Here is a 72,089-nt window from a genome sequence, read left to right on the forward strand (position 1 = left end):
AGTGAAGAATCAGCCAGGTAAAGAGTGAAGGGCAGAAGGTTACATACATATGAAAAAACAAGTTCAAGTTCACTGAAGCCCTCTCCCCACAAAAGAAGTTTCTCTTCTAGGAACTACTGGGAAAACAGTGTGTCTGAAGCAAGAACAGTAAGGGGAGCACAAGATGAAGTTGTATAAGAGTACACAGACCAGATCAAGGAAGATCTTGCAAACTTTTGTAAAGAATTTTGATGTTTTTTTTGAAGTTCAGTGAGATGTATTTAAATGTGAAGATCACATAATCTTTTTTTTTTTTTTAATGTTTTAAAATATCCCTCAGCTGCTGAGTGAAGAGAAGGAAAAGGAAAAAGGAACCGTGATAAAGTGATATTAGTGGTTCAGGATTAAATCAATGAAGTTTGGGTTAGTGAAAGGATAGTTAAGATAAGAATGAATACATTTGAAATAATTTTGGTGTAGAAGAAGTGGGGGCTTAACATTTAAGCTAATAATGATATATCACACTCTGTGCCTCAGATGGTGGATCAGGTAACTTAGAGAGTTTATGAGTAATCACAAGATGACTCCAAGAGTCCTGGGTTTTGCTACTAAGTGACTGGTAATAACATTTACTCTGATAGGGAGTGCTGGATAAGGAATAGAATGGGAAAGGGGAAATCAAAGTTTGTAGTATTGACATGCTAAATTTGTGGTGCCTAGAAGGCATCCAAGTACAGTTGTCAAGTAGACAGACAGATATGTGAGTTTGGAGAATCCAGGAAGGCCCTGGAATGGAATATTAGTTTAAAATCATCACTATCAGGGGCGCCTGGGTGGCTCAGTAGGTTAAGCGGCCGACTTCGGCTCAGGTCGTGATCTCGTGGTCTGTGAGTTCGAGCCCCGCATCGGGCTCTGTGCTGACAGCTCAGAGCCTGGAGCCTGTTTCAGATTCTGTGTCTCCCTCTCTCTGACCCTCCCCTGTTCATGCTCTGTTTCTCCCTGTCTCAAAAAATAAATAAAACGTTAAAAAAAGTTAAAAAAAATAAATAAAATCATCAGTATCAAAGTATTAACCTTTAAATATCCCACAATTTTATTTGTCAATTATATCTTAATAAAGCTGAAAAAAATTGGAAAAACTCATCTGTACTTGTTTTTTAATCATATATACAAATAAAATTACTAGGGAATAAAATATATAGAAAGATATAGTATCCAGGATATAGCCTTAAACCTTGAAAAAAGGATAAAAGAGCAAGAATTCAGCAAAGGACACTAAAAAGTTAGAGTCTGTGAGTTAGGAAATTGAATGGGGTATTGTCTTAGAAGCCACAAAGGAGAACAATATTTCAATAGTTGTCAATATATCTAAGAAGCTTGTTATTTGAAGACAGAGTGGAGTAGAATAGTGTGCCTTATTCAACCATTCCACCGAAAAGAATGAACTTAAAATCTATTGTATGCTAGGGATATACTTCAGGCACCAGAGATATAGCAGTGAAACAATATACCAGTGGGCAAACATTTCTGCAATTATGGAGATTATATTCTGAAGAAGAGAGATGGACAGGAAACAAGAAAAATATGAAATATGTAAAACATATGGCATATTAGATAGTGTTAAGTTCTAAGAAGAAAAATAAAGGGGAAGTGTTAAGAATTCTTGCAAGGAGTTTACCAAATTTGGGTAGTTTTGACCTTTACATTTGGAAATGTGAGAACTATTTGTAACTTGAAGTAGAGAGAAACACTCATGATGAAAGTCCGATTGCAAAAGATTGAAGACTGACAGGAAGAAGAAAAAGTGGAGATATAAGAGTAGAAAATTCTTCCAGGAACTCTTGTGAATAGAAAATATCATGGCACTATATGTGGAAGGAAATGTGGGATCAAGGAGGGTCTACTGATGGACACATTATATGTATTTATTTACTTATAAGTAGAGATACCATATTTGCATATTGAGATGTATGCTCTAGCAGAGATTGACAACATAGGAAAATATGCAGAGAAACAACGGGATATATAAAGGAAATTGTGGACAAACTGACCTTTAACAAGAGAAAACACTTGATCGTCTTTAAAAATAACGGAGGGAAAAAAGATGAGTGAGAATATACTAGTTCATAATATGATAGTGAAAAGATGAGGCAATATAATTATTTGAAGGTGATGATTAAAAATATATATTTTAAGTGTTTGCCAAAGGATGGTTCAGTTCAATAAGGCTTAGAATTGACATCTGAATACAATGGAAGAAGAATGAAAGGTGTTGAGATTATTTTCAAATGAGTGATTACAAAAATGAACCTTGAGATATACACTAAGCAAAATTAAAATATTATGTACAAGAGAGGACCAATGAATAAAATATCTTACTGAGGTCAAATATTTAAGGCAGGGGTATTCAAGGAACACTGAAGTCAAAGTGTACATCAGAGGGAGAGCTGTTTGAAAGTAAGTTTCAATAAAGAACTCAAAAGAAAAGGAATATTAAATTCTTTTGAAAGCAAGTGTTCTGGATATCATTTTAAAATAATTTTTGTTCTGAACTTTCCATTTTTTCCTAACCCACTACTTTTCACTCCCACAACTTAAGTAAGGAAGCATTTGGCATCAATTGACATGGGGGAAAGGTGTCAGAGTGGAAAGTAAAGTAGTCTTCAAGGTTTCCTGATTTCCATTATTAAGAGTTAAAGATCTAAGACTGAATATTTGTTGTGGAGGAAAGAGAAAGTCCTTAGAGAGGTGGATATTCTGTATGAAAGATTAAAGTAAAGGGAACTGTTCAAGCAGACCAGGACATTGTGCTGCATCCCTTAGAAAAGTAGAAAGATTCAAGGTGATGAATCAAGGCACATGGGAACACAAGCAAAGGTACAAGAATATCTGTGGCTTTAGAATGTGTGGAAGAAGCACCATCTGCAAAACAACAAATAGAACCACGTTGGCATGTATGTCCAGAGATGCATATGCTTTCCCACCTTCTTGATATGCAGTACTGTTCCTGGAGCATGATATAACATAGGAGGATGGAGTTGAGACTGAAAAATAGAAACTTAAAGGAGAAAATAATATCCTGGTATAGGCTGCTCTTCATCTCAGAGCTCATTCTTCCAAATACATGCAGAAATTTATGGAGGAAGACAAGAGAAATGAAGGAAAATTTTACTCCTTCCCCTCTTCAGAAGGACACTAAGAATAAATATTGTTAAAATGTCAATACTACCCAAAGCTATCTACACATTCAATGCAATCCCAATTAAAAATTGCACCAGCATTCTTCTCAAAGCTAGAACAAGCAATCCTAAAATTTGTATGGAACCACAAAAGACCCCAAATAGCCAAAGTAATATTGAAGAAGACCAAAGCGGGAGGCATCACAATCCCAGACTTTAGCCTCTACTACAAAGCTCTAGTCATCAAGACAGTATGGTATTGGCACAAAAACAGACACATAGACCAATGGAATAGAATAGAGACTCCAGAATTGGACCCACAAAAGTATGGCCGACTAATCTTTGACAAAGCAAGAAAGAATATCCATTGGAAAAAATACAGTCTCTTTAACAGATGGTGCTGGGAGAACTGAACAGCAACATGCAGAAAAATGAAACTAGACCACTTTCTTACACCATTCACAAAAATAAACGCAAAATGGATGAAGGACCTGAATGTGAGACAGGAAACCATCAAAACCCTAGAGGAGAAAGCAGGAAAAGACCTCTCTGACCTCAGCCACAGCAATTTCTTACCTGACACATCTCCAAAGGCAAGGGAATTAAAAGCAAAAATGAACTATTGGGACCTCATGAAGATAAAAGCTTCTTCACTGCAAAGGAAACAATCAACAAAACTAGAAGGCAACCAAGGATATGGGAAAAGATATTTGCAAATGACATATCAGACAAAAGGCTAGTATTCAAAATCTATAAAGAACTCACCAAACTCCACACCTGAAAAACATATAATCCAGTGAAAAAATGGGCAGAAAACATGAACAGACACTTCTCTAAAGAAGACATCCAGGTGGCCAACAGGCACATGAAAAGATGCTCAACATCACTCCTCATCAAGGAAATACAAATCAAAACTACATTGAGATACCATCTCATGCCAATCAGAATGGCTAAAATGAGGAAATCAGGAGACTATAGATGCTGGAGAGGATGTGGAGATATGGAAACCTTCTTGCACTGTAGGTGGGAATGCAAACTGGTGCAGCCACTCTGGAAAACATTGCGGAAGTTCCTCAAAAAATTAAAAATAGATCTACCCTATGACCCAGCAATAGCACTGCTAGGAATTTACCCAAAGGATACAGGAATGCTGATGATAGGGGCACTTGTACCCCAATGTTTATAGCAGCACTTTCAGCAACAGCCAAATTATGGAAAGAGCCTAAATTTCCATCAACTGATGAATGGATAAAGAAATTGTGGTTTACATACACAATGGAATACTACGTGGCAATGAGAAGAATGAACTATGGCTTTTTGTAGCAATGTGGATGGAACTGCAGAGTGTTATGCTAAGTGAAATAAGCCATACAGAGAAAGACAGATACCATATGTTTTCACTCTTATGTGAATCCTGAGAAACTTAACAGAAGACCATGGGGGAGGGGAAGGGAAAAAAATAATTAGAGAGGGAGCCAAACCATAAGAGACTCTTGAAAACTGAGAATAAACTGAGGGTTGATGGGGAGTGGGAGGGTGGGTGATGGGCATTGAGGAGGGCGCCTGCTGGGATGAGCACTGGGTGTTGTATGAAAACCAATTTGACACTAAATTTCATATAAATAAATAAATAAATAAACAAACAAACATTAAAAAAATTTAATTACAATACAGAAACAGAACCATGAGTTAAAATCAGAGGGGAAATAAAAAATATTACAATTAGCCATACAAATATATCATTTATTTATTGTATCTGATGGAGACTGTCAAATAAGAATACATAATATGTATCAAGAAATCAAAGAGTTGCTTGATGGAAATATTCTTTTTCTTAATTTGGTGAAGATACATGACTAAATATATTTGTCAAAAACTTGTGGAAATTTACATCCATGAGAGTGAATACTAGCTTGTAGATTGGAACTAAAACCTTACTTTTAAAAGAAATACCATCTACAAAGATCATTAAGAAAAAAGAGTACTGCGGGACACAGTTAAAGTGATTATTAGAGAGACATTTATACTTTAAAGTCTTCAAGTTTAAAAAAATAAAGGCTGAAAAGATCTAAAACATCAACTTTAAACAATAACAAATAAATTGAAACAAGTAGTCTAAAGAGAATAGAAAAGAGAAATAATACAAAAAAGCTTAATGTAATAGAAAACAATTATCCAGTAACAAGTGCCAACAAGGAGATAAAAGTTGACTTTTTAGAAAGACTAAATATTCAGTATCCTCAGTAATATGTTACTACCAGAACTCTCTTGAAAACTATTCAGTAACAAATGAAAGCTGTTTCACTAACCATGCTTCTGAAAGGCCACCAGCAACAGACACTCTGATAACCACAGCTTCACAGCTAAATGACTATAAACAATCATGAAACACTTGCATCTCTGTGATTGGGACAATCCCTGAACTCAGTGCTTGAAAAATCCTCAAGAAATATTCTCTGGTTTGCTAAAAGAGACTGTAATAAATACAGCCTTTTTAGACACTCAAAAGAAAGAGAAAGAAAAGAAAGAAAGAAGAAAGAAAGAAAGAAAGAAAGAAAGAAAGAAAGAAAGAAAGAAAGAAAGAAAGAAAGAAAGAGAAAAAGAAAAAGAAAGGAAGGAAGAAAGAAAGATCATTTCTCTGTTAATAGGAGCAAATGCAACCATTAGAGCACAACTGGGGGAAAAAAGTTTTAAGGAAGTAGTTCTCTGAGGAAAGTGAAACTATAAAAGATGCTATTTTTGCTCTCTGAAAACTTTGGTGAAGAATGTGAAAACAAAATGTCCTCAAACATCAAAACCAAGAATTATTCAAAAGAAACTTAACTCATCAGAACACAGCAGGATCATTATATGCTATTGTAGGAAAGAATCCATTTCACAGAGAGAAGAACAAATGTAGAAATGCCCCTACAATGGCATACAAGATTATCAGGAAAGCTTTGATTTGTAAATGTACTGTGATACTTAATGTAGAGAAATCTTAAATCTTAGCGCAGTATAGAAATCTATCATTCCCGATAGTATGAGAACTCTGGATGTTCCAATATCCAAGCAGAAGGTAGACAATCATCCACATATGAGTTAGGACAAGGTGAATTTTAAGGTGCTGATAAATACCAAAAATCAATATAAAACATAGAATATACGCACAAAATATAATTGTGCAATGGAGGGCAATTGTCCAGTATGGATGGAAAGAAACACTTGTTTATGTATTTATTTCATTATTATTGGTCTTTCTTCTGTGAAAATCTCTTGAACGTGAGAATTTTTGGCATTCCTAAACTTGCAAAAAATATATGGCTATAGAATATTGTGTATAAAATGCTATTTAAAATAGTACGCACTGGGGTGCCTGAGTGACTCAGTTGGTTAAGCATCTGACTCCTTTTGAGCTCAGGTCATGATATCCTGGTTCATGATGTCAGGCCCCACCTTGGGCTCTGCACTGACAGCTTGGAGCCTGCTTGGGATTTTCTCTCTTTGCCTCTCTCTGTCCCTCCCCACCTCTCAAAAATAAATAAATAAACATTTAAAAAAATTAAACAAAATGGCACATAGCTATGAAACATATTATATTAAATACTATTGACTCATAATGGAATTTATGTGGGAAAAGTGTTATAAATGGAGTTAATAAAGGTTAACTGAATACATATTTCATTTTGTTACATTATTAGAAAATTAGATATCACCTTCTTTGTTCTGCTTAATAAAGAGTTGTCAATATATTTCATTTCATAACTCCTTTTAACATATGTACTGCACATCCATCAATAAAAGGAGGACATTACACAAAGGCATGACTATCAGAAGGCAGGAATCATAGGGGCCATTGTTAGATACTATATACCACATGCCCCCAATTTAGAAACTGTGTAGTAGTTATGTGAACCAAATAAGAAAGAACATACGACTGAGGTCATGGAATAATAAGGGATGAGATTAATAAGAGTTATTAATATTGCATTTGATATTTGCCAGTCACTGTGTTATATACTTAAGTATATTATCTTAATTATCAAAATAATTCTATTAATTTGATAGCTTTATTAATATAATGAGAGCAAAAAATACACCAAAGCAGTGTTGGTGATTGCACCACTCTGCCTCTTCTTTATAATATGAACATATAGCCACACTCTTTGACTTGGCACTTTTTAGAGCTTCTGAATAGAGACTTGAATTATATTTCCACACCCACTGATTTTGGGATCCTTTATGATTTAAGTCATAATTTAAATTTATTTTAAGTCATAAAAATGTTTTATTTTAACCAGCAGTATACGAGAAGGAGTGATAGTGTGCCAATTGTGAACACAGGTTTTAAGCAGCATCACATATTTTTTCTTGATCCTCTTGAACTCCAGCACTCAGTCTGAGTTCCAGAAAGAGATGTGTATTAAGTGGACCTGCACACAACATAGGAGCTGGAGTCAAGCACAGTTCAACCCAACTAGCAGAGCAGGGCCATATCCACAGCCAACCTGTAAACCAAGATTTGTGTTTGTGAGCCACTGAGATTTGGGGGTCATTTGTTGCAGAAAAAAAGTTGATGAATACAGCAGTGAGCAACTCAGCCAGTTACAGAACTAGTAAGTAAAAATTTGACCTCTGGCTGTCTGACTCCAGGGCCACTGCTTGAAAATACAGTGTTTTTTGATCTCTAGTATCAGTAAAAATGAAATGTAGACGTCGTTTATTTAAAGTTCTCCATTGATTTGTTCAGCACTAAAATGCATTTGAGAATCCTAAATGTGCCCAGCTCCATGCAATTATTTAAAAAAAAATGTAGAAGTAAATAAATTATTATCCCTGCACTCAACAAGCCAAAAAAAATAACATAGTGCTGAATACCCCTTTTTTCTCTATTAACTCTTTTTTTTTCCCCAAGTTTTTATTTAAATTCCAGTTAGTTAACATACAGTATAATATTAGTTTCAGGTGTAGAATTTAGTGATTAACTCTTAAATCTAGAACTATGTTAATAGTTGAAAGTACTACCCCAAACTTACTTGAAGTTAAGTCAACAGAGAAAAGGGAAAGCTAATTAGAAATGGTTTATCACTTATTTTTTTAAAAATAAAATTAGATTTACATAGATTTGAGGGTTAACATGATAGCAGGCCAAGTGTCCTAAATAAAAAAGATACAGCATTTGGTTTATTACTTGATGGTGTCATGAATATGTTGAGCTTTTAAATTTTATTTCATCTATACACTCATTTAACAAATGAGAAATGTGAGATTTAAAATTATTAAGTAATGTAAACCCAAGTTAATTAGTGACATAACCTAGAATCTGACTTTAGTCAGTCTCATCCAACAGACTATACGCTTACTCACTCTCCTATGAAGGCTCCTTATAACACAGGCTCAAGCAACATGTTGTTAACCACATAGACATGTCCCTAAAGGCCCCAAGGAAATTTAGTGAAGGGGGAAAGTCTGGATTTTCCCCATGGACTCATCAGAAACTAGAATAAATAAATAAATAAAAATTTATAAAATAAATAAATAAATAAAATAAATAAAAAATAAAAAATAAATAAAATAAATAAAAATTCAAAATGTAAAATTGTAGGCTATGTACACAGAATATTTTAATAAAATATATGCTTTAAACTTTCTTATGTCCTGAGTTATTTTGTATGTATTTACATGTAAATCTTTCTCAGGTAAGTTCTGAGAAAATTTTACCTGTAAAACGAGATCTATGTGATTTTGAATATTTCACCTTAATATTTTTTCTGGTCTAAAAGATGTCCACTACAGGGTGCCTGGGTGGTTCAGTCAGTTGAGCATTTGACCCTTGATCTTGGCTCAGGTCATGATCTCATCCCAGAGTCCCTGGGATGGAGCCAATACAGGTTCTGCACTGAGAGTGCAGAGCCTGCTTAGGATTCATTCTCTCCCTTTGTCTCTGCCCCCACCCCTCAAAATAAATAAGTAAAGTTAAAAAAAAAGATGTCAACTATAATATACCTTTCAACTCTTTAGAAAAAAAAAGACAAGTCTTACAGTCTGGATAGGCATTAAAATTTTAGAGGGTTGGGATCAATCCATATTATATGCGGTAGAAATGCAAATATGAAATGCAGAATGATACTTTATTCGATGAAATTTAAAAGTTCAGTAGGAAATATGTCAGTATCAGAAAATGCAGTATCAAATAAGCACAGAGAAGAAATTTTAACAAAATATATTTATGCTACGATTTTTACCGGCTCCTCAAATGTTTGCAATTTCTTTGAGGTAGGATATTGTTGTTTAACGGAATGGAAGAATTTTCTTTTGGTTACCTGGGTTTAAAACAAAGCAATAAGGGTGCCTGGGAGGTTTAGTCTATTGAACATCCAACTCTTGATTTTTGCTCAAGTCATGATCTCAAGTTTCTGGGATTGAGCTGTGTATATTGCCCCATATTGAACTCTCTCCTTAGCATGGGGCCTCCTTGGGATTCTCTCCTTCTGCTCCTCCCCACCCCTTGCCACTCATGCTCTCTCTCTCTATAATAAAAAAATAATAATAATAAATATTAATAAAACAAAGCCATAAGATATGTGCTTTAAAAAATTATCTCTCTTTTTCTCTTTCCTTAAAGAAATGTCCTTTAAAATGTCCCCTTAGATTATTTAATCTGTTAACAGTTGGCTAGGATCTGATTATATTTCATAAGAACTTCAGTTAAGTTTTAACTCGTTTTAGTGAAGTTTTAGATGTGTGGCCACGTATGTAACAGCTGAACCCTCACTCTTTTTTTTTTTTTTTCTAATCATGTCTAAAGCAATGAATTAAAAATAGTCAGGACCATTAAAGAAATTCTCTCATACTTCAGAGTAGAAAACTGAGGTCATTATCTGGCCACATTTCTCTAATCTTTCACTAAAATCAAGTGTATATACACCGTTAACCTGAATCTAGGGCCTTGTAAAACAACTTCCTAGTAAATTAATTTACCTCTCAATGCAAGTATGCACATAGCTGTGTCTATTCTTGATTTAAGTTTAATCAGATGGGGACTTTTACAGTTTGTTTGTTCTGTAAGGTATGACATTATAGAGGATTCCTTACCATGCCCCTGGTTATTTGTGACTTAGAGAAAAACTATTTTAGTTTTTGCAAACATAGCAGGCATAATCATTTAAAATAGCTCTGTGTACTCCTTAAACAACTGTTCAATCTTTACATTTTATATGGAAAATAGAGCTATGACTTTGTTCTTGGATTTCAAATGAAATTTCTTATCTTTCAATGACTTTCTTATCTGATTCTTTCATTCTTCTGTCATTCTTCTATTATGTGTTCCCTTATATTTAACTTTATTTAATTTATTCCTTTAAACAAACCTCTTTACTGGGTTCCGTTTTGTTTTCTCTTACAACTTTATGTAGTTCCAATTGTATACAGTACAAGAAATTACTTTTCTTAATTTCTTCACCAATTTAGAATTTTTAAAGTAATTATATTGGTGGTATCTAATCCTTTCTGGGTAATTCTTTTTTTTTTTAATTTTTTTAAATGTTTATTTATTTTTGAGACAGAGAGAGACAAAGCATGAATGGGGGAGGGTCAGAGAGAGAGGGAGACACAGAATCGGAAGCAGGCTCCAGGCTCTGAGCTGTCAGCACAGAGCCCGACGTGGGGCTCGAACTTACGGACCGTGAGATCATGACCTGAGCCGAGGTCGGACGCTTAACCGACTGAGCCACCCAGGCGCCCCTGGGTAATTCTTTTTTTTAATCCAACATATGAATATAGTGGAATATGATACCTTTAAACAAATGTATTGGTTCATCAAAATTTTTAATTAACATCTATTATATGACAAGTGTTTATCTAAAAAGTGGTAGATATAAATATTTTTAAAATAAGCTTCCGGATATATCTGTATAATATATTTCTTACACACTGACTACATCTTCTTTTGCCTTTTTATATGACAAAAATTTTGTAATTTTTTCTGCAGGAAGATAAGAAAGATAATTCACTCTTTTAATATGATTGTTCTACATTTAAAAATTATTCATAGTTGAGAAAGGTTTTTTCAGTTTTACAACTTATTATAGAAGCTAAACAACTTCTTTGAAGTCTTATATGATATGAAAAATAATCACCTACATCAGATGTTTGCAAACATTTTATGTAAAGGGACAGATAGTAAATATTTTAGACTTTGTGGTCCATATGGTCTCTGTTACAACTACTAAATTCTGCCCTTGTGATGCAAACATGGCCATAGACAATACTTAAATTAATGAATGTGCCTGTGTTCCACTAAAATTTTATTTATAAAAACAGGCAAGAGGCCAGATTTTTCCCTAGGGCCATATTTTGCTAACTGCTGATATATATTAATTAGTTGTCTATGGTAATCTATTTTATGAAACATATACATTACTTGCATAGTCAACAAAACCACTAAGCTATTTAACTAGATAAAAAAAAATCCTGATAATTTTTCTGCTAACCATTTTGCTGACTTTCCAGGCTGCTCCGGATTCTTGGTGCAATAGTTTATAAGCAGGACCGAGAGATAAACAGTCTGGATTCAAGTCCCAGTAATATAACTTTTCAGAAATATGATGTCAGGCTTGTATTGATTTACTTTAAACTGCAATTGTCTTCATCTGCCCAATGATGACAATAAAAATAGGTACCACAGTTTTGGGGAGATAATTCACAAAAATAGTGGAAAGTGCTAAGCTCAGAGTTTGGGAAATAAAAGTCACTTTATTAACATAAACTATTGTTTTAGCTTCTTTAGGTTCCTTAGGGAATGATGACCATAATGTCTTATTCACGAGACTGCAGAGAGATTAAAGACTATGAGAAAAATCTTTCTGAAAGTAAACTGAATTGATGCCAGGATTTTTTCTGATACCAGTGATTTGAAAACTGAAGAATGTTTGAGAGGAAAAACTTTCAAAATACCAAGTTCCAGACACCTATTTTACATTCTAAAGGCACATGACATTAGTGGGTTTTTTCTCATAAATTCTGATTATTATGTTTTTCTTTTCCTATCTAATCTTTGTTAAAAACATGTTTGCATTAAAAGAAAACAGCAAAGGTCACATTACTGAAATATCATTTCACAATAACCAGTGATTGCATGGAATTAAAATCACTAGTGAGCAGAAATTACAAATGGGGATGAGAAAATGAATGTGCATTTGAATAATCTCCCTATGTTCTCAGTAAACAGGTTGGATGATTGTATATTCATAGGGGTGTGATGAAGATTTAGGTTATCCTTCTTTTTGAAATTATTTTACTTCAGTAACCATCATACCACTGGAGTAGAAAACAGTCATTGAAATATCATTGACACTCATGCCATTCAGTGTACTGAAAGAGAGTCAAAGCAGTAGGTGTGCAAAGTGTTGGTGCTTTTCTTTCTGGTGAACATGACATAAAAGCCTGATGATGTGTTCTGTTATTCAAGTGAAACTGCCAACAGCAGATCAATACTGGGGATGGATATCAAGTCTGAGGTATTCACTAATGGCTATTGTAGGTCCCAGAGCAGCTGAAGAAAAGCAGATTGTGTCTTAATAAAAGTTACAGATCAGTAATGATGGGGAAATACAGAGCATAATGTAGAGAGTTTCAAAGTTATTTTTTTTTTCAACATTTATTTATTTTTGGGACAGAGAGAGACAGAGCACGAACGGGGGAGGGGCAGAGAGAGAGGGAGACACAGAATCCGAAACAGGCTCCAGGCTCTGAGCTGTCAGCCCAGAGCCCGATGCGGGGCTCAAACTCACGGACCGCGAGATCGTGACCTGGCTGAAGTCGGACGCTTAACCGACTGCGCCACCCAGGCGCCCCCAAAGTTATTTTTATCATGGAACTCAGTCACTAAAATTGTAGACGATTGATGCATTCTTAGAGTCTAACAAATATTGTTTAATGTCCAATATGTCACCACATAACAAGGTAAAAACTGATTATAATAATTTAATTGTTTTAAAATTTGATTTGGCCATAAGGTCTCTGCAATGTACAACTCCAAGGAATGTCTTCACACTGGAGTCCATATAAATACTCTCTACTATAAAACTGCAGGTGAATTTCTGGATCTCAATATATTCTTTCCACTCTCTAATGGTGTCCTTAGAGGTGTACAATACAGAAGCCCTGTTTGTCTGCAAGATTAAGGAACCTCGATTAAATGTTGCTTATATGTGATCTGGATCCATTTTCATAAAACCAAGTGAAAAGCTGGTAGGGTTCCCTTAAGGTCATCAGAGACAAAAATTCCCTCCATCTTTTTGTTTTGCCCTCCTTAACACATGGCATTGACCTTATGGTCCAGACATCTTGATCACATTCCAACAAACAGGAAGAAAAAATTGGAGAAGAAGCTTAAGTTTTTCTTTTTAACGACATTTTCTAGATATTGCATACAGTAATTTTACTTAAATCCCATTGGCAAAAGTTTAATCACAAGGCCACATGGGATGCAAAGGAAATTGGGAAATAGTCTCACTATTCTGGGTGACCATCCAGAATGGTAACATTTCAAGTATTAGTAAATTGTAAGACACTATTACAAACAAAAGGACATTGTTTAAAAAGGAGTTAACAAATAGGTCGGTCCTATCTGTTGGGGCACATAGCAATTTACTTAATCTAGTCCCCCAAGGGAAACGTGCTACCTTTATTATAAAGCTTAATGAGTAGAATGGGGATAAAAGTGTATCTGCAAAGATAGGTCTTCCTCAAATAATACGAAAATCTGCTTTGCTAATAATGTACAGTCAAAATTTATACCAGATACCTATTTTATTACTATCATTACTTTTTAAATCATAGTTACTGTATTCATTTTCAATTACTTCTGTAACAAATTATCACAAAATTAATGGGTCAAAACAACACAAAGTTTCTGTGGATCTCATTCCTGGACTTACGGTCTCTTCATTTTCAAAGCTGCAGTGGCAGCTTGAGTTCTTCTCTTCTCATCACTTTTCACCTTCTGCTTCTTTCTTAAACTTTTAAAGACCCTTATGATTACTTTCAGATTACAGGAATAATTCAGGAGAACACTCTTTTTTTTTTTTTAATATTGTTTTTCCACGTTTTTATTTATTTTTGGGACAGAGAGAGACAGAGCATGAACGGGGGAGGGGCAGAGAGAGAGGGAGACACAGAATCGGAAACAGGCTCCAGGCTCCGAGCCATCAGCCCAGAGCCTGACGCGGGGCTCGAACTCACGGACCGCGAGATCGTGACCTGGCTGAAGTCGGACGCTTAACCGACTGCGCCACCCAGGCACCCCGAGGAGAACACTCTTTTTTAAAGATCTGTGCCATATCAGATAAGCAACCTTAATAAATCTGCAATCTTAATCCTAATTTCCTTTAAGGTAACATATTTACAGGTTGCTAGGATTAGAAGTGGCTATCATTGAGGACACTATTTAATTTATCACAGTTATATAAGATATTTCTCAATTTTTACATTTTAAAAGTTTAATATACTTTGGTCTCAGTATACTGCTAAGTTGCTAAGTGACTAAGTAAGGAGGCATCTGGCTATATTATTGAAGTATATGGTAGAGATAAAATCACCTCACATTGACTTGGTCCCAGATTTCTTCGTGGTTATTATGCTCTGTCTCACTAATTTGGGACAGAAGGGTTGGACATGATTGTCATGGGCAAATAGAAATTAGTCCTAATTTCTCCATAGGCCTTGTCAAACTTAGTCTAGATCACATATTAGATTATTATTTTTTTACAAATGAAGACAAAATATTTCAATATGTTCATCCTTCCTGTGTAGCAGAATCTGATTGCCAAAAAGTCACTTTTGTGTTCTCAAATAAAAAAGAACCAATTGTGGTTTGGGTGGTGGGGTAAAGAATTGGCTTACGTGGTCATGAAGATTGGCAAGTCTGAAATTAGCAAGGGAGGCAGTCAAGAGTTGATGCAGCAATGTTGAGTCCAAAGGCATTCTGGAGAGAATTTCTTCCTCTTTATTGGACCGCAGTCTTTTCTCTTAAGGAGGTGAACTGATTGGATGAGGTCCACCAATATTATCCAGCATAATCTCAAAGTTTACTGATTCAAATGTTAATTTGAATCTTCACAGAAGATCTAGACTGTTGTTTAACCAAAATCTGGGCACTATAACCTAGCCATGTTGATACATAATATTAATCATCACAGTAAGGGATACTAGGGAGATAAAAAATGAGTATGCTCATCAGAACACAGAATGGTGGAGGCACCAGAAGGACATCCGACATGCCCTTCATGGTATAAAAAATATTTAAAGCATAAAACCTCTGCTATTCAGAGCTTGTATTTCACAAATGGATAGCCTCCAGGGGATAAATAATTCTTACCAAAAATCCATCTATTCATCCGATCATCTGACAGATAATTAAGTGCCTTCTATTATGCTAGGTTGTACACATAAATCAATAATGGGACAAAATGCCTGCTTGCATGGAGCTTACCTTCTTGTAATGCAGTGAGACAGTTCACTTCCTGGTTTATCCATCCTAGAGCAAACCTCCAGGATTCAAACATTCAAATTCATCTCAGCAGTTCCTCTCAGTCACACTCCAGGGTATTACTTTAACAGGATCTAAATCTCCACATTTTAATGACAGCTCAAGCAATTAACATCTCCTAAAGGGAATCTAAATGCAAACAGCTTATGCAAAGCAATATCCCTGAAGGGGACTTTAAGCACCTAACCCCTAAGGAACAACTTATGCAAGCAAGTATCAGTTGAAGTAGTTTACCCTTAATAAATATTTATTCAAACTAATGCCCTCGAGCGAATTCTAAAGTTTAGTTGCTATACTGTGGGGCGCCCACACGCGGACACACTCATACATACACACACTCATGCATACACAAATAAATGGATATCTTAAATTCTCTTCAAATAGGATGGAAAGAACAGGATGAAAAATAAGTAAAAGTTCAGAACTTGAACAACTAGACTATTAAAAACATGCATAAGAAGGTATTCCTCCACATTTATTTTTAGATGGTTAAATACAGATTTTTAAATACACACACACACACACACACACACACACACACACACACACTTTTTTTCACGTGGTACATGGTAACACACAACGACGTGAATGTACTCCTTACCAAAGTATATATTTGGCTTGATCAGTGAGTGCTCAATGCTTGCTTCAGCTCATTGGAAATGTGGATAAAAACTAGATAAAAGCATTAATTCACCAAAATTGTTTTATGGGATTTAACATATAAATACAAGTTGATAATGTGATGTGATTATGCAGGTAAATGTTAGAAGTTAAAATTGGTGGTTGCTATCTGTTCTTTAGTTATTTTTTTCAAAATGGAAATGGAAAATTGAAGATACACACAAATGCAAAGGTGGAAGTTAAGCACAGATAGGACTTAAAAATTACAAAGAATGTGTTTTCAATTTGGTATCTGAGTATAGGTTTGAAAAAATCCTGAGAGTTCCAGCACTTAATATATGTGAAATAACATCATAATGAGCCAAAATTGACCCTTAAGTAATATTAACTTTAACTTCATAGTAAAGAAATAACAGACTACAAACAATTGTATTAGAATTGACTGCTACAATTTTTAAATGCTTATTTAAATTATTAATTTTGACAAGGCAATCTATTAATATGAAAGAATTGGATTGTTGTGTGTTGAATGCCTAACCCAAAAAATCTAGGAATTTCTGTATTTTTATTAATTTTCACATTGAATGTTAGTAATTCTCATTTCCATTTTTGAGGAATATGTATTGAAATTCGAAGATATGAGGTCATACACTTTGTTACTAATAGAAACCAAGATTATTCTTCAAAGTCTGCACTTTGCACAATGTCACAATGTATGGAACATATTGGTGTACAGTCTTTTACTATAGAGATAACACTTGAGATAAATAATGAATGTGGGAATCCTTCCACACATAGGGCCCTTGAGCAGATATAACAAAAACCAAGTTGCTCTGAGTTGGTTGTTATTTTTTTTAACTTAGATTTGAATACTGTTCTCATCATTTCTAGACTCACTTTACTCCCTGGGTTCCAGTTCTCTACATGCCTTTATCACAGCAATCCCCACTTTATTCTAGTAACCTTTGAGAAAAAAAACCTCTTATACAATGCTATTCCATTCTCCTCCTGTAGCTCATTTTTTCTATGACTTCCACAGCATAAAACCTGAAATAAATGATACTTATCAGAAATGACTAGAAGATCAGATATCATTCTAACTAAATACCTATTTCTTTTTTAGGAATATGTGATTTTTTTAATGTTTATTTATTTTGAGAGAAGTGAGAGATACAGCACAGGGAAAAGGCAGAGAGAGAGAGAGAGAGGGAGAGAGAGAGAGAATCCCAACGAGGCTGAGTACTGACAACATAGAGCCCCACTCGGGACTGGATCTCAGGAACTATTGTTACAGAACCAGACTGGAATGCTGACAGAAAACTAAGCAGTCCTTGGACATCTTGGTGGATTGGAGATTTATTTAACATCAGCAGGCTCAGAGAAGACCGTTTCTCCAAAGATCTGAGCTCCAAATGCAAGTGGGAAGGGTAATTTACAGTGTCATCTTCCACATTCCTGGCGGCTTTCATGCATGTGGCAAACAGGGCAGGAAGAACCCGGAAGAGTAGTCTCTAAGCTAGGAACTGGAGCTTGTTTTAGTCCCGTTGACCATCTTATGGTGTAAAACTTTATTCATTTTCCCAACATACCCCACTTTGATGCCTTTTTAAAAAATCTCTTATTAGGCATTACTTTTTAGCTCTAGGGGTTCATACCCTTGGAAGGCTAAGATACATGCTACAGTTTGTCAAGCAACAGTGTTTTCAATAAAACGTACTAGGGTATTTAGTATACGGGGGCCGATGGTCACAAGTAAAACTATGGAAAGGAGGGGCCCTGCCAGGGAAGGCAGCCAGGATGCCCAGTCTGTGAGATCCCATCCTCTCCGTTGACTGATATTTTCTTGTTGTCTATGTTGAATTCTTTCCTTGAGTTCCTTAACGTTAGTCATGACTATTCCTGACTGGTTTACAAAATAGCAACATTCCTCCTCCAGAAAGATACAAGTCCCCCCTTTTTGAAGTGACGAGGTCAAGGGCTTTCTTATTTTGGAGGGACACTGCTGCCAGGGAGTTTATCTGGCTTTGTAAGGTTACCAGGGAGCCCACCACCCATTCCATTTCTTCATTTAGTTCTCAAGATAGTTTGTGGTATAGCCCTACGGATGAACCTATGCCTCCTATTCCAGTTCCTATTCCCATTGCAATTCCTGCTCCTATCAGGACGGGTAGCAGGACTGCCCATTTAGCCCGGGACTTGGGGCTAAAGGCTGTTAGGAACTGATCCTCAGTGTATACAGATATTTCCAGAATTAGGACGATGGAATAGCACATCTGAGTCCATTTGGCATCCAAGCATCGGTAGACCGAATTGGAGCACAGAGAGAATACCCCAGGGGTTGAACATAGGTTTGTATTCCTTTTCAAGGTTTTATTTCTCTCACATAGGGAGGTGCTGTCCATACCATCAGGGACCATACAAGTTAGATTGTCGGCATTGGTGAGATGGACCCCAGTGGCCAAGGGTCCAATCAAGACAGTGGTGTTGGTTGTGATGTTTTCAGGAGCTTCTCAGGCCAAGGAGATGGGAGTGGCTAAGTAAACCCTCGGGCTGAGACGCAAGCACATCCAACAGGTTTGGGTGTGGTTATCCACTTTGTGGAGGACTTGTAGGGTGGTGTTGCCCCAGCCTTGGAGCAGGGAAATGGTGAGCATTTGATTAATGGCTGAAAGGTTCAAACCCTGTTAGGATGCCAGGGGAGTGGTTGCCTTTATGGCTTATATTAGCCTGGTCTGGGTATCCTTTCTGACTTTTTGAAGGGCCTTGTCTTGCACCCCTCCGTCTGATGTCCCTTGTTGGGGAAGTTATGTACACTAGACTCACTTTCTTTTCTGGAGGCTTTGTTTGTTACATGGGCTCCTGCTATTTTGAGTTATTTCTACAGTCCAAAACTTATGTGGTTGGTCATCTGGCTATTAGCAGAGGGTGAGTGTCTTTCCCTTTAAGAATCTTTGTGGAGTGAGGTGAGGGAGCTGAACACCCTTGCATTCCTGATACCATGGGATACTGTCCTTATTGTCTTATAACAATCCTGGGGGCAAGGTGGGTATGTGGCAGTTGTGAGGGTGAGAGAGGTTAACATAACATACAGGCAATACTTAATAGTCCTCCCATCCAGAGGAGGTGTGTGAGACCCAGCATGAATCTTTTGTCCCATGTCCAATTTGTGGGTGCAGTCTCTATTAGCCCAACAGCAAGAAGCAAGTAAGGGGCAGGGACTGGCAGAGTTGCATCTGAACCACTGGGCTCGGTCCGCAAGTTGATTCCACAAGCTTCTGCCTTGCTCAGGCCAGCCAACTTCTGGGGTGTGGCTGGAGCAGGGCTGGAGATCTCAGGGGCCAATGTCTTTTTTGAGGGTCAGTTTAAGTGGGTTGACTGGCTCTGGATCACTTCGCCAGGTTGAGGGTTCCTCTGAGTTGGCCTTCTTAACTCTGGAATGAAGGACCCATGGGGTGATACCTGAAACTTTAAGGATTGTAGGAGTTGTTAGAATAACAGTATAGGGCCCAGACCACAGTGGTTTAAGAGGTTTCCTCTTCTAATCTTTGACCCATATGGAATCTCCTGGCAAAAACGGATGAATGGGGGTCCCTAAAGAAATCGGGGCCCTCTCTGTGGTGTATCTTTGTAACTTATTTAGGACTGCCCCCAAGGCCTGAAGCTGTTCCCCTTATTTCCATATCTCCAATTTGGTGTAGATCTCCTGGGAGTTTTCCTAAGCATGGGGGAGGCCACCCATATAGTAACTCGAAGGGGAAGAATCCTTCTTATGTTGTTTTATTTTTTAGTTGTTTTAAGAATTATTTTCTCCTAGTTAATATTATTAACCAGTTTGGTTTTAGTTTATTGGAAGCAGTCATGTGTTAATGAAAAATTTGTTAGGTTGAGGACTTCCATCAATCTGTTACAACTTGGCCTAATTTGGCATCTTCGTTTCGGTAATCTGGCTAGTGAACTAGAATATAATTTTACCATCATACTTATATGATATATAGTTCAAAATTTCCAGGGGCGCCTGGGTGGCGCAGTCGGTTAAGCGTCCGACTTCAGCCAGGTCACGATCTCGCGGTCCGTGAGTTCGAGCCCCACGTCAGTCTCTGGGCTGATGGCTCAGAGCCTGGAGCCTGTTTCCGATTCTGTGTCTCCCTCTCTCTCTGCCCCTCCCCCGTTCATGCTCTGTCTCTCTCTGTCCCAAAAATAAATAAAACGTTGGAAAAAAAAAATTTTCCAGTAACTTAATTCTGTACTCGAGTATATCTTTATAGTTTTATAGTACACACTTCAATCCATTTATTTTCTTTGTAGGTTTCTACCATTTATTCTAACCTTTCTCAATTGACTTATAATATCTACTACTAAAGCCAGTTTTTGATTAAGGAAAACTGATATCCGTATTTGTTAAAATATTATTTCTTCTCTCCCCTACTCTGTTCTCCCTAAAACATGTGGGCTCTTCATCAATCAGATGAATGCATCAACTTTCTACTTGGCTATAAGATAGATAAGACTTTCAAGTGAGTTTCATATGATCCTTTCAAGAAGTTTCATTATCTTTCAAGAAGTCCCACAAAAACACCTAGCAAATCATGCATTCTCAGCTCTATTCCTTAAAGTATAGATATTGTGTAATGTCGATTGCTGATTGATTAAAAAAAAAAAGAACAGAAAATCCAGACACTTCCAATTTATTTTTTTAAAGAACTCTTAAAAAGAGAATGAAATAAGATAAAGTATGTGCATTTTTTACCAGTATTTCACATATGTGAAAGATCTATAATTCACAAATGCCACAATTTTAAGTGAGTTATATGCAGGTGCATTCCATGATTGAAGTAAGGCAGAAAGCTCTCAGCATTTTGAAAGGATTTATTTTTGTCCTCTACACTTTAACTCTGTTTCAATTCATTCCCAACTATATTTTCCTCGAGTTATTTACTTATTGATTTGGACTGAGTGTTTTGTTGGCAGGATGAACTGTATGAGGAAAAGGAATTCATACACTGTACCAGAATTTGGCACAATATTTTTCTCTTTTGTATTGCTAACCGAATATAACATTGGATCAGAACTTGACTCCTAGTGGAATTAAAATAATAAGACTAGACCTCTAGTCATCAAATCCAGTGACATATAAACCATCCCATTACATAGTTTGTTGATTTTAAAGAACAAAACATTACAGCCCAGCCACTCTTCCCACTCTCTGGTGCTTTATCAGAACTTCTATGGTGAACACATTTTTTTGTTTGTTTGTTTGTAACTTGCTAGACGCAAGCAGTTCTATGCTTTTGACAGTCAACTTGTGTTCTTTTTAATACCTCATTGATTAGAGCTCTTTGTCATCATTACTTCCTGTTTCATTCTGTTCTCTGAATTTTTTATTTAAGACCCATACTTTTAATTTGTGGATTTCAGTATTTCATGGTGTGCCCTTAAGAATATAGCTGACAAAGCAGATGGAGGGATATTGGACATCTAGGAGGACAGATGTATTCAGTAGAATGCCCAGGATGACCACAAGCAACTAATTAGATCTCCTGTGGGGAATGTTATGCCCTTGAAATACTTTTATATCCTTGTTGTTTTAAAATCTTTAGAATAGAACTCTGACCCTTTATTGTGAGAACTAACTTTGAATACATACTCTCTACTTTTGAGAATGTATTTTGCAGAATGGGAGATGAATAGATCAGTCACGTTGAGAAGGATTTAATATCAAGGCTAAGGGTGAACTTTTAATTTATCTTAGTTTATCCTCATTTAATCAATTCAGGGCTATATGACAGCCTAAAGCATTAACTTTTTGAAGGCCAAATGAGTCATCTTGTAATGTCGGTTAAATCATGTTGATTGCTAAGGTCTGCAGGATTTAAAAATGAGTTTACTCTTTGTACACAAGATTTGTTTTACTTCTCTATGTTACTTGAATCTCAAAGGAAATTAAAAATAAAAATAAAATAAAATAAAATATTCCTATTCTATTGCTACATATGAATTTGAATTTTACCCTCTATATCATTGTGTGGCAAAGACACAATGGAAGAACACAATGGAAGACTAGGCATGGCGCAGGGTGGAAGCCATGCTCTCTGATGATTCTTTGTTTTCAATGCGAGAAAGCTGCATCTGGCTTATATTCACTAGTTTATTCTTCCCTGGTTTTCCAATCATATAAATTGTTTCACTTTCTTTGTTATGGAATAAAATGTGGAACAAGGTCATGAGTTTTTTCATTCTTGGATTTCTTTGCATATATAAGAAAATATCAAGAGTAGGTAATTAATTTTCCCCCTAAAAATGGTGTTTCAGGTGCCTAAGAGGAGAGTCAATGTAGGTGTTGGGACAGTCAGGTCTGGCATTGAGATAAGTATGAGCTAGAGCTAAGTAGAAAATAGCAATAAAGATAAAACCACATATGAAGATAGCATAGAATGATGCTAAAGTTAGGAAAATGGATGACATTGGTAATGATAGAACTGTTTAGATGGTTTCAAATTCAATTTTCTGCTTGCACATGCAAGGTTCCAACATAAAGTTTCAATAGAGCATTGCTTTCCCTCACTCCCCTATCCCTCAGCATTCATACTTAAAGAATTGGCCACTGTGGAAAAGTATATGGAGTGAATGATTATATTAAAGGATATTTAATATAGGATATTAAAGGATATTTTATAAGAATTTAAAATATAATTAAATATTGAATTATTATACCATCACAAACTCTAAATTAAGTGAGAATTAGAGTAAGACATCAGAGGGCTCCAGGTACTAGCAATGTCTTGATCCAGGGGGACAAGAATACATAATTTATTATTGTCCCTGGAAGAGGGGAGAATTCATCTTATCTTTCTGCTCTTTTTTTTTACCCAACTCGCGGTGAAATAAATACTCTTAATTGGCTCCCTTAGGCTGCTGGATTTTCAAGCAACATACACCATAAAAATAGAATGGACCAGGAACTGAGTGGGAGTGAAAAAGGATCAACTAATACATTTATGCAGCAATTATGTTCTACAGAATGTTCAATTGTGCACAAATGTGTTAATCTTCAGAAAAAGTTAACAATTTTTATTTCAGCCACTATAATTGGTGATGTAGAGGGAGACTAATCCCCAGAGAGCTGCTTCTTAGGATAGTTGTAATAACTAAATGGGTGAAAATTGATATGCAAGATATCATAGCACTGTGCCTGGCTTAGTTTAATCAACTAATCAGTGTTATTATTATTAATATTATAATTTTAATTATTATTATGATTATGTAATTGTCTTTGAAGTTTTTAATAAAAATTTGCTTCTCTTTCGAAGGGAACTGTAAACTAGTACAAGTAGTTGGGTAACCTGAAATAAACTGGAATCTGAGTAACATTTAGCTCCTTTGGTATCAAATACATGTTAATCAGGGGCAGATATCAAAAGATTCATTTACATCATTTTAATTTATTTTATTTCCTTTTCTCTAAATTTTTTAAAAAAACTATTTTAGAAAGAGAGAGGTAGCATACAGACCAGGGAGAGAGGCTGAGGGAGAAAGAGACAATCCTAAGCAGGCTCCACACTCAGTGTGGAGCCTACTGGGACTCCAGCTCATGACCTTGGGATTATGACCTGAGCCGAAATCAAGAGTCCCATGCTCAGTCAACTGAGCCACCCAGCGCCCCTATTTTATTTCCTTTTCTAACAAAACCAAGCCAAATAAATAATCAAGGTAGACTTTATTCTGTTTGGTTTTGCCTTCCTTTAAGTTGTGTTAAAAGTGAACGTATTTTTTTTAATTTTTAAAGGGAACATATATTTCAAGAATTAAAGAAAGTTACATTAATATATTGATTTGGTGCTTAGAACCATTCTCTATTTCCTTGAGGTTTTGGAAACAAAGTCCAAACTCCTTGGGATAGCAATGTCTGTCATAATCTGTCTCTAGCCTATCTCTCTAAGTCTATTACCTCAAATTTCCAATTCCAGCACAGTATACATACCTTCAAACACAAACATAGTATCTCCTAGTCATACTGAAATTATTGCATTACTCTAAACATGATAAATTATATTTTCCTGATTTTGTACATTGAGTTCATATTCTCAGGATCTTACATGCTCACTATTAAATGCTGAGATGTTTTCTTATTAAATAAAACAGAAATAAAGTGACAATAATCACAAAAATTATAACATGAAATTACTTCTTTTGAAAGTTTCTAGAATTTTGATGGCTTTTGGATGCTATAAATATATCCCAAGAAATCAAAGTCTGCTTGATTTAAGAAGAATCATGGTATCTGATCTAAAGCTTTTTTGTAGGTATGATAAATTTTAACTCAATGAAGATTTATTGTTGCTGATTTTTAATACATATTTACAGAAAGGAAGGTAGTACATAGGAGAATTTGGAAGTGTGTCAGGATTAGATATCAAAATGTAGTTTCTTATTTCAAATAGAATACTCTATGTAAGACCTTTCTCCCCAACTCATAGTTTGGACTTCCATGAATTTAATGCAAAACTCTATTCAGTTTTGTGGTTATTTTTCAATTAAGTGCAAATCAATTTGTTTTGATCACATATAATTCAATAAGTATGACTGAAATGATGATTCTTCTGAAGATTAACTTTTCTTACATCTATTTTATTTTCTTATAAGTTTGGATTGTAGATAAATGTTATTCAAAATGTTCTGGAGAATAAACCTCAGAAACCACAGTATTTTAAAATACTGAAGAATTTTATCCTTAAATAATATTATAGATCATAAGGCAGGCTTATTATCAGTATATCTCAGAAAATTTGCTCTATGTATTTCACCTAATAGCTATAGTAATGTTTTGGTGTATTTTAAGATTAACACAATAATCAGATTTGTGTATTTGCTACAGATAAATGACAGTGTGACTACGTATAGCTTTTAGATCAACTTCAAAACAATGTATGCGTGCAAAAATGTGACAAGAGTACTGATAAGTAAAATTTTGATTATATAAAAATTAGCATTTCTTAACCTCTATGATGATAGTAACCATCATCCTAAAAATTTAAGTCATTCCTGTCAACAGTAGTATTTAAGTTAATGACTCCAAAGCTAGTTTACTCTCTTTTTCACACTGGTCTAATGCTCAAAAAAAAAAAAAAAAAAAAAAATTGTTGCATGCTTTGCTGATAAGTATGCATATTTTATTTGAAGAATATTTGCTGATATAATTCTTTGGCTAATCCTTGATTGTTAGAAGTGCTAGAGCAATGTGATACTACTCATGAATTCTGTTTGATGTAAATAGTGTTTCATTTTGGATTAGGTCTATTTGAGACATATTCCTCTGCATCCACAGTGGCTATGTAGAACAAATAAGAGTTTTCATGCTATGTGGTTATCTCTGATTATTTCAGCTTACCATTCTTCCTATTAAACAAGTAGATTTAGAATAAATCAGATAGCTTTATAATAGCTGATTGTGCATATATTTTGCAGGTAAAACATGTAAATTAGGGAGGAGAAAGCATGTTCTAATTTGAGTAGGAAGCCATCAACTCTAAGTGCTTGTTTTCAATTAGATGACTACTGAGTTTTTTCTAACCACATATGCTTATCATATTGATTCAAAAAGTGTATACATATTTTTTCTATAGGTAACAGCTGAGGTGAATTTATAAATGTAGCTCAACTGACTGTTGTTACAAAAGGCAAAAATTCTTATCACTTAGTATAATGAAATTAATGACATGAACAAGGTGTGAAGATAATGGTGATTTGTAATGTCTCCAACTAGGTATCAATGTCTTCATTTAGTACATTCTAAAATATATACAGCAAGCTAAAAAATGAGATTGTTGGACATGCTCTGTTGATGAAAAAACGCACTTCAGAAAAATAACACATTATTTAAAATATTTTGGAATTTACAGCTTTCTCTTTCTCTCTTGTTCTGAATATTTTTTTACTCTAGCACGCTTTGTAATGAGGTAGTACCCTCAGGACTTGACTCTGCCTTTAGATACACAATGTTGCCGGAAAATGGAATAATTGCTTCCAGTTAAGACTTTGCAAATTAAAATACTTTCTTAACTATAGTGTTACCATAGACTAAAAATTGTGATCTCTTAATCATGGCAGAATAACAAATAACTTTGGTAGGTGGCACGATGCTATGGATAGAAAAAGTAAAAGGAATTAGAAGATGCTGGTTTAGGATAATACATATAGTCTATGACACTGGCCAGATTAACTTTTCTAGGAAATTACCATGATCATAATGGAAGGTGATACTATATTATTTGTCAGTGTCCTTCCAACTTTAAGTTGTTGTTACTATATACCTTTGTTTTCTATAATAGCCTGGGCATCCCACAGTGAATGTGGTTTGACTATGGGAAGTTAAAATTAGTTTAGTTGCAGTACCAAGTAAGTCAATTAGGTTTAAATAATTGTAAAGAAAATATGGAAAATAAATGTTTTTTTCTAACATTAGTAGTTTTATAAATGTATCAACACTAAATTAACAGTAGTAAATGTCATCAATTTGAACACATTTCTACATGTTTATTAGTCCTTTCCCATCGTATTTACCTTAAATCTTGAATTATATTGAACTCATCAAAGGGAATTGGCATCTATTTTTGTACATATAGAGTATCTTTCTTCATGAGGGAATCATCAGTGATGCTGAGTACTTATGACTGGCCATATATAACTTCTAAATTCAAGTCCTAAAAATGTCAGTGATGATTTTCGTGATCTAGGTACATTTTTTTTTCTAAAGGCTGGAAATTAGGGGAGAGAGTGAAATTGTAAAGGAGTAATTTAAGTAGAGCAGTTTACAGTTTCTTTTTTTACTCTTTAAATAAAGTAAAATACACATAAAAAAGGAGACAAATTTAAAAACATATAAGCAGATGTTTCCACAAATCAGCTCATTTCTCATACCCTGACATGTGGATAGCTTGTACTTACTAACTCCAATTCTGACTGTGGCCATACAGGTAATTGACTCATAGTGCCCTTAAGCATAATTGAGGTTTATATTACAAATCCAATGACTAATTTTCTCATATTTTATTACATAAAATTCCATTAATATTTTGGTAAGGATCCAACCTTCCCAGAAGAATACAAATACTAGACATAACAGAAAATATTAAAAATGTACACTATCTCATATATGTCATTTTTAAATGACTTAGAAGAACAGGAGAACTAATACCTTTCTCTTCATGTTCTTCTTTGTTGTTGTTTGATTTTAGATGTGAGGGATTCTTTTTTCAAAACAAGGCTGTCAGTGATGGGAAGGACTGATTAATCCATGTATTTGTACTGGGTTAATTACATAAGGGTTATCTTGTTAATTTGTGATTGACTTTGTAAGTGCAATCAACCAGTGTTTATTAGCCACAAGACAAATTAATTATGCAGTGGTCCTATTTTCATCATATTTCTAAACTGTCCATCAAGAATTAAAGGATTTTGTGGGGTTATTACTTTTGAAGCAAATGAGAAGTTTCTGTTTTTCAAATAAACTGATGCCATGTCCACACAACTGCTTATTGTGTCCTGCTATTATTGCTTCCAAAAGTGAGAAGGAGAGATTGAAAAAACCTCAGCTCCTGGAAAATTCCAGTACAAACGACACTAATACTTCTTTTTCATCTATTTGTTATATTAAATATAGACTATCTCATGTTCCTCTTCTCTAGGATTTCAAGTTACTGTGCTACCATAGTGATACGAGAAAACAATTTCTTCAACATGACTTTCAAACGATTCCTCTTATTTTCAAACCCAAACCTTTTCTCACTGCTGATAACAACTTGAAGCTTTGTGTTGGAATAAAATAAACGTTCGGGTCAGATAGATTTAAGTATATACTTCTGCACTGCCATTTTCAGAGTAGGTGACTTATGGCAAACAATAACCTCTCAATTTTAATTTCCTCTTTTGTAAATGTAGAATTATGATACCTATTTTCAAACATTACTGTGAAGGTCTCATTAGATAATATTAAGGGTCCTTGGGAATACTGTACCACTAAATATATGTCCACAAATTTAATATCACTCTCATTCCTATTGTTAAGTAATATAATTTTTCATCTTGAATTCACTCCACCATTCGCTTCTAAACAAGCATTCAGACACCTAACAGTCACTCAAATGGCACAGCACAACAACCAAACCGGCATCGAGAGACAAGTCTCTAAATGAGAAGTCCACAAAATCCACAGATTAAATTCCATTAAAGAGTCATAAAACCACTCACATGTCATATGTGTACAATGAGGTAACTGATTAGAAGCAGGAAGTGCTGATAAGGAAAAATAACTGGTGGTAGTAAACACACACACACACACACACACACACACACACACACACACACGGGTCGGGAATGGGAAGAACTCAAGAATGCACAGAGATTTGATATCTTCCCTGGAGAGATAAACAGACCCAGGAGATGGTATAAACTATACCATGCTATAAACTACATGCTATAAGCTACAATATACAGCAACGTACACATTGTAGGATAAAATAAGTCAGTGAAAGTTTCAGAGATTTTCCGGATTGTAACAAAGGGTGTTTCTTAGCAGCTGGTGACAAATTGCCTGGAAGAAATTATGGAAACCTTTTAAACTAGAGGACTTTTATCTCTATGCAATAGAGAGACGTTGTAAATTTTATGTCAGGTAATATGGCAGAAAGCCAGTAATATTAAATTCTCATAGTGCAATAATTAAGGCCATTCACCAGCATGGTAAGAGTGGAGATTGACACTGAGGGATAGGTATGGAAGTTAGCTAGAGAGACATGATGGACAAAGTTGATTTAGGTCACAAAGGATATTTAATCATGTTATGGACTGGGAGTTTGAAAACAGTAATACACAAAAACTAAGAAAATAGGATCTGAGCTAGTTTAGAGGAGTAAAATGTTAACTTTGGTTTGGACTGGTAAGATCTTTGGATAAGTTTCAGTAGAAATGTTTATCAACTAAATCTTGGAAAACTATGGGTGAATTAATTCATGTATGAAGTTCCCTGAGTACTGTATTATGTAAGATAGAAAAACGCTGGAAAGATATACTCAAATGTTATTTTTCTTTCACATATTCCCTTGATTAAATGTCATTTTTAAATTGAGGTGGTTAACCAGATGAACTGTCTAGGTAGCTAATTAACATTTTAAATATGTTTGGTTCAAATTTAGGAATGATTGGAAGTGAATAAGCTATGATTAGTTATTATTTCAAGATTCTCACCAAAATCTTGGTTCTTTTAGGGACAGTGATGATATATATATAAAGCATCTGTGACACTCTAAGAGTACTTCTCTAGATGACTTTTTGACATTTAATAATCGGAATTTAATATTGAGCCTGAATATCTTGTGCATGTGTGGATGATATAAATTGATATTTATTATGTATTTAGATATACAAAATAGATAACATGATTTACATATCCTAAATTCTCACACAATTCTCACATACAAAAGCAAATCAACGTATAGCAACAAGTGATAAAATTGATGAGAGCAAAGCAGAGGAGGTAATTGTAAATGTGGCTTTGAGTGAATCATAGACATCTGGGTAGGCTTTATATTTTATATAATATTCCAAAATGGCTCAACATGATTTCATAAATATGTTTCCAGGTGAATAATAAGAGAAAATTCATTTTAGAGGTGGAGACAATAGCTTAAGCCATTTTAGAGAGGGAGAAAGTAGTTTCTAAAATAGAAACAAAAGAATTAATATTCTGAAATTAAAGTTGATTGTCTAATAAAAAATCAGTCTGTGTATCTGATAGGAATTGCATTTACCTTCTATTAATAACAATCAGAAAAAATAGGAACTTAATCTATACTAATTGACTTCTCTCTTTGGTAAAAGAGGTCCAGAGATAGGCATTCTGGATCTGGTATAACAGCTCCTTGTTTATCGGGGACATACATCCTATTCTAATTTTGCTCCAGCATCCTTAGTCCAGGTTTCCACTTTCAAATTTGCCTAATTATCCTTCTAGATTCTAAGTAGGAAAGCAAGAAGTGTGGGGAAATAAAGAAATATACAGATGTCCTTTTGCCACTTTTCTATGGAGGAATCTTATTCAAGATTCTCACACAATACATCCTGTTTTCAACATATTAGCAAACTTTGAACGGCCATGTCAACCTGTAGTGTACATTGGGAAAAACCTTTTAAAGCTGTTCACAATGTTACCTGAATACAATGAGAGTTGTTTCCTGAGGAAAAAATAGAAGAGCTGACTTTGGGCAGGATACTAGGAGTTTTCACCATGCATTTTCTGGAAATCATGATTAATCCCGGTAACAGGTGAAAATATATATGGGAACATATGCAGGTGTCATTAGATGTGATGGAAGGGAATAGGGAAGGATCGTGAAGGGATGTAAATCACATTTGGTTTCACTCAGTGGTCGATGCACTGTTTTCAGTTAGGGGGTTGTTGGTGTGATGGTAATATGACACCATCGCTGGCTTGGTCAGCTCTCCTTTACAGATAGTATAGATATACTTCCTATACAGGTAGTATGGAGACTGCAATCACTTACCATATGATTTCTTTGATAACTATTGGTAGTAGCTAAAGTTTGCTGAATGATTTGAGGAAGAAGGCTATTAAGTGTCTAGAAATCATGCTGTAGGGCTTATTTTTTATTAAAATTTTTCATTTAAAAATTCTGTAGATGGGCGCCTGGGTGGCTCAGTCAGTTGAGCGTCCGACTTCGCTCAGGTCACGATCTCACGGTCCGTGAGTTCGAGCCCTGCGTCGGGCTCTGGGCTGACAGCTCAGAGCCTGGAGCCTGCTTCAGATTCTGTGTCTCCCTCTCTCTCTGGCCCTCCCCCCGTTCATGCTCTGTCTCTCTCTGTCTCAAAAATAAATAAATGTTTAAAAAAAATTCTGTAGATAATAAAAAATGGAGTTACAAACCAAGATTATAATACTGGCTTCATAATTTTCCCGTGTATTTACCTTTACTGGAGATTTTTATCATTATCATATGATGTAAGTTACTATCTAGTGTTCTTTCATTTGTATCTGAAGGACTTTGTTTAGTATTCTTTTTTTTAATTCAAATTTTTGTTTAAATTCTAGTTAGTTACCAAATAATGTAATATTGGCTTCAGGAGTAGAATTTCCTGATTCATCACTTACGTGTAACACCCAGTGCTCATCCCAAAAAGTGCCTTCTTAATACCCGTCACCTCTTTAGCCTGTTCTGCCTCCAGGAACTCTCAGTTTGTTCTTTATAGGTAGAGTTTATGGTGTGCTTTTCTCTCTTATTTTTTCCTTCCCATATGTTCATCTGCTTTTTTTCCCTTAAGTTCCACATATGAGTGAAATCGTATGATATTTGTCTTTCTCTGACTGACTTACATCTTTTAGCATAATACACTCTAGCTCCATCCATGACATTGCAGAAGGCAAGATTTCATTATTTATGATGGCTGAGTAATATCCCATTGTGGGTATAAGTATGTATATATATATGTATATATATATACACAAGGATCAGCTCCTTGTGTATATATGTATATCCTTGTGTATATACATACATATATATACATACACCTCATCTTCTTTATCTGTTTATCAGTTGATAGACATTTGGGCTCTTTCCATAGTTTGGCTATTATTAATAATGCTGCTATAAACATCAGGGTGCATGTGCCCCTTTGAATTAGTATTTTGTGTCCTTTGGGTAAATGTCTACTAGTTCAATTGCTGGGTCACAGCATAGTTCTATTTTTAACTTTTTGAGGAAACTCCATACTGTTTTCCAGAATGGCTGCACCAGTGTGCATTCCCAACAATAGTGTAAGAAGTTTCCCCTTTTTCCACATCCTCACCAACATCTGTTGTTTCCCGTGTTGTTAATTTTAGCCATTCTGACAGGTTGAGGTGGTATCTCATCATGCTTTTGATTTGTATTTCCCTGATGATGAGTGATGTTGAGCATCTTTTCATGTGTCTGTTAGCCATCTGGATGTCTTTTTGGGAAAATGTCTATTCATGTCTTCTGCCCATTTAACTGTATTATTTGCCTTTGGGGGGTTGAGTTTGATAAATTCTTTACAATTTTTTTATACTATCCCTCTATCAGATATGTCATTTGTAAATATCTTCTCCCATTCCATAGGCTGCCTTTCAGCTTTGTTGTTTTCTTGGCTGTGTGGAAGCATTTTATCTTGACGAAGTCTCAATAGTTCATGTTTGTTTTTGTTTCTCTTGCCTCCGGAGATGTATCTAGTAAGAATTTGCTAGCCAAGGTAAAAAAAGTTGCTGCCTGTGTTCTTCTCTAGGATTTTGATGGTTTCTTATCTCACATTTAGGTCTTTCATCCATTTTGAATTTATTTTGTGTATGGTGTAACAAAGTGGTTCAGTTTCAGTCTTCTGTATGTCCCTGTCCGGTTTTCCCAGCACCATTTGTTGAAGAGACTATCTTTTTTTCCTTTGAGTATTCTTTTCTGCTTAGTTGAATATTAGTTGACCACATAGCTGTGCTTTCATTAGCATTTTTTTTTAGGGTGGTGTAGCAGTATTCAACTCCTTTTGCTTTTGTTTACCAGGAGTGTCTTAATTTCTCCCTCATTTTATTTATTTTTATATTTTATATTCAAGTTTTACGGGCTTTCGTTATAAAGGAAGGTCTGAATGTTCCATATTCACTAACAGCCTGAAGACAACATTGAAAGGCTTTCAAAGTGACAGCACTATGAACTGTATTAGTAATATAATATATTTATAACTTATATATATAATCTTGTCAACACAATGCATAAAAGACATGCAGGAAGAGTCCTGGTTTTCACATTATGTTATATATTCAAGTAAGCTTAAAAATATATTCTCCCACTTTCTTTCTTTTTTAAAAAAATAAACTGTGGATTATAAATGACAATCTTTCGGGGCGCCTGGGTGGCGCAGTCGGTTGAGCGTCCGACTTCAGCCAGGTCACGATCTCGCGGTCCGTGAGTTCGAGCCCCGCGTCGGGCTCTGGGCTGATGGCTCAGAGCCTGGAGCCTGTTTCCGATTCTGTGTCTCCCTCTCTCTCTGCCCCTCCCCCGTTCATGCTCTGTCTCTTTCTGTCCCAAAAATAAATAAACGTTGAAAAAAAAAATTTTAAATGACAATCTTTCATCAAAATGTATAATATAACTCTTTGGTGTGCTTTGAATTCTTCCAAGAAAAACAAAGGATGATGTTTGAAAATAAATTAATTCAACTCTACAAATAATAGTGTTTACATACAAGTTATTAACAATGACAAAATTACATCAACAACTCACAGCACACAAAACAAATTTCTACAACCCCAGGGGATCAGGGTGTCTTCAGGATCTCGTAGGAAAATTAGTGTTCTTTAGTATATTTGTGTGTTGTTTATGATGGGCTGTATTTTGTATGAGAGGTGTTGCATGAACTGAAAATGAATGACTAAGAGTTATTGTCCTCGGTCCTTGACCTTTTTTACCATAGATTTGCAGTTCTGACAAAGGTCGCACATTCATCAGTATTTGGTGATCACTATAAAACTTTAAATATTTTAATATGTATAGCAACTCCCTCCCTTGTTTAATGTAAATCATACACTTCACACACAATGTCATTTTCTAATGGGATACAGTTCAGTGTGTTCAGTGCTCAGGTGGAAAAAAATACATGAAATGTAGTTCCAGGCATTGAAAAATGAAGACTTTAAAAGGTTGATACAACAATATAAAAGAGGGGTTGAAAAGACAGTTTTGCTGAATATAGAATTCTAAATTGACAGTTTTGTTTTAGTTTTTTTTCTTTTAGTCATTGAAATATGTCATCCACTGCTTTCTGCCTTCCAGTTTTCTGATGAGACATTGGTTAATAAATTTATGGGGATCTCTTTTATGTGATGAATTGCTTCTCTCCTGTGGCTTTCAAGATTCTCTGTCTTTGGGTTTCAACAGCTTGATAATAATGTGTCCCAGTATAGATCTCTATGTTTATCCTATTTGGAGTTAATTGACTTTCATTGATTTGTAAACTATCGTATTTCATCAGATTTAGGACTTTTTCAGCCATTGTTACTTCAAGTAATCTTTTCCCTTTGTCTCTATCTTCTCCTTCTGGTAATTTCACAATGCATTTTTTTTTCCCAGCAGGGAACTGATTTTAGTTCTAGAAACTCATGGAGACAAAGGGTTAGAAAAAGCAAGGTGAATTGAAGAGTCCCAGAGTGAGTTATAAAAACAAAAACCTGTAGATTGTTTGAAATACTGTAGCTAGAGCCATTGTCCATTCCTTCAAACTTCTCTACTCATTTTGTGAAATCCAAGATGTAACAAATCTCATCCCTCATCCTCCACTCCTGATACTACTTCCACAGATAGCCAAATAAATTAAGTGAATAAAGGAGATTCTACTCTAAATACATTATATTAATGGTATAAAATCATGGAGTAGCTTTTGTGAAAGCTGAAGGATTTTATGCCCCAGCTTATAAGGTCTCAAAGCATGACATCTAATCCATGTAAAGGAAAATTGGTTGAATAATTGTTTCCACCAATAGTTTTATATATATATATATATATATATATATATATATATAATTTTTTTTCAATTAGTTCCTATTTTTGATGGCAACCACTTTTCTGAAGTTCCAAGTATTTTGGTCCAGTATGACTGGTTACTTACTAAGGTAGCTACTCATCTGCCATTCTAGAATTGCTTTTTAGTGTTCTTTTAGGTTATTCCCTTAATTTGTACACCTTGTCTTCCTTTTTCTTAGTTTCTTGTCTTCTTTTAACAATGAAGATAAAAAATTATTTAAACTCAATTAGATTTATAAGAAAGTATGTGTTAGATGTGTATCTTCTGAACTTGTATGTGTTTGAAAACTCCTTGAATTTTTTCCCTCACACTTCAATGATATTTTGACTGAGTATAGAAATTCTGGTAAAATTAGGCTTTCTCCCATTGCTTTCTCAAATCTTTGCATGGTATATTCGTTGATTACTTTTTTGCACCTTGGTTAGTGTAGAGAAAAAAACTGAATGATTCACTGTGTATGTCTCTTACAGAGTGAACCTACAACCAATCTTCATCTGTTTCAGATTTTAGGAACAGTGATAAAAGCAAAATGACAGAGAAGTTCAAACATCATATTAGTACTTCTCAATGGTTGTGTTAATTTGCCAATATAAGAGTTTGAAAACAGACATTTCTGCTTATAGAAACATGTAAAAGAGAGCATCTCCCTGGTTTGCTTCCATTGTGTCAGTAACCATTATGCAAGCCCTAAATAACTCACCAAACTTTTACTGACCACCAACCTTATATATGGTGTTGTGATAAATGTTGTTTGTAGAAGCCTGAAGGAATTATGTCCATCAATATGAACAGTGGAACCCCAATTTAACAAAATCACCAGCTTAATTAGCCTTCAGTGTTAAATATTTATCTTCATTTCTCTTTATAAAATCTACTGATGGATGCACCTGACATACTAAGAAATATTAACGAATTCCTTCCTTCATGACCTCATGTGCACTTATGCTCCAACCTATTGAGCTGTATGCTCTTATGAGTGAGCTGTGTTTTTTTCTAAGCCACTATATGCCAGTTATAATTGTTTCCATCATTTCATTTTAAACTAAATATCTTTAACAAGATGATAATTTTAATTGCAAATAGAATTAACACTATCATGAAAATTAAGTTGAATACTTTGCAAAACTTTATATAATTGTGGAAGGCTAAAATATTGCTATCTTACTGAGTATTGTAGATAAAAACTAAAATGGTAGATGATCTTTTGTTTATTGTTTATGCAAAAAAACAAACAAAACACACAACTCTAAAGAAAACACTCTCTGCAACACAAAATTATATATAGTGAATGTACATTTATATGATTTAACATAAAATATGTAAATTATTTGTGTCATTATTTGTAATTCCATGCTTTAACTGACTTTTTGATTAATTGACCAAGTACTACTTCTGACATTGATAATTAAGATGGATTTTACTGTAATTTACCAAATTAAGTTAGAATACTCTCCTTCCATACATTGTTATCACCCTACAAACACAAAATATTTGAACACCTACTGCATTCAGCATGATATATTAGGTGCAAGTGGAAGGATGGGCCAAGAACATTAATAATCTAGGATAATATTTACTTTTGAAAATAGATTTCCATGACCTACATTTCCCAATTCCTGCCTATATTTACAATTCACTGGGCTATCAGAGAAAGAATAGAGATATATATAGATGAGACAGAGGATGTTAAAAGCATTCTCTGCATTAGGATATTCAGTTTACTAAAATTAAGTCTCTACTTAAGAGGAAAGACATGACTATAAAACTTAGTCTCTTAAAACATAATACTAAACATACAGTGAAATAGTCCATTTAAAATCAATGTCAATTTACTATAGAACTACTACATGCAAGGCACTATAACCAAAACACAGGTAATTTAAAGATACCTTTTGTTCCTCCGGGAGCTTACGATGTATGAGAGAAATCAGATATTTACAAGGTATGTGAAATTTAAAAATTATAATGTGGAAAGTTCAAACACAAAGTTATAATAAGCAATGTGGATTGGACTGAAAGGCAGGCTGGAACAAGACCGTCCAGAACACCTCCATTTTATATCTGTGACTTCAATTTTCCATTCAATTTAGGATTTCTAAATTTTTAATTTTTAATAAAGTATGAGTATTTGCATTAAATAATCTAGAATAGGCTTGTAAACATTTCAAGAAAACATAATGAACTCGTGTGTTATTTATAAATAAAGTTTTCTTCTAGTCTATTAATATTGTGGGTGGTTTAGGTAAAATACATGATATTAGTGAATTTAATAGTCCTTTTATTTACCAGAGAAGTTCTGCCATTAAATACAAGAAGCTCTGGTTTTCTCAAGTTATGGCAGGAGGTTGTCTGTGGAAAACCAAATAAAGGTTTTTTTTGTTTGCTTGTTTTTTAATGGGAAATAAGTGAAGCACTAAAGTCTCTGCATCTCCTAATCAGAGTATATAAAGAATGAAAGAATTTACATTCTTTAGTCATTTTAATATGTATGGAAATCTGAAAATGTAAAGCTATTTATTCAAGTTGTTTGGGCAACATCTTTTATTTTGACATGAACACTTTCTGAGCAATGAGAAAAAATGGAAATATATGTTTAATGAAAGCTGACATACTAAACTTCGATTTAAAAAAAAAACACTAAAAATTTTAATTTCTACAACTGTCTGCTTCCTTTTCTCATTCACTTTTGAGTTTATGCTGTTATCACTAATCTCATGGTACCCAGAAGACAGAAACTCACTGAAGATTCAACATCCCTTTCAAGACTTATTTGAGATGTGCTATGCCCAATGAAGACAAGTTAGAAAGCAACAGAACATGCTTTTACATGTCACTTTTTAACACATGACTTGTTCCTGAGATCAAATGACTTGTTCTAAAGTCATTTTTTCCTTCCTGATTTCCACATTTTCTTGTGCAAGTATGAAAAGTGCAGCAATAACTGTTGAAGCAATGACTCTTTACAAAGTTAGAACTTTGTAAATCGTTAAATTGTTCCAAGCTTCACAACAGTGAAATCAAATATAAAATCAGTTAATTTCAATAATAGTTCATTTTTTAAAATCCAGCTAGTAGAATCAAAGTAAAATTTGGAAATTCATTTTGTGGAAGATGAAATTTATTATTCAGAGATTTACTTTAAATACAGTGAAAAATTTAATATTGAAAACAACATTATTTTTGTAGTAACCTGGAAAAATAATTTGGAAAAAAAGTGTTATTACTGAATGAAGAAACATGCATTGCATTAATGTATACCAAATTCATAGTTTCATCTGAGCAATGTAGACTATCCTAACAACTGAATGCAACTAAACATAGAAACATGTAAATCTATTAAATCTATGTGTGTATGCTTGTGAGTGTGTATATTCAAATATTTATACATTGACTTAATGGAGCTGAACCCAAAATTGTTTAATAAGAATATGGTAAGCTAAAAAGCAATACTTCAGCATAATAGTATGTATTCAGTCTTTCTGATATTTATGATCAATTAGATTTTATAAATGATTTTGCCTTTGAAAAATATTTTTCAATCAAACCTATATATGTTATGATAATATGAACTCTCTTGTAAAAATTCCTCTATATTTTGGTTGTGTTAAAAACAGGAAATTTTTAATGAAAATATTCAACATGTTGAATTACAAAAACAGCTTTCAAAGTGTATTAGTCAAGATTTAACTAGAGAAGTAGAACCAGTAAGAGTATGTGTGTGTGTCTGTGTGCACATGCGTGTGTGTAGATTTGTTACAATAAATTGGTTACACAATTGTGTGCACTACTTAGATAATCTCTGAAGGCTATTATCTAGTATTGGTGTTTGTAGTCCACACGAGGAAGGCCATCAGTGTAACTGAGTCCAAGCTCACTCTGCTCACTGCATAAGCCAGTAAGTCTAAAGGCAAGATGTTGGGGTAGGAAAGCAACTTAATTCAAAAAACCAGAAAACTGAGAAGATGGTGGACTATTGTCTTAAAGAGCCATCTTAACCCAGCATGAAATTTGAGCTTTCTTTATGTTAGGAAAAGGAAAAAGCAGGAGGGGATTAGAATCAAGAGGTGAGTGATATCTATAGACATTCAGATACCTACAAAGATCCAAGGAAAGCCATGCAACTTTTATGTCTTTGGTCAGGTGATCTCTCTGTATAGGAATCTGGTCATGATACTCCTATATCTTAGACATATGCATACTTCCTTATCTCCCCAGGGGAATGTGGGCTTTGGTTACAAGCAGTTTGCATAAATGTTAACATGTCTATGTGCATAGTTAAGCAGAATTTTCTAATCTATAGGTCATAGTAGCAAGGGAAATAGAAACAATATGGAGTCAGACATGCTTAGTTTTTCCCCATTATGTCAGGAAGGGAAGATCATATGTACACCTTGGAACTTACACACAAGATCTGGAAACCCAGTGGCACACATTGAGACTTGTGTCTATTCTTACTACCTCTGTTTGGTGATGAAGTTATCCTTCAGAAGCTGGTGTGCTTTGTAAAGTAGTTAAACATACAAACCTGGTGCAGGTGTCAGTGACACTAAAGGAGATTCCAGGGGAAGGTAGAGCAATAATTACAGGCCTGGCAGTTTCATGGTAACAATAAGAGTCAACTAAAAAATGTCTCCGGCTTCACTTTCTCCAACTGTTCCAAGAATCTTCCTTGTAACCAACCAATTCTAATCTAAGAACAGAAGAAAGAGAATCCAGGAGATTTAGTTCAGCCCATTCAAGTTGACACATTGCAAACTTACACAGGAAACATTTAGCAAAAGACAGCTTTTGTACCCAAATATTATAGACTGGAGAGCACTTTTTTATTTTTTATTTTTTTATTTTTATTTTTGAAGATTTACATCCAAATTAGTTAGCATATAGTGCAACAATGATTTCAGGAGTAGATTCCTTAGTGCCCCTTACCCATTTAGCCCATCCCCCCTCCCACACCCCTCCAGCAAACTTCAGTTTGTTCTCCATATTTATGAGTCTCTTCTGTTTTGCCCCCCTCCGTGTTTTTATATTATTTTGTTTCCCTTACCTTATGTTCACTGGTTTGGCTCTTAAAGTCATCATATGAGTGAAGTCATATGATCGTTGTCTTTCTCTGACAGACTAATTTCACTTAGCATAATACCCTCCAGTTCCATCCATGTAGTTGCAAATGGCAAGATTTCATTCTTTTTGATTGCCAAGTAATACTCCATTATATACATATACCACTTTTTCTTTATCCATTCGTCAATCGATGGACATTTGGGGTCTTTCCATATTTTGGCTATTGTTGATAGTGCTGCTATATACATGGGGGTGCATGTGTCCCTTCAAAACAGCACACCTGTATCCCTTGGATAAATGCCTAGTAGTGCAATTGTTGGGGCATAGGGTAGTTTTATTTTTAGTTTTTTGAGGAACCTCCATACTATTTTCCCAAGTGGCCACACCAGCTTGCATTCCCACCAACAATGCAAAAGAGATCCTCTTTCTCCCCATCCTCACCAACATCTGCTGTTGCCTGAGTTGTTACTGTTAGCCATTCTGACAGGTGTCAGGTGGTATCTCATTGTGGTTTTGATTTTTATTTTCCTGATGATGAGTGATGTTGAGCAATTTTTCATGTGTCGGTTGGCCATCTGGATGTCTTCTTTGGAGAAATGTCTATTCATGTCTTTTGCCCATTTCTTCACTGGATTATTTGTTTTTGGGTGTTGAGTTTGATAAGTTATTTATAGATTTTGGATACTAACGCTTTATTTGATATGTCATTTGCAAATATCTTCTCCCATTTTGCCGGTTGCCTTTCAGTTTTGCTGATTGTTTCCATCACTCTGCAGAAGCTTTTTATTTTGATGAGATCCCAATAGTTCATTTTTGCTTTTGTTTCCCTTGCCTCCAGAGACGTGTCGAGTAAGAAGTTGCTGCAACCAAGATCAAAGAGGTTTTTGCCTGCTTTCTCCTCGAGGATTTTGATGGCATCCTGTCTTACATTGAGGTCTTTCATCCATTTTGAGTTTATTTTTGTGTATGGTGTAAGAAAGTGGTCTGGGTTCATTCTTCTGCATGTCGCTATTCAGTTTTCCCAGCACCACTTGCTGAAAAGACTGTCTTTATTCCATTGGATATTCTTTCCTGCTTTGTCAAAGATTAGTTGACCATATGTTTGTGGGTCCCTGTCTGGGTTCTCTATTCTGTTCCATTGATCTGAGTGTCTATTCTTGTGCCAGTACCACACTGTCTTGATGATTACAACTTAGTAGTACAGCTTGAAGTCTAGGATAGTGACGCCTCCTGCTTTGGTTTTCTTTTTCAAGATTGCTTTGGCTCTTCGGTGTCTTTTCTGGTTCCATACAAATTTTAGGATTATTTGTTCTAGCTCTGTGAAGCATGCTGGTGTTATTTTGATAGGGATTGCATTGAATATGTAGATTGCTTTGGGTAGTATCGACATTTTAACAATATTTGTTCTTCCTATCCAGGAGCATGGAATCTTTTTCCATTTTTTTTTTTTTTTTTTGTGTGTGTCTTCTTCAATTTCATTCATAAGCTTTCAATAGTTTTCAGTGTATAGATTTTTCACCTCTTTGGTTAGATTTATTCCTAGGTATTTAATGGTTTTTGGTGCAACTGTAAATGGGATCGATTCCTTGATTTCTCTTTCTGTTGCTTCATTGTCGGTGTGTAGGAATGCAACCGATTTCTGTGCATTGATTTTATACCCTGCAACTTTGCTGAATTCATGAATCAATTCTATCAGTTTTTTGGTAGAATCTTTTGGATTTTCCATATAGAGTATCATGTCATCTGGGAAGAGTGAAAGTTTGACCTCCTCCTGGTCGATTGGGATGCCTTTTATTTCTTTGTGTTGACTGATTGCAGAGGCTACGACTTCCAATACTATGTTGAATAATAGTGGCGAGAGTGGACATCCCTGTCTTGTTCCTGACCTTAAGGGGAAAGCTCTTAGTTTTTCCCCATTGAGGTTGATATTACCGTTGGGTTGTTCATATATGGCTTTTATGATCTCTAGGTATGCTCCTTCTATCCTTACTTTCTTGAGGGTTTTATCAAGAAAGGATGCTGTATTTTGCCAAATGCTTTCTCTGCACCTATTGAGAGGATCATATGGTTCTTGTCCTCTCTTTTATTGATGTGATGAATCATGTTAATTGTTTTGCAGATATTGAACCAGCCCTGCATCCAAGGTATAAATCCCACTTGGTCGTGGTGAATAATTTGTTTAATGTATTGTTGGAGCCAGTTGGCTAATATCTTGTTGAGGATTTTTGCATCCATGTTCCTCAGGGAAATTGGTGTATAGTTCTCCTTTTTAGTGGGGTCTCTATCTGGTTTTGGAATCAAGGTAATGCTGGCTAACAGAAAGAGTTTGGAAGTTTTCCTTCCATTTCTATTTTTTGGAACAGTTTCAAGAGAATAGGTGTTAACTCTTCCTTAAATGTTTGGTAGAATTCGCCTGGAAAGCCATCTGGCACTGGACTCTTGTTTTTTGGCAGATTTTTGACTACTAACTCAATTTCCTTACTGGTATTGGTCTGTTCAAATTTTCTATTTCTTCCTGCTTCAGTTTTGGTAGTGTATATGTTTCTAGGAATTTGTCCATTTCTTCCAGATTGCCAATTTTATTGGCATATAATTGCCCATAATAATCTCTTATCATTGTTTTTATTTCTACTATGTTGGTTGTGATCTCTCCTCTTTTTTTCTTGATTTTATTTATTTGGGTCCTTTCCTTTTTCTTCTTGATCAAACTGGCTAGTGGTTTATTAAATTTGTTAAATCATTTAAAGAATCAGCTTCTCGTTTGATTTATCTGTTCTACTTTTTTTTTTTTTTTGGTTTTAATAACATTAATGTCTGCTCTGATCTTTATTATTTCTTGTCTTCTGCTGGTTTTGGGTTTTATTTGCTGTTCTTTTTTCCAGCTCCTTAAGGCATAAGGTTAGGTTGTGTATCTGAGATCTTTCTTCCTTCTCTAGGAAGGCCTGGATTGCTCTATACTTTCCTCTTATGACCACCTTTGCTGTGCCCCAGAGATTTTGAGATGTGGTGTTATCCTTTTCATTGACTTCCACATACTTTTTACTTTCCTCTTTAACTTCTTGGTTGACCCATTGATTCCTTACCTAGGATGTTCTTCAGTCTCCAAGTATTTGTTACCTTTCCAAATTTTTTTTGTGGTTGATTTCGAGTTTCGTAGCACCGTGGTCTGAAAATATGCAGAGTATGATCTATATCTTTTTGTAGTTGTTGAGGGCTGACGCGTGTCCTAGTATGTGGTCTATTCTGGAGAAGGTTCCATGTGCACTGGAGAAGAATGTGTATTCTGCTGCTTTAGGATGAAATGTTCTGAATATATCTGTGAAGTCCATCCGGTCCAGTGTGTCATTCAAAGCCATTGTTTCCTTGTTGATTTTTTGATTAGATGATCTGTCCATTGCTGTGAGTGGGTGTTGAAGTCTTCTATTATTTTGGTATTCCTATTGATGAGTTTCTTTATGTTTGTGGTTAATTTATATATTTGGGAGCTCTCACATTTGGTGCATAAATGTTTATAATTGTTAGGTCTTCTTGGTGGTAGACCCCTTGATTGTGATATAATGCCCTTCTGCATGTCTTGATACAGTCTTTATTTTAAAGTCTAAATTGTCTGATGTAAGTATGGCTACTCCAGCTTTCTTTTGTTGACCATTAGCATGATAGATGGTTCTCCATCCTCTTATTTTTAATCTGAAGGTGTCTTGAGGTCTAAAGTGGGTCTCTTGTAAACAGCATATAGATGGATCTTGTTTTCTTGTCCATTCTGTTACCCTATGTCTTTTGATTGGAGCATTGAGTCCATTGACATTTAGAGTGAGTACTGAAAGATACGAATTTATTGCCATTATGATGCTTGAAGAGTTGGAGTTACTGTTCTCTGGTCCTTTCTAATCTTTTGTTGCTTTCGATATTTATTTATTTATTTATTTATTTAATATTTATATTTTCATCTTTTCTCCCCTCTGAGAGTCCCCCTGAAAATTTCTTGCAGGGCTGGTTTAGCAGTCACAAAACTAAAACTGGAAAACTTTTTTTTGTTTGTTTCTCTGGAAAACTTTTTATCTCTGCTTCTATTTTGAATGATAGCCTTGCTGGATAAAGAATTCTTGGCTGCATATTTTTCTGATTCAGCACACTGAATATATCCCACCGCTCCTTTCTGGCCTGCCAAGTTTCTGTGGATAGGTCTGCTCTGAACCTGATCTGTCTTCCCTTGTCGGTTAGGGACTTTTTTTTCCCTTGCTGCTTTCATGATTCTCTCCTTGCATGAGCATTTTGTGAATTTGACTATGATATGCCTTGTTGATGGTCGGTTTTTGTCGAATCTAATGGGGGCTCTCTGTGCTTCCTGGATTTTGATGTCTCTGTCTTTCCCCAGGTTAGGAAAGGTTTCTGCTATGATTTGCTCACTAATCCCTTCTACCCCTATTTCTGTCTCTTCCTCTTTGGGACCCCTATGATTCCTTTTTGTTCCTTTTTAATGAGCCACTGATTTCTCTAATTCTTAAGCTGTGCTCTTTTCCCTTTATCTCCCTCTTTTTTTCTGCTTCATTATTCTCTCTGAGTTTGTCCTCTATATCGCTGATTCTCTGTTCTTCCTCGTCCATCCTTTCCGCTGCTGCATCCATCTGTGATTGCAGCTCAGTTATAGCATTTTTAATTTCATTCTGGCTATTTTTTACTTCTTTTATCTCTGCAGAAAGGCATTCTAATCTATTTTCGACTCCAGCTAGTATTCTTATTATCGTGATTCTAAATTGTGGTTCAGACATCTTGCTCCTATCTGTGTTGGTTAAATCTCTGGCTGTTGTTTCTTCGTGTTCTTTCTTTGGGGTGAATTCCTTCATTTTGTTATTTTGAAGGGAGGAAATGAATTAATGAGGTAGAAAACTTAAAATTAAAAAAAAATAAAATTTAAAAAACGTTAAAATTAAAAATTAAACACACACACACCACACACACACACAAAAATCGTATAGATGATGCTAGATCCTAGGTGTGTTTCGGTTTGGGTGTTGAAAGTGTTTTGACAGATTAGAGAAAAAAAGGGGGGGAGAAAAAAACAAAATTGTTTGATAATTTGAAAAAATGAATACACTGAAGTAGACTAAAATGAGATGATGGTGGTAAAATAGAATGTTAAAAAATATACACAAAAGTAAAGAATATAGTAGAAAAAATTAAAGAAAAATATTTTTAATAAAAATTAAAAGTAAATATGAATTTTTTCGTTTTCTGTATTTAAGAAAAGAGAAAAGAAACAAAAAAGAGAAAAAAAGAAAAAAGACACCATTTGAAAATTTGAAAAAATGAATACACTGTAGTGGACTAAAATAAAATGATGGTAATAAAATAGAATTTGAAAAAATTGACATAAAAGCAAAAGATATAGTAATATGAATTAAATAAAAATATTTTAATAGAAATTGAAAGTAAAAATGAAGTTTTTCTTTTTGCATTCAAGAAAACGAAAAGAAACAAAAAAGAAAAAAGGAAAAGAAAGAAAAAAAGGAAATTGTTTGAAAATTTGAAAAAGTGAGTACACTGAAGTGGACTAAAATAAAATGATGGAAGTAATGTAGAATTTGAAAAATTTCACACAAAAATTAAAACTATAGTAATAAAAATTAAAGAAAGGTATTTTTAGTAAAAATTGAAAATAAAAATGAATTTTTCTCTTTCTGTTTTCAATAAAAAGAAAAGAATTGTTAAAAAGAAAAAGGAAAAAGAAAAAAAAGAAAGAAAATTGAATAGATGAACCTGCTAACAGATTGAAGTAGGACTGAAATTGCTTTGTTTTCCCCTAGAAGTCACTCTATATAGCTCTTTATAGTCCATAAATTAAGCCAGTGGCGAGACTTGTCTTCTTGAAGAGTGAAGTTGGCCCAGTTGGGTGTGGCTCAGTCTAATGGCTCCGTTCTCCACCAGATGGCACTGTTAGCCTACTTGGGTGGATTGTTGTGGTGCTGGTAGGTGTGTATGCCCATGTGTGTGAGTGGTGAAAATGGCGCCACCCAGCTACCCAGTCTGTTTTCCCGGATCAGCAATCGCCCACTCATCCTCTGTCTTCACCTCTCGTCTACTCCCTGCTTTTTCACTTTGCGTGACCAGGCCCCAGGCAGTACCTCTCTCCCTAGTTTGGTCTCAGATGTGGCTGTTTTCCTCAGCTTCTTACTTCTGAAGGACTGTGGCTTTGACCCCTTCCACCCCACTGTGGGAGGGTCTCACCAAGCAATGGCCAAATGAGCAATGCCCGAATATCAGCTGCACCCAGGAATGCCCACTGGACCTTGTTGTTGCCGGTGCCCTGAGACTGTGGCCAGGTGCCAGCCCACCCCCAAAAAATTCTCGAGATAGTGTAGCAGCAGCTTTTCAGGGATTATGGAAAATCACAACACACATCTGGCACCAGGCGTCACCCTTAACGACCTTGTTCCAACACCAGCAAATGTGGCCATTTTCTGGGATCTGCTGGGACCAGGTGGCTTCAACAGTCTCAACCAAATGTCCTTCCAGCAGTGGAACCGCTCTTCACCGTGTGGCCCAAGAACCTCCAGATCCCACTCTGCTTCTGGGGATTCACCCTTCACACCAGAGTACTGCCAGGTATCGAGATGCGGAGTTGCAGCCTTTGTGCTCCCCTTGTTTACAGTCTTAATTGAATGTAAACCCTCTTCTTTCTCCTTTCTCCTTTCTCCCTTTTTAGTTTAGTCCCTGTGGCTGTTTCCAATTTTCCAGTTTCTCTCCAGCTGCTTTTGGAGAGGGGTGCTTTTCCCATATTCCCCCCCAACCCCAGTCTCCGTCCTCTCTCTGCCCGCAAAAGCAGTTCCCTACCTTCTGCAGCTTCTTGCTCCCCAAGTTCAGCTCTCCACGCTGTGTACCTGCTGAATTCTGTGGTTCAGGTTGTGCAGATTGTTGTGTTAATCCTCCAATCAGTTTTCTAGGTGTGTAGGATGGTTTAGTGTGGGTCTGGCTGTATTTCATGGATGCAAGACACACAAAAAGCTTCCATGCTGTTCCGCCATCTTGGCTCCTCCCTGGAAAGCACTTTTTAAATGTTTATTTATTTTGGGGGAGAAAGAGAGAAAAAAAAAGAAACACGAGTTGGGGACAGAGGGAGAGAGAATCCCAAGCAGGCTTCGTTTCCAGCATCCAGCCCAACTCAGGCTCAGTTCCACTACCCTGAGTTTATGACCTGAGCCGAGATCAAGAGTCAGGTGCTCAACCAACTGAGTCACTTTCCAAAAGAAGTTCATTTTCCAAAAGAAAATTTTGGAATGGAGGGACTAAAAATAATAAATAATGAGAGCTCATTAGAAGTTCATGAGTTATGAACTCATGAAGTTATGAGAAGCTCATAAAGAAGTTCATTTTCCAAAAGAAAATTTTGGAATGGAGGGACTAAAAATAATAAATAATGAGAGCTCAAAAGTTGTACATAATTTAACCTACAATTCTGAAATTATACTTTGGAAAATTCTCTATTTAGGTTAAGAATTTTTGACAGAGCTACTTTTTCAATTTATATAAGTTTATATTCTGCATCAGATAAAGTAAATTTCTGGAACCTACAATGTGAAAAATACAACTAATTTGAAAAGATTTGGTGTGTACAGTATTTTTGGAGGAAGATAATCTGAATAAAGACAAACAAAACATGGTGGTTAAAAATTATATCTTTCAGTATAAAACTTAGAGTGGAAAAATATCCTGATTTAAACAAAATTTGCTCTGAACAGTCAGCAACTGCAGATGAAGTAATTCTTTTTTGCAATCAAAAATAGAAAAAAGAAACAATTTAAGGTAAAAATAAATCTAACCAAAATATGCAACACAGTAACTGAACATAATTTTATGGAAAGTTATAAAAAAGGCCATATATAAAATAATATTTTTAATTAAAATATTAATGATATAGCATGAGAAATAGATGCATCTATGGAGCTAATTAAATACATGACTACTAAATATTTGTGCTATGTAATTATAAGTAGAAGAATTTTTAAATTTTCTTTCAACATTTGCATGAGTTTTTTTTTTTTTTTTAATTTTAGAGAGAAAGAACACAAACAGAGAAGAGGGGTATAGGGAGAGAGAGAATCTTACACAGGTTCCATACTGAGCATGGATAGTTGGACACTCAACCAACTGAGCCATCCAGGAACCACCACATATGAGTTTGTTGTAAAAAATATTTTTATAGTTTATGTTTAAGATATTTAGTGATCTGCATTATAATAAAAATATTTCAATAAGTATACAGTTCACGATTACACAATTTTCATGTTTTCTACCTTCTATTTTTATTTTCAAACTTGTTCCAGTTTGGATTCACATGGTATACTGAAGTATGGTACAGATTTCATGGAATATATGGCAAGTTAGCTCTTCTTTTAGATGTATTAGTTTGCTAGGCCTGCCATAACAAAATAACAGAGACTGAGTTGCTTAACCGACAGAAATACATTTTCTCACACTTCTGGAAGCCAGAAGTCCAAGAGCAGGTTGCAGCAGGGTTTGTTTCTCTAAAGTCTCTCTCCCTGGTTTGCAGATGGCTGCTTACTTGCTACCTTTTCACGTGGTTATTCCTCTGTGCACATGTACCCCTGGTGTCTCCCTGTGTGTCCAAATTCCCTCTTTTCAAATGGAACACCCATCAGATTGGTGACCCATTCTAACAGCCTCGTTTTAATCTCATCAATTCTTTAGGGGCCCCATTTCCAAACAAAGTTACATTCTGAGCCACTCAGGACTTCAACATATGAATTTTGAGAGAACAGAATTCAGCCCGTAACAGTAGAATAGATAAGGTTTTACCTACTGTATGGGTTATGGAGAGACAGCAGTAGAAGGATTTGAACTGAGGGAGCAGAGGTACAGAAAGAACAATGGTTAGACTGGGAATGCTGAGTTGTCCACTGCAATATTTCTAAAGAAAAAGGATCACTGCAGTCACTGGAAACTTATATTAGATTTCTACATTATAGAAGGCTAGGAATGTTTTGCTGAAGAACATAGAATATTTATGTATACAAATAAGAGCCAATTATGGTTTCTGCACAGGAAAGAAGAATGTTCAAATTTATGAATTAGGAAGAAGCTTTGACCTTCAGAGAATGAGAAAATTGGAAGGAGATAGAGAGATTTGTGGTAAAAGTTAAGGAAGTATTGACATAAATTAGACAAGAGTTAATTAAGGCCTCAAGTGGAAAAATAGTCTAATGAACAGAAAGAAGAACAATGAGAGACATTTTGAAAAACTGATGTAACTTGTTGAATATGGATATAACAGGAAAAATCAAACCTAAATCTGAGATTTTACAACTTGTTAAATTGGAGCACATGATGACTTTAATGAATAAGGGATTCAGAAACAGCTGGGAAACATGCTTGATTCAATTTTTGGTATATTGAATTTGAGCTTTTGATTGGACACCTGAAGAAAGAATTGTATATATGAATTCATTAATGTAAACAAAACTAATGGGAACAGAAACAGGAAAAAATATATATATCAATGCATGGAAAATAGTCTGTGGTGTCCTATGAAGATGGTAGATGGTTGAGAAGTAGAAGGTAATAAAAGGAGAGCTTCAATTTTCAATCTGTGTTTTATATTGTTAAATTTTCAAAACAGACATGCATCTGTTTTTATTTTTTTTAATGTTTATTTAACTTTGAAAGAGATAGAGAGAGCGTGAGCGGGAGAGGGGCAGAGAGAGAGAGAGGGAGAAGGAGAGAGAATCTGAAGCAGGCTCCAGGCTTTGAGCTGTGAGTGCAGAGCCTGACATGGGGCTTGAACTCACAAACCTGGAGATCATGACCTGAACTGAAGTAGGATGCTCAACCGACTGAGCCACCCAGACACCCCTAAAACAGACATGCATTTAATAATTACATACTCTATATACTGGTGTTCTACATTAGATTTTATTAAGAAACACACAGAAAAAAGGCTCAAACTGATAAAATGCTTGGAAATATCTGATGTAGAGCAAGAAGAAAGCATTTTTGTGAACAGAATCTTTAGAAATCCTCCACTTGAATTTGACTAAAGGAATTTGATCCACCATGGAAATGGAGAAAACCTGAGCAGAGGTCACTGCAAGGTCAGGAACATCCAAGGTCATAGAATCCAGTGTAGAAAAGAATTTCAAGGGGACAGTATGTGAGCCAAGTGGATGTAGGGAAAGCAAGTAATACTATTGTGATAACTTTAATTCTCATATACTTAAATGAGTCAACCTTAATATTTCATTAACAGGGATCTATTTTGCTTCCTACAACTTTGAAAGAGAAGAGATTCTCAATGTTATTTCTGTTTGAAACATTATATAAATGACACAGAAGACTTCACTTGTATAAATTTTGTTGATGCTAAGGGACGTTATACTGTGTTCTTGGAAGTTTTCCACACGTGTATGATGACATTATTGATTCCCTTGAACTGATGACTAATCCTTATAGTCATCAACAAATACCAGTGTCTTAACTGGTGATTGTAGATAACTCTTACACATGCTGACTGTAGATAACATAGTGGATCATGGCAATGCTGATTAATGGTGCTTTCCACATACTTTTAACCACAAATATTTTTCCTAAAATATCAAGATAGAAAATTTACTTATTTTGTGAAAATACTAAAACCATAGTAGGTTATTTATAATCCACTGATTTCCAGCTGGTTTCATAATGTCTTGAGCAAGACCCTTGGTTTTGTCTCCCTTTTATGCTCATGAGGGTGGAATAGGAATGATGGACTGTCCAGAGCATTTGCTCTTACTGATATTACTGTCAATGGCCCACATCTACATGCATATTGCACTTCAGTATGCATAGAAACACTGGGAGGATAATAATCAGCAAAGGAAAAAGAATAACAGCAGGAAAGTCTTACTTAATGTGCTATTTTACTGCCACTTGGATATAAATTTGCCCACACAGAGTTTAGCTTCAAATTTTAATGTCCTTTATTCACATTCAAAGTCAGCAGCAATGAATTTTTCTTTTTCAGTCCTGAGGCTTGCAGTGAAGGTTAAAGAACTATCATTAATAGGAAATAGAGTTGAATGTTTATTAATGCTGGACTTTGAAATAACCACTGATAACATAGTACGCAGCAGGTCTCAAGCAAACTCTGCTAACTCACAGTTCCCATTTACACTCTTACCTGGATCATGGGAATATCAGAAAAAAAGTATTTGGAACCTTTTGGCAAGTCAGCAGGTAGAAAAACAAATACTATAAAACTGTCTGCTTTACCAATGCTTTTTTGGTATGCATTATGAAAACAATTCTATCTTACTGCACTTGTGGAAAACTTTGAAGTTTATTGGGGAAAACAAGCCTAGGTAATTCGTATGGAGTTTGGTTCACTCTTCTGGAAGAACAGAGTGCTGTATAGACCAGACATGGTCTGCCTTTCTCCGTGGTCGGTCATTCATGATGTGACAATAGTTGCTGGTTTATTGAGCACCTGATGGAGACAAAGCACATGAGGCTTTTTTTGTTAGAGCTTTTAGTTGAAACATATTTGTACAAGTCAGCAGCAAATGCAGTGTAATTCTACTGATTACACTAATGACACAGTTTATGATGAGTTCTAATTTCTTCTAAGAGGTCACTCACTGGGAAAGCTATGAGGTAGTTAAAATTATCCATCAATCCACACTTAATAGTGGATTTATTTTTTTCATTCAACATATGCACAAAGCACTGATACGCTGTTGATGAATGAGAGTGATGGTAATGATAATGGCTACTTGCTTTTTGTTCTGCCTGCCGTTCACCTATCTTAAGTACCAAGAATGCAATAAATGATAGGCATTGTTGAAACTTCTTATGAAGAAAATGAGGTCTTCTCACTGGGAAAACACTTTTCATCTGCAGCTTACCCAGAGTGTAAATTGACTGCCTTTATTCTTTGCTGGTTTGTTTGTTTGTTGTTTGTTTCTTTCTTTGTTTTGGTCCATCTTTAGATATATGTGCATACAAGTATACATACATCATGAGAAATTATCCAATGGCCTACATTTTCCACCAGTGTATACAATGTTAGACCCTAGGTCTTCCAAATTTTCTAGTCTTTTTACCAGACAGCTTTTGGGCAAGTGGCTCATATTTGTGCTTTCTGGAACTTTCTTCTAGCTGTAAGTTCAGTGTCTTGTCACTAACCATGGGGAAATACATGGGAAATTATAGAAAGAAATGAATAAAGAATGAAGTTTCTGTATGCCTTTAAACCTTGAGTATGCATTATTTTCACCTGTGCTTTAACATCACTGTCTCAAACCTTTAGCCAAAGACTCTGCCCAATTATGCAGAATGGAGACTTTTGCCAGAGAACTAAGTAAACCATGATAATTTATATTGACATCTTACAAAAATATTTCAATCAAACCATTCCATACAGAGTTTAATCTTATCAGTTTTATTTCTGCTCAATGCCCAAAACCAACTTGTAGTAAATTACTATTAAAAATATACACAGCACACATACCTATGAGATTTTACCTACATTGGAATATATAAACATTTGATTTGCTCTTCTTTTGTAAGGTAGCCATGAATCACTAGGTAAAATGAAATTTTATTGTGTGTAATTTGAGAATGTATATATTCCCTTGTGCCTTAATGGTTAGCATTAAAAATGTGTCATTAATATAATTGTTGACAGAAAATTAACTCATACTTCAATATATTATGGAAAATTGGTGTTGTAATTAAAGCTACTCTTTGTTTTTTAATTATTACACAATTGATATTCCTATAATAAGTTCTTCCTCATGCGTCCTGGATTTCCTCAGTCCGTTGGAATTTTCTGAGTTAACTCATGTTGCTAGATGCTGAAGATTGTATTCTCCAGATATGACCACCCCAATATATATCCAATCCAATATACCCTTCTTACATTATGGTGTCTACCTATTTCTACCAAAAGGTGATGCTGTTCTCTTCACCCTACCTGAAACTGGGCACAGTAATCACCTCACTCGGTAGAATGTGATAGAAGTAATCCTGTATGACTTCTAAAGCTAAACGTTATAAAAGGCAATGTGGCTCTGCTAGTCTCTGTCTCTCTTAATGTGCACTTGCTACAGACCCAACCATTGTCTTGCAGGAAACATAAGTCATATGGAGGGTCCATAAGTTTCTACTCCCATGAATAACTCTAGCAAGTCACTCAACCGACATTTACCTCAGCTACTGAGTATCTAAGTGATATGCTTTCAGATAACTCTAGGCCTCAGGTTTCAATCTCCTAAATGAGATATTAGGATTGTGGGGCAGAAAAAAAGAAATGTTTGTTGTGTACTGCCTGAAATCCTAGTCTATAGAAAATGTTAGATAATTGCTGTTAAATCAATAAGGTTAGGGTTAATGTATTATAGTGATAAATAGCTAGTATAGATTAATTCTTATTGCTACAAAGCTAAAAGTGTAGTTCTTCCACCAAGAAACACAAAATCTAAAATTTGGATCAGTGACTTTCAGAGCAAGTAACAGTTAGAAGTTGAAATGAACTTGAAGAGAATGTTAGTAGAAATCTGATGACCTTTGAAGATGCTAGAAGTATTATTATGACACGGTAGAAGGTTAAAAGAAAAAAAAAAAGACAACAATAGCCAAACCATGGAGAGAACCCAAATGTGCCTTGACTGATGGATAAAGAAGAGGTGGTGTATATTAACAATGGACTATTATTCAGCCATCAAAAAGAATTAAATCTTGCCATTTGCAACAATGTGGATGGAGCTATAGTGTATAATGCTAACTGAAATAAGTCAATCAGAGAAAAACAAATACCATATGACTTCACTCATATATCAAATTTAAGAAATGAAACAGATGAACATATGAGAAGGGGGGGAAAGGAAGGGAGGGAAACAAACCACAAAGGACTCTTAAGGATAGAGAACAAACTAAGGGTTGCTGGAGGGAGATGGCTAGGTAGGTGATGGGTACTAAATAGGGCTGTAGTTGTGATGAGCACTGGATGTTGTATGTAAATGATGAATCACTGAATTCTATTCCTGAAACCAATATTGCCCTGTATGTTAACTAAGTAACATTCAAATTTTAAAAATGCACTGACTTATTCAGAAAAAAGAAAAAATTAAATAATCTACAATAACAAAAAAAGAAGAAAATGTACCTAGTGAAGTAGATGATACAATTAAGGAGATTTCTGTTGAAAATATTGGCTTTCTTCTTCTAAATGTATTTAGTGAGACATGAATCAGAGAGAGAGGTTAAAGAATGAGTGAATACACACAAAGAAGCTATGACTTTCTGTGTCTGAAAATAAATTTTCTGACTCCCAGGCTTTACAAATGATGAATGATGCTAAAATTATGAAATGGCATCTGAGCTAAACTTACATCAAAGGCATAGTTGAAAAACATAATCTAGAGATGAGCCTGATGTTGTGACTATAAAAGTCTTAGTGAAGATCTCAGAAAGTTTTAAATTGTTGTCCCAAACAAAAAACAAGTGCCTTTAAGAAGTTTAATGCTGTTATTTTACAGCAACTTTGTGAGAAATCCAAGGTCCAGCAGAATATATTTCACCAGAATTTGTATATGTGGCTTTTTCTAATAGAAAAAAAAATCTCTATGAGTTCCATAGAAAACCCACAAAATTTTTAAAAGAATTCTATTGACAGATATACAACCAGATCAGAATCAAATGATAGCGATAGTACAAAATACAAATAGGACTTCGGGAGTCCAAATTACAAACAGAAAAAAGCTGAGAAAAATATTCATTGGCCATTTCTTACAGGAGTGGAATAATGACTTGTAAGGTAACCAAGAAACCAGAGTGTGTATCAAGCAGCTGTGGAAAATCATTCCCAAGAAATAGAACTGAATCCTAAACAAGTAATCAGCAAGCGTCATGCACTGTGAATTTCATATCTTCTATGAACCAGTGACATCAGCATGCCTTCAGTTTTCTCCCTCATTTAACAGGCGTATCTGTGGCAATTATGCCATGTCTGTATAACCACTGCATATTGGATGTGGGAGTGTATTCATTTTTCTCTTAGTTTCATGGGTCTTTAGAATGCAGGGAACTGTACTTGAAGAGCTATACCCCAGGACCTGCAACAAAGAAGATTCATATGCATCTGAACCTTATTTACATGATAAGATACTGGACTTTCAGCTGATATAATGGGATAAAACTTTGGGGTGTTGTGGGAGGGAACGAATTGGAATTATTAATATTTTTTGTGGCCCCAAAGCAAAACCACAGTAACATGATATATCCCACCCTACATAATCTTATAGTGGGATGTTGACGGACATGTGTGAAGAGGTGAAGGATTTTTGTTCCTTCCCACTGATGCCGGACAGATCAATGCAACAGCCTAAGGAATAGAATGTGGTGGAAGTGATGCTATTTGACATCTAAAGCTTAAACAAAACAAGGAATTCCTGAGTTTTCACCCTGCTATCTCTCTCACCTGGGTCACTTATCATTGGAATCTAGCCAGCGTGTAAGGAAGCCCAGGCTATGAAGAGAGGCATGTGTAACCAACCGTTCCTGGCCAAATGTTCATCTAAGCTTCCAGCCTGGAGCCAACACAAACAACCAGATGTATGAGAGAATGAGCCTTCATTTCCTTCTGACCACGATATTCTGAGTCTTCCATCTGAGACCTTATGTTTTGAGAATATCTCTGCTCCTGTCAACTTGAAACTTTGACAGGATAAGTGATAAATATTTAGCATTTTTTAGACCAATAGTTTTAGGGAAGATTGTTACAGTAATACATGACTAATTTGATGCAGCACATTGGATCACCAAGAATCTGTATTGTATAACTTGAGGTACTGAATGTCCAGGTATCAAGTGATTTGCTTTTATACATTTTTAGATATTGCTAAATCAAAATGCCTAGATTATATTTCAAAATAATTATTTTATAAGGAATAGTTGATTTTCTAACAAAATATACAACTGAAATATATGAGGATATGTTTGTTTCACAAAAAAAGGCTTTAAATTACTACATAGGTACTGCTTTAGGTGCTTTTTAAGACTTAAAGGTGTGTGTGTGTGTGTGTGTGTGTGTGTGTGTGTGTGTGTGTGTGTTTACAAGTACAGCTTATGTTTAAGTTCAGGATGGCAAGTTTACCTCAAAGACATATGATGGTATATAACTTGTAAAGAAGGCGCTTTTCAAAAATAGGATATAGAGAGGAAGAAAGAAGGAAGGAAGGAAGGAAGGAAATGAGGGAGGGAGGGAGGGAGGGAGGGAGGAAGGAAGGAGGGAGGGAGGAAGGAAGGAGGGAGGGAGGGAAGGAAGGATGGAGACTAATTTAAAATTGTCTACCCAAAATATTTCCAGTTGACATGGAGGTAGGTTCTTATAAATTTGTATTTTGTAGTGTGTTACATACTTTTGTATCAATGTTCCATTACATTAAAGATTAATTACAAATCTATTACAATAAAATGACTTAGTCATTTTCCATCCAAAAATATTGACAACTATTTTCTGGTACTACACTGGTGTTTCAAAACATTAATAAAAAAAGAACATGCAGTAATTTGTTAACAAAAATTGTTTTTAGATAAGGAATATACCATATTTTTTATGCATATACATCTGTTTTTCTCAAGAGGCAAATATTGGCCACCGTTTTCAAGTACCACACTGGTGGCAAGAAGCAACACGTAATAACTAAAAGCAAAAACGTTTTCTTATTGGAAACTACTTCCAGTGACTTTTGGAAGTTTTATTGGATAAAATAAAAGAATAGAAACTAGAGATCTCTTACATATTTTATATGTAAATGTATGCATTTCATTGATTTGCTTGCTCATTTATTTTACTTGATTGCTGGGTGCTGTGTATTGTAACATAAACCATCAATTAACTCAGTAATTATGTTAATTATGTAGTAGCCAAGTGAAACAATATCAAAAACTGTATGAGAGTGTGTGTATATGTGTGTATATACATATACATGTAATACATATATACATATATGTATATTTCATATATACATATACACACACAAGTCTGCTAATTGGTGTTTTACATCTCTCCTCAGTTTATTTTCCTTTAGAAATTTCATTAAACATTCTATATTCTCATACACATTCAATATTTTATTACCTTAGTGGGTGCTTTTTAAATAGTGATTGAAATATTGAGATAATTTAGAGAGTCAGCATTTTCCCTAGTAGAAGACAGTAAATTTCTACTCTGGCAACACCACACCTCAATATATTAGTGTCATTTATTATAATGCATACTTAAGTTTAGTTTGATTATAAAACAATGAGAATCACAGTTTTAGACTAGAGAGACAACGAACTTTCAAGCCAGAAAACCCTAGGCTTCAAATGCCTCCTTTCCGTTTATTATCAGTGAGGCTTTAGAATAATTACATAATGTTTTCAAGCCTCAGTTTTTTTCATCTGCGTAACAAAAAAAATAGCAAAAATAATGCCAGATTTCTAAATTTCTGAGAATTAAGTGAATGCATATAAAATATATGTCTCATAGTATACATGCAATCATTTATGGCTATTTCTATGATTGGTTAAGAGCCCATAAGCTCTGTGGGAAGGGTGATGCTGAGAGATGGAGAAACTGAGGATTCTGTAGCTGCTGATCTAAGACCTATGAAAGAGAAATTATGTAAAAGCTTTAATTAAACAGCTATAGCAGTAGAGCTACTTACTAACTGGATAATCACTAATTTTTCTTAGGTGAGGATGAAATTTGTAATGGTTTCTAAAAAAGAGGCTGCCATCTTCCAGGCATAGTATGAGGAGTTCAACCCATTATTAGTATTATGTTCGGACCTACCTCACTGGGAGACTTTATAGGCTATTCTCTATTTATCCACTCATCCCTGCAACTCTCTCTACTAGGTCTACTTACGAAGAACTGTCACCAAGCCCCACAGGCCCTACAATTCATATCGTTTTTAGGTACTCTTACTCAAGCAAATCATTGCTCACATTATAGTCTAAAGAATGCCCAGCCTCATACCTAAGAATAAAGACAATGCTGTCATGAAGACAATTTGTTTTTTCAAATTCGCAGTTCTGTTTTCACAAGGCATTTTGGAGTTTCAGACTCATTCAGAAGAAAGGTAAGATCGTACCATTCCTCATCAGGGATTCTAAAACAGATAACTGGGTTGTTCTGACCTTGGGCAAGTAAAGTTACTGTAAGCAGTTGGGACATTTTGCTCCTACTTATCATTTCGGGGTCACCAGCTGCTATTGTGAGGGTGATGTGTTCTGGGAATTCGAGCCACAACATTTAGAGGGGCGATTGGGCAATCCAGGGATGAGCTCGAGCTGCTGCCTCAGAGGAATCATTCTTGTGTGCCACTTTTGCCAGCGGCTGAGATCTGTAATAGCAGTTGAATAAGAGAGATAATTGGAGTGGGAAAAAGGGAAGGAGAGATCTGGTAAAATAAATTACACAAAGTGTTTTATTCTGAAAGTCAAAGTTATATCCTGTGTGGAGTCCCTCCCCTCCTCCTCGCCATGCTCACTTTTCCTCCTCACAAATGATGGCACATCCCCCAGTCTCTCAAAAAGATCTTGTGCCCCAGGCGTCAGGGACATGCTTGATTCCATTGTTAATAGACACAAAAGCAGAGGACAAGCCCAGGAAGAAAAAAAGTTGTCATTTTACTACAGTAAGAACTCATGCAGCATGAACATTTGTGAAAGGGATTTTAAATTGTTTACTGTATTCAGGGCATGGTTATTGTGATTTTATTGTATTTGACATTTAAAGAAAATTGTGTCCTTTTTTTAAACAATGGAAGGATAGCAGGTTTAGTTTTGCAATTATGAATTCTTGGTAAAGGTATACATATACATGTCTATATGTGGTTTGTGATGATAAACTATTAGAAATAGCCCCAAGATGTCAAAACTTTGAGTGTTGCAGTGTGTACTGCATTTTATAGTAATTATAGATTTACATGTTTAGTTGTCTGGAGATGATATGTTTCTTTTTTTAATTTTTTAATGTTTATTTATTTTTAAGAGAGAGAGAGAGAAAGAGAGAGAGAGAAGGTACAAGTGGGAGAGGGGCAGAGAGAGGGAGACACAGAATCAGAAACAGGCTCCAGGCTCCGAGCCATCAGCACAGAGCCCAACGTGGGGCTTGAACTCACGAACTGCAAGATCATGACCTGAGCCAAAATGGATGCTTAACTGACTAAGCCACCAAGGCGCCCCTATGATTTTAATTTTAATATGGCAAAACCTTAACATTCCATAGACACATAGTAGTAACTAAAAAAACTATTGAATGAATAACAAATTAGCAGTTATATTACCCACTCCTGAAAGGAAATTTGCATCTTAAAAAGGTTTGAAATGTAACAGAATGATAACCCATTAAAATACTAAAATTTCCTAAAACTATATAGATCTCTCTCTCATACACACATGCACACATGCACACACACACATCACACACACACACACCACATGCAAATGCACATCACAACATTCCTTATGTTAATTTGATATACACATAATGCAAATATAAGACTTATAATGTAATTTAAAAGAACCAGTTACTGAGATAAAACTTTATTTTAGAGTTTTCTAATTTCTACATTTATTAGACCTCCTAATATTTCAAATTAGATATTGTAATTTTTAAAATGTGATTCTACACCAGTGCCTACCCTACTTTTCTATGATGTTTCAGGGTGGGGATAAAAATTATTTTCTCTCTTTAGTATGTTGAAACTGTTTGGTATTCTGTTTTCCTTTTCCTTTTTACTCCTTTACAAAATACTGTGAAGGTCACTGCTTCACTCAAAGTAGACACTGGTAGTATTTCAAACATTAGCTGCATAATAACATAAGAAGATTATTTCATAGTTATTTCTAGTGTCAGCATTTGTAGTTTTAATCCACTTTTTTAGTTTTGTTTCTTGTCTCTTATGCTGAATGATAATTATGCAAAAAACAAGAATTTAAACAAATTGATTTTTTATGGAAAAGATCAATCTAAATTTAAAAACAAAAGTATCATTATGAGCTATACTATAGATCTAACCATCCAGAGCTATAATATTCATAATTTTAGCAATGCTAATTTTATGAAGTGATTTACCCTATGTCCATTAACTGTGCAGCTGTTCAAATTAAGACATTCAGCATGTATCTTAGTACCACTAATAAGTGGTTCTGGTAAAATAGTTAAAAGTATATGTATGAGAATAAGAATTTTTTTCTGTTGTATTTGTTTTCAATATTCACTAACAATGAGAATGGCAAATATTGATTGTTTTCTAAATACCAGTTTCTGAGCTTAGAATTTTATATTTCTTATTCTTTTAAATCCTTAATGATGTGAATGACTACTTTAAGAAATTTAGAGAGATTAAGTAATCTTACAAAATCCAAGTAACAAAGTCAGGATTCAGAAGTAGGTTTGTTATCTGAATTGTGTGTGGAAATTTAATCTTCATTACTAGGGAAAAAAAAAAGGAGACAGGCCATTAGCCAACCTAATCAGGATAGAATACAGAAAACAAACCAAAAAAAAAAAAAAAAAAGGGGAAAAAAAAAGAAAAATTATCAAAACTGAGTAAATAAAAATATAGTCATAGAGATTTTTGTGCAACTTTATATAAATACATTTGAACACTTAATTAATAATGAATAATTTTCTATAAAAAGACAACTGATAGACAATGATTCTAGCCTATAAATCTAAAAAGGATCAATAAACATTGGAGAAATAATAGGTAAATAAATCATTCATAAAAGCCATCAGGCCCAGATATTTTCAGAGGTGTATTTTGTCATACCTTTAAAATTCACATAAGTATATGCTATTCTAACTTCCCTAGAGCATAGATACAAAATGCCAAATTTTTGAATTCTTTTATATAAGTACTGATAGTATTAATCCACAAACATAAAAATATTTTACAAAGAAAAAAATGGCCTAAAATTGACCACTTAAGAAAATTGAGGTAAAATCCTAAACGAAATGTTAGCAAGCAGAATCCAGTAATATATTTAAAAATAGTGCATAGTGACTAAGTGAGGTTAATTCAAAAAAACAAAGGTTGTCTAGTATTAAAATACACATTGATATAAACCATTATATTAATAGGAATTAATATAAACCATTATATTACATAGGAAAAACCTTATGTAATCATACCTTTAGTGGCAAAAAAAAGGATTTGAAAAATATCAATTTTATTATTTTTTTTAATTTTTTTTAACGTTTATTTATTTTTGAGACAGAGAGAGACAGAGCATGAACGGGGGAGGGTCAGAGAGAGAGGGAGACACAGAATCTGAAACAGGCTCCAGGCTCTGAGCTGTCAGCACAGAGCCTGACGCGGGGCTCGAACTCATGGACCGCGAGATCATGACCTCAGCCGAAGTCATATGCTTAACCGACTGAGCCACCCAGGCGCCCCGGAAAATATCAATTTTAAACTATGTTTCAACATTTAATAACCATAAGAGTTTGTACATATTTTCTTATTAGGGCACACATATATTTATGGGTATGTATACACACAAACAAATGCTGGCCCTCGGGTCACTATATGTATTTAACATTATAGCTATATGTCTCATTTATATATCAGCATAAGAAAATTCCTTAAAAATAACTTCATAAAGAGGCACCTAGGTGGCTCCATTGGTTAAGCGACCGAACTCTTGGTTTCAGCTCAGGTCATGATCTCACCCTTCATGGGATCAAGCTCTGCATTGGGCTGGCAGCATGAAGTCTGCTTGGGATTCTCTCTTCCTCTCTCTCTGCCTCTCCCCTGCTTGCATGTGTTCTGTCTCTCTTGCTCTCTCAAAACAAATAATTAAAAATTTAAAAATAAGTTCATAAAATTTGAAATCCAAACTACACAAATGATCTTAACGTGATATTCAGTAGTTTGGATAAGTAATAGAAAAAATTATTTCCAATGCCTTCACACACTCTATGTTACCAAAGGGACAAATGAACAAACAAAAGCAAGAGGAAAATCTTAACCTCATTTTAGTCATGAAGTTGGAAAGTAGTGTTGGTACTGTTCAGACTGTTATACATTTGGAGGTAGTGTTACCATTATAATCGCAATACAGTTGCATTTGTATTGTATGATAAAGGAAATAAATAATTACGTTGGTGATGTTGGAGACCTCATTTTGAAAATGGGACAAATGAGAACTAGCTGTAATGATTAAGTAATTTTTTGTCATTCTGAATTTGAATTGGAAGTTTCAGTATGAATTCATGAAGAATTTACCTTATAAGAAATATTAATTTGTGGGGCACCTGGGTAGCTCAGTCGGTTAAGTGTCTAATTTAGCCTCAGGTCATGATCTTGTGGTTCATGATTTCGAGCCCTGGGTCAGGCTCTGTGCTGACAATTTGGTGTCTGGAGCCTGCTTCGGATTTTGTGTCTCCCTCTCTGCTCCTCCCCCACTCACCCACTGTCTCTCTCTCAAAAATAAATAAACATACAAGTAAATAAATAAATAAATATCAGTTTGTTAACTTCTCCTTTCTTTTTTATCTGTTTTTTCTTTCTTTTTTTAAATTTTATTTTTTATTTTTTTAAATTTATCCAAATTATTTAGCATATAGTGCAACAATGTTTTCAGGAGTAGATTCCTTAGTGCCCCTTACCTATTTAGCCCATCCGCCCTCCCACAACTCCTCCATTAACCCTCAGTTTGCTCTCCATATTTATGAGTCTCTTCTGTTTTGTCCCCCTCCCTGTTTTTATATTATTTTGTTTCCCTTCCCTTATGTTCACCTGTTTTGTCTCTTAAAGTTCTCATATGAGTGCAGTCATAGGATTTTTGTCTTTCTCTGACTAATTTCACTTAGCATAATACCCTCCAGTTCCATCCACGTAACTGCAAGTGGCAAGATTTCATTCTTTTTCATTGTGGAGTAATACTCCTGTGTGTGTGTGTGTGTGTGTGTGTATACCACATCTTCTTTATCCATTCATTCATCTATAGATGGACATTGGACATTTGGGCTATTTCTATATTTTGGCTATTGTTGATAGTGCTGCTATAAACATGGGGGTGCATGTGTCCCTTCAAAACAGCACACCTGTATTCTGTGGATAAATGCCTAGTAGTGCAATTGCTGGGTCGTAGGATAGTTCTACTTTCAGCTTTTTGAGGAACCTCCATACTGTTTTGCAGAGTGGCTGCACCAGCTTGCATTCCCACCAAAAATGCAAAAGAGATCCTCTTTTTCCACATCCTCACCAACATCTGTTGTTGCCTGAGTTGTTAATGTTAGCCATTCTGACAGTTGTGAGGTGGTATCTCATTTTGGTTTTGATTTGTGTTTCCCTGATGATGAGTGATGTGGAGCATTTTTTCATGTGTTGGTTGGCCATCTGGATGTCTTCTTTGGAAAAGTGTCTATTCATGTCTTTTTCCCACTTCTTCACTGGATTATTTGTTTTTTGGGTGTTGAGTTTGGTAAGTTCTTTATAGATTTTGGATACTAACCCTTTATCTGTTATGTCATTTGTGAATATCTTCTCCCATTCTGTTGTTGCCTTTTGTTTTGCTGATTGTTTCCTTTGCTGTGCAGAAGCTTTTTATTTTGATGAGGTCCCAGTATTCATTTTTGCTTTTGTTTCCCTTGCCTCCAGAGACATGGTGAGTAAAAAATTGCTGCGGCCAAGATCAAAGAGGTTTTTTCCTGCTTTCTCCTTGAGGATTTTGATGGCTTCCTGTCTTACACTGAGGTCTTTTATCGTTTTTGAGTTTATTTTTGTGTATGGTGTAAGAAGTGGTCCAGGTTCATTCTCCTGCATGTCGCTGTTCAGTTTTCCCAGCACCACTTGCTGAAGAGGCTGTCTTTATTCCATTGGATATTCTTTCCTGCTTTGTCAAAGATTAGTTGACCATATGTTTGTGGGTCCCTGTCTGGGTTCTCTATTCTGTTCCATTGATCTGAGTGTCTATTCTTGTGCCAGTACCACACTGTCTTGATGATTACAACTTTGTACTACAGCTTGAAGTCTGGGATTGTAATGCCTCCTGCTTTGGTTTCTTTTTCAAGATTGCTTTGGCTCTTTGGGGTCTTTCCTGGTTCCATACAAATTTTAGGATTATTTGTTCTAGTTCTGTGAATCATGCTGGTGTTATTTTGATAGGGATTGCATTGAATATGTAGATTGCTTTGGGTAGTATCGACATTTTAATGATATTTGTTCTTCCTATCCAGGAGCATGGAATCTTTTTCCATTTTTTTTTGTGTCTTCTTCAATTTCATTCATAAGCTTTCAATAGTTTTCAGCGTATATATTTTTCACCTCTTTGGTTAGATTCTTAGGTATTTAATGGTTTTTGGTGCAGCTGTATATGGGATCGATTCCTTGATTTCTCTTTCTGTTGCTTCATTGTCGGTGTGTAGGAATGCAACCGATTTCTGTGCATTGATTTTATACCCTGCAACTTTGCTGAATTCATGAATCAATTCTATCAGTTTTTTGGTAGAATCTTTTGGATTTTCCATATAGAGTATCATGTCATCTGGGAAGAGTGAAAGTTTGACCTCCTCCTGGTCGATTGGGATGCCTTTTATTTCTTTGTGTTGACTGATTGCAGAGGCTACGACTTCCAATACTATGTTGAATAATAGTGGCGAGAGTGGACATCCCTGTCTTGTTCCTGACCTTAAGGGGAAAGCTCTTAGTTTTTCCCCATTGAGGTTGATATTACCGTTGGGTTGTTCATATATGGCTTTTATGATCTCTAGGTATGCTCCTTCTATCCTTACTTTCTTGAGGGTTTTATCAAGAAAGGATGCTGTATTTTGCCAAATGCTTTCTCTGCACCTATTGAGAGGATCATATGGTTCTTGTCCTCTCTTTTATTGATGTGATGAATCATGTTAATTGTTTTGCAGATATTGAACCAGCCCTGCATCCGACGTATAAATCCCACTTTTGGTGAATAATTTTTTTAATGTATTGTTGGAGCCAGTTGGGTTATATCGTGTTGAGGATTTTTGCATCCATTTTCCTCAGGGAAATTGGTCTATAGTTCTCCTTTTTAGTGGGGTCTCTGTCTGGTTTTGGAATCAAGTTAGTGCTGGCTAATAGAGTTTGGAAGTTTTCCTTCCATTTCTATTTTTTGGAACAGTTTCAAGAGAATAGGTGTTAACTCTTCCTTAAATGTTTGGTAGAATTCGCCTGGAAAGCCATCTGGCGCTGGACTCTTGTTTTTTCGCAGATTTTTGACTACTAATTCGACTTCCTTACTGGGTATGGGTCTGTTCAAGTTTTCTATTTCTTCCTGTTTCAGTTTTGGTAGTGTATATATTTCTAGGAATTTGTCCATTTCTTCCAGATGGCCCATTTTATTGGCATGTAATTGCTCACAATATTCTCTTATTATTGTTTTTATTTCTGCTGTGGTGGTTGTGATCTCTCCTCTTTTATTATTGATTTTATTTATTTAGGTCCTTTCCTTTTTCAAACTGGCTAGTGTTTTATCAATTTTGTTAATTCTTTCAAAGAACCAGCTTCTGGTTTCGTTGATCTGTTCTACTAATTTTTTTGGTGTCTATAGAATTAATTTCTGCTCTAATCAGTATTATTTCTTGTCTTCTGATGGTTTTGGGTTTTATTTGCTGTTCTTTTTTCCAGCTCCTTAAGGCATAAGGTTAGGTTGTGTATCTGAGATCTTTCTTCCTTCTTTAGGAAGGCCTGGATTGCTCTATACTTTCCTCTTATGACCACCTTTGCTGTGCCCCAGAGATTTTGAGATGTGGTGTTATCCTTTTCATTGACTTCCACATACTTTTTACTTTCCTCTTTAACTTCTTGGTTGACCCATTGATTCCTTACCTAGGATGTTCTTCAGTCTCCAAGTATTTGTTACCTTTCCAAATTTTTTTTGTGGTTGATTTCGAGTTTCGTAGCACCGTGGTCTGAAAATATGCAGAGTATGATCTATATCTTTTTGTAGTTGTTGAGGGCTGACGCGTGTCCTAGTATGTGGTCTATTCTGGAGAAGGTTCCATGTGCACTGGAGAAGAATGTGTATTCTGCTGCTTTAGGATGAAATGTTCTGAATATATCTGTGAAGTCCATCCGGTCCAGTGTGTCATTCAAAGCCATTGTTTCCTTGTTGATTTTTTGATTAGATGATCTGTCCATTGCTGTGAGTGGGTGTTGAAGTCTTCTATTATTTTGGTATTCCTATTGATGAGTTTCTTTATGTTTGTGGTTAATTTATATATTTGGGAGCTCTCACATTTGGTGCATAAATGTTTATAATTGTTAGGTCTTCTTGGTGGTATACCCCTTGATTGTGATATAATGCCCTTCTGCATGTCTTGATACAGTCTTTATTTTAAAGTCTAAATTGTCTGATATAAGTATGGCTACTCCAGCTTTCTTTTGTTGACCATTAGCATGATAGATGGTTCTCCATCCTCTTATTTTTAATCTGAAGGTGTCTTGAGGTCTAAAGTGGGTCTCTTGTAAACAGCATATAGATGGATCTTGTTTTCTTGTCCATTCTGTTACCCTATGTCTTTTGATTGGAGCATTGAGTCCATTGACATTTAGAGTGAGTACTGAAAGATACGAATTTATTGCCATTATGATGCTTGAAGAGTTGGAGTTACTGTTCTCTGGTCCTTTCTAATCTTTTGTTGCTTTCGATATTTATTTATTTATTTATTTATTTAATATTTATATTTTCATCTTTTCTCCCCTCTGAGAGTCCCCCTGAAAATTTCTTGCAGGGCTGGTTTAGCAGTCACAAAACTAAAACTGGAAAACTTTTTTTTGTTTGTTTCTCTGGAAAACTTTTTATCTCTGCTTCTATTTTGAATGATAGCCTTGCTGGATAAAGAATTCTTGGCTGCATATTTTTCTGATTCAGCACACTGAATATATCCCACCGCTCCTTTCTGGCCTGCCAAGTTTCTGTGGATAGGTCTGCTCTGAACCTGATCTGTCTTCCCTTGTCGGTTAGGGACTTTTTTTTCCCTTGCTGCTTTCATGATTCTCTCCTTGCATGAGCATTTTGTGAATTTGACTATGATATGCCTTGTTGATGGTCGGTTTTTGTCGAATCTAATGGGGGCTCTCTGTGCTTCCTGGATTTTGATGTCTCTGTCTTTCCCAAGGTTAGGAAAGGTTTCTGCTATGATTTGCTCACTAATCCCTTCTACCCCTATTTCTGTCTCTTCCTCTTCTGGGACCCCTATGATTCCTTTTTGTTCCTTTTTAATGAGCCACTGATTTCTCTAATTCTTAAGCTGTGCTCTTTTCCCTTTATCTCCCTCTTTTTTTCTGCTTCATTATTCTCTCTGAGTTTGTCCTCTATATCGCTGATTCTCTGTTCTTCCTCGTCCATCCTTTCCGCTGCTGCATCCATCTGTGATTGCAGCTCAGTTATAGCATTTTTAATTTCATTCTGGCTATTTTTTACTTCTTTTATCTCTGCAGAAAGGCATTCTAATCTATTTTCGACTCCAGCTAGTATTCTTATTATCGTGATTCTAAATTGTGGTTCAGACATCTTGCTCCTATCTGTGTTGGTTAAATCCCTGGTTGTTGTTTCTTCGTGTTTTTTCTTTGGGGTGAATTCCTTCATTTTGTCATTTTGGAGGGAGAAAAGGAATTAATGAGGTAGAAAAATTAAAAGTAAAAAATATTAAAATTAAAAATTAAAACACACACACACACAAAATCGTATAGATGATGCTGGATCCTAGGTGTGTTTTGGTTTGGGTGTTGAAAGTCGTTTGACACATTGGAGAAATAAAAGGGGGGGAAGTAAATCGTTTGATAATTTGAAAAAATGAATACACTGAAGTAGACTAAAATGAGATGATGGGAGTAAAATAGAATTTGAATAAATTTACACAAAATTAAAGATTATATTAGAAAAAAATTAAAGAAAAATAATTTTAATATGAATTAAAAATAAAAATGAATTTTTTCTCTCTCTGTATTCAAGAAAAAGAAAAGAAAGAAAAAAGAAGAAGGAAATCGTTTGAAAATTTGAAAAAGTGAATACACTGTAGTAGACTAAAATAAAATTATGGCAGTAAAATAGAATTTGAAAAAATTACATAAAAGCAAAAAATATAGGAAAAAATTAAAGAAAAATATTTTAATAGAAATTTATGGCAAAAATGAAGTTTTTCTCTTTCTGCATCAGAAAAATGAAAAGAAATGAACAAGAGAAAAAAAGAAAAAGGAAATCATTTGAAAATTTGAAAAATTGAATACACTGAACTACACTAAAATAAAATGATGGAAGTGAAATAGAATTTGAAAAAAATTACACAAAAGTAAAAAATATAGTAAAAAAATTTAAGGAAAACTATTTTTCATAAAAATTGACAATAAAAATGATTTTTTCCTCTTTCTGTATTCAAGGAAAAAAAAGAAGCGAAAAAAAATGAAAATTGAATAGATGGACCTGCAAACAGATTGAAGTAGGACTGAAATTACTTCATTTTCCTGTAGAAGTCAGACTCTGAAGTGCTTTATAATACATAAACTAAGTAGGCGGTGAGACTTGTGTTTTTGAAGAGGGAGGTTGGCCCAGTTGGGCGGGGCTCAGTGTAACGGCTCTGTTCTCCACCAGATGGCACTGCTAGCTTACTGGGTTGTAGTGTTGTGGCACTCGTAGATGCATTTGTGCATGCGCGGGAGTGGTGAAAGTGATGTCACCCAGCTACTAGTCTCTAGCATCCGAACATTGTTCTACCTGATCAGTGCTCTGTCTTCAGCTTTCGTCCACTACCTGCTTTTTCACTCTCCGTGACCAGGTCCCAGGCAGTACCTCTTTCCCAAGTTTTGTCTCAGATACGGCTGTTTTCCCCAGCCCCTTACTTCTGAAGGGCTGTGGCTTTGACCCGTTCCGTGCCTCTGCGGGATGGTCTCACTGAGCAATGGCCAAATGCCGGCTGCACCCAGGAACACTTGCTGGACCCTGCTGCTGCCGGTGCCCTGAGAGTATGGTCAGGTGCCAGCCCGCCTCAGAAAAAGTTCACGAGACAGTGTAGCAGCAGCATTTCAGGAATTATGGAAAATCACAACACACATCTGGCACCAGGCTTCACCCTTAATGACCTGATTCCTGCACCAGTGAATGTGGCCATTTTCTGGGGTCTGCTGGGATCAGTTGGCTTCAAGAGTCTCTACCAAATGTCCTTCCAGCAGTGGAACCGCTTTTCCCCGTGTGTCCCGAGAACCTCCCGGACCCCACTCTGCTCCTGGGCATTCGCCCTTCCCACCAGAGCACTGCCAGGTATTGAGGTGCGGAGTTGCGACTTTGCACTTCCCTTGTTTACAGTTTTAATGGAATTTAAACCCTCTCCTTTGTCCTTTGTCCTTTCTCCCTTTCTAGTTTTTCCCTGTGGCTGTTTCCAGTTTTCCAGTTTCTCTCCAGCTGCTTTTGGGGAGGGATGCTTTTCCTGTATTCTCTACCCCCGCCCCATCTCTGTGCTCTCTCCATCCACAAAATCACCTCCCTTCCCAAGGCTTCTAACTCCCCAAGCTCACCTCTCTGCACCACATACCTGCTGAATTCTGTGGTTCAGTTTGTGCAGATTGTTGTGTTAATCCTCCAATCAGTTTTCTAGGTGTGCAGGATGGTTTAGTGTTGATCTGGCTGTATTTCATGGGTGAGAGATGCAAAAAAACTTCCATGCTATTCCACCATTTTGGCTCCTCTTAACATTTCCTTTCTTATAAAAAGGACTAGATACCAGGGTTAAGCTAGTAAATATGAGCATCACTAGTGCTCGGACTGTGATCTTTGAGAAGCACTCCTCAAAGAAAGGAGCCAGGGATGCTTGAATAAAGTTCTAGTTGAATATTCCAGGCAGCACATATGGTAAGATTTGTCATGCCAAAAACTGAGGGGATTTCCAAAAATAACAAAGAATATTCCCAAAGGATTCAAGAACCAGATTGAGGAGGCTGCTTCTGCCCAAAGAGAAAACAATTTAAGCCTCATAAGAATAATAATTTTAAAGTACTTATAAGTATAATATCAAATATATTTAACATCATAAGTTCATAATGATAATGAAGCACCAAAGACAACAAATCATTGCATAAAGTTGGAGAACATAAAATAAATCTTGTTAATTTGAAAGCTAGCAAATAAAGGGATAACTCTAGCATTTAATCCCTAACTGATAATGGAAATACCTTAGAAAGGTGGCAGACTCATCCCTAAATATGCTTAAAAAATAGCAGGTGCAAGAAGGACTCTGACCTCCCCTTTCAGGAGACAGAACTTCAGTGTGAAATGTACTCTCCTTATACCAACAAGAAACATTCTTATCACCAGAGACAGGGAGTTATCTTCAAATATTTTAGTTATTTTTCCATAATTGTCTCTTTTTTCAATTGAGTGTATAATTGCCCAGCCACTTCTTGAGACTTCATTTGCCAATGAGGGCTTCCATCAACGTATAAAAATCTGTATGCCTTTGTGCTCTTAATATCTTAGGTTTTTTTTTTTTTAATTCTCTTGCCCAGTGGAGACCCTAAGATGCTAGAAGTAAGGTGTTGCCTACCCTATAGGCTTTTTAAAGAAATTCCAGGTAATGGTGAAGGAATGAAAGAATGTCATCATTTGCAACTTTTAGTGAAATAATGGATCTAGAAAAAAAAAAGAAATTAAATGACTATTAAGGTCACAAAATGGACACAATCACAAGGCAACCTATAAAGTTGTCTTGCCAGAAATTCGAACCTGAACCTATATCTGATTTATCTGATTGGCCAAATATGAATCTCATTTTAAACTTGTTTGTTTATCAAAATAAAGGAAATGAAATGTATATAAGCACATAGTAAATGACATCTAGAAATGAAATCAATAAAACTAAGACTGTAGGTAACTCTAGGGAGTAAATTATCCAGTTTCTTAAACAAGTAAGAGACAGGGAGAGAAAATTTATAGATTAAATATAGTTTAGGGACATAGCAACTGATCAAAGTTCTAAATTAAACAATATAAAATATATTAAAAATTTTTTAATATTTATTTTTGAGAGAGAGATTGAGACAGAGTACAAGCATGGGAGACACAGATAGAGAGAGGGAGACACAGAATCCAAAGCAGGCTCCAGGCTCCGAGCTGTCATCACAGAGCTGGACAAGGGGCTCAAACCTATGAACCACGAGATCATGACCTGAGCTGAAGTGAGACACTTAACAGACTGAGTCACCCAAGTGCCCCAATATAAAATATATTTTAAAACTTTATGGGTAAATTAAAAGAATTTGAATACTGGTTTGACTTTTAACTAGGTCAATATTATTCATCTTTGGGGAGAGTGATGGCATCATGACATATTTTCTCGATATATATCAATGTGTTTATGGATAAAATTATTTGATGTATGGAATGTGATATAACAATAAGAAGAAGGGTAGAAACTAGAAGCTGTAGGGGCGCCTAGGTGGCTCAGTTGGTTGAGCGTCCGACTTGGGCTCAGGTCATGATCTCACAGCTCGTGAGTTCAAGGCGCGTGTTGGGCTATGTGCTGACAGCTCAGAGCCTGGAGTCTGCTTTGGATTCTGTGTCTCCCTCTCTCTCTGCCCCTAACCCACTCACATTCTGTCTCTGTCTCTCTCAAAAATAAATAAACATTAAAAAAAGAAAAAATAAATAAACTAGAAGGTGTATAGATAAAATTGCCCACAAAATGATAACTGTGTAAGCTGCATGAGCTGTGCATTGGGGATCATAGCTATATTCTCTCCACTACTTTAGGCTTAGAATATTACAGAATAAAAAATTAAAATATCCAGTATTAACAAGTTTGAATTCCAGTAATTCTTTAATTTACATATATAAAAAGTATATTATTGTCCCAATTAGAAGTTACTTAGAAGTCACATAATGCAATCCCTCTTTTCACAGATGAGAAAACAGGCTCAGAATTGATACAGCTTGCTTAAACCGTATGTGTGCCTTTAGATTAGGGTTAAAGCAAGAATCCAATTCTTCTGGCTCTTAGGACACAAACATTTTTCTATATTGGGGTACTCAGTACTTTTTAATTTCAATTTTTTATTTAAATTCTAGTTAGTTAACATATATGGTAAAATTGATTTCAGGTGTAG

At 35.3% G+C, this 72,089-nt stretch overlaps 1 long non-coding RNA gene across 1 annotated transcript; it reads left to right on the forward strand.

The window, feature by feature from the left end:
* Positions 1-18,036: 18,036 nt before the first annotated feature.
* On the forward strand, positions 18,037-30,192 carry LOC121012693 (uncharacterized). Its single transcript, XR_005782234.1, has 3 exons — positions 18,037-18,270; positions 22,793-22,795; positions 30,181-30,192. It is a non-coding gene; the product is annotated as an uncharacterized LOC121012693 (long non-coding RNA).
* The last annotated feature ends 41,897 nt before the right edge of the window (positions 30,193-72,089 follow it).

Source organism: Herpailurus yagouaroundi, unplaced genomic scaffold, assembly GCF_014898765.1.
Source record: "Herpailurus yagouaroundi ecotype Mexico unplaced genomic scaffold, PumYag 197, whole genome shotgun sequence".
Classification (NCBI taxonomy): Eukaryota; Metazoa; Chordata; class Mammalia; order Carnivora; family Felidae; genus Herpailurus; species Herpailurus yagouaroundi.